The 72,089-nt window shown below is 40.3% G+C and overlaps 1 long non-coding RNA gene across 1 annotated transcript; it reads right to left on the reverse strand.

Annotated features, from left to right (window-relative positions):
• Positions 1 to 5,782: 5,782 nt before the first annotated feature.
• LOC141408700 (uncharacterized) lies at positions 5,783 to 13,346 on the reverse strand. The gene is made up of 2 exons (XR_012425004.1): positions 13,106 to 13,346; positions 5,783 to 7,732 (listed from the first exon to the last, which is right to left on the reverse strand). It is a non-coding gene; the product is annotated as an uncharacterized lncRNA (long non-coding RNA).
• Between the last annotated feature and the right edge of the window lie 58,743 nt (positions 13,347 to 72,089).

Here is a 72,089-nt window from a genome sequence, read left to right on the forward strand (position 1 = left end):
TGTGCGAGATGTGATCTTTGCTCCTCCAAGAGCTTATTGTTAATTAAATTAGATGAAGGATAATTCCAGGTGTTGCCAGGACTGTGACTCCAAATGGCCAATTAAATGATGTTTCCCACATTCATAAGTACTGATTCTTGACAGATGATTGATCATTTCTTTACACAGTGAATCTTCTTGATTAGGTCTTGGTGCCGATACAGTTGCTTTGGGGTTTGTTTTTCTGAACTGGAAATTGGTGACTTTGAATGGAGTTGGAGAGTGATATGTGTGTTGGGGTAGAGTTTCAAATTTTTGTTTTTATTGGTCATGTATGAATGACGTTGGATCATTCCTGGTAAATGATTTAAAGTTGCTTTTGAGTAGAAATGTCAGAACACATCTGAGTATCTGGTTCTATTTGCTGGTCCAGCTATCCCAGCCTTAAGCCCATCTTGCAATGCTAAGATGCCCATGCAAATCTTTTGTAATCAATTCAGTGCATTACTTTTATCTGCCCACAGTAGTAACACAATCCTTATATGCCTGTACATGAATATGGACAACTGGTAGGGGGAGAGAAAGAGAGAGAGAGACCCTAAGCCATGCTGACTTTATTGTTTGAACCACTCTATGCTTATTCAGCTCTGCTGTTTGCCAGCTGTGTCACCTTGAGAAATTTATTAACCTCTTTGTGCCTCACATACCTCATAGGTAGTTGTGATGATTAATATATTAATATACATGAAGCATTTAGAACAGATTCTAGTACATAATAAGCATGTATATGACTTCATTGACATTATTATTACTTGATTTGTACATGCAAGGAAAACTAATATGGTGTTTATAAATTGAGCCCAAGAAAGGGCTCAAAAGGTGATTTACAAAATGGGAGCCGACTAGGTTAATACTATTTCATGCTGTCTCTGGACGCAGATGTAGGGGGAGTTATTCTCTAGGGAGAGTGAGCCTCTTTAGTAACCACAGGAACCAGGGTGAGAAATCTTAGTTCTAACCCAATGAAGTAAATGCTGGGATCTCCTACTGTTCTCATATATTCTGCTTAGAAGATATGAAAGTATTATGGAAATGATTTTAAGTACATCAAGAGAGAGAAAAGCATCCTAGTGTTGAAAGTCAAAGAATATGTATTTGAGCACACTACATTTCTCTTCCTCCTGAAACATCTTTAGAAATCATAGCTTTTTTTAATTTAGAATTCATTGGTGATTCTTGGGTTTTAGCATCAAAGTGAGGTCTAAGCTCTGATTTTTTTTTTATCTTGCCCAAATTCCTACCTAAGGGGTCTAGGGAGTCATGTCCTATGAACCATAAATTCTCATCAGATAGGTTTTATTTGACCCTGTATACTGTGACTTACTTTTCAGTCTGACTTTGGCATAACGTTATGAGACAAGGAAAAAATATTTAACCCCAAAATGTATTTCCTTGCCATACCTTGAAATTGCCCTGCAAAGTCTCTTGTGGGGAAAAATCCACATTCTCTGGAGAATCCCCTTTCCCCTTTGTTTTCTTCCCTTTCTTTCCAGATCCAGGAGATAATCAGCTAAGAGGCTGGCACCCTTTTAAGTCCCATAAGAAACATTTTACAACCTGCTGTCTGTCTGAAGTCTGCTATCTGAGAGACTCCTCTGTACACTAAAACTTGGTCCCTACAATCCTTTGTCTTAACCTGAATATTCCTTTCCATTAATCCCAGGTCTTCAGATAAACTCTTCCAATTGTCAACTGCAAATGTTTAAAATTTACCTATAGCCTGGAATCCCCTGCTTTGAGTTGTCCCACCTTTCTGAACTAAACCAATGTCATTCTTAAATGTATTTGATTGATGTCTCATGCCTCTCTAAAATATATAAAACCAAGCTGTATCCTAACCACCTTGGGCATATGTTCTCAGGACCCCCTGAGGGCTGTGTCACAGGCCATGGTCACTCACATTTGGCTCAGAATAAATCTCTTCAAATATTTTACAGAGTTTGACTCTCTTTGTCAATTAAAAAAAAAAAGGTACAATTGCAACAAAAGAATTCTGTGTTCTTAATATTCATGATTAAGCAGTTGCTCTGCTGAGCACCTCTCGGAAGATTTTGTACAATATGAAATACCTTCCAGAGCTGAGCATCATTCTGAGTTTCAGCATTACCCCATTTTCATCAAGATAGACGTAAACGTGATTATTGCAAATGACTAGATCTTTTCCAAGCATTTAGCTCTTAAAACTCAGATGAGACTTAATCAACTGTTTTCCCATTTTATATCACCAACGTCTCTTATTCTGCATAGCTCAGAAGTCAAGCTGAGTTTGAATTAAAATCCAGTTTTCCAGGCTGTTACTGAAAGATAAAAAGACTAATTGGTTTATAGCTTCTTCAAAGTCTGTATACCACAGGTTGAGTTTCTGATGTTTAATCATTTATGTTACTGTATAGTGTCTATCCTATTACTGACAAACCCAAACCTTCTATGGGCTGTTTTCTCTTAGTACCTGTGATCTCACCACAGCAAATCACCATTTCACCATAAGCATCTTGTTATTATTAGTTGGAGATCCCATACTCTGCCACTAGTTGCTGCAAATCCATTTGGCATTAATGACATATACTCCATAGCCATTCTGCTGTAATTTAGCAACGAATAAATCCATTAAAATGAAGAGTTGCTGAACTTCCTGCATTACTGTGTGAGGAACTTTGCTAGCCTGCTCCACAGAGAAACTAGTGAAAATTATTAAAAGCAAACTAACTCAAAGCCTCTGGAAATGGTCCTAAAGGCAAACAGCAAATGAAGAAATAATCCCAACACTTTGGGAAGCCGAGGCAGGCAGATCATGAGGTCAGGAGATTGAGACCATCCTGGTTAACAGGGTGAAACCCCATCACTACTAAAAATACAAAGAAAATTAGCTGGGCGTGGTAGAGGTCATCTGTAGTCCCAGCTGCTCTACTTGGGAGGCTGAGGCAGTAGAATGGCTTGAATCCGGGAGGCGGAGCTTGTAGTGAGCCCTGCACTCCAGCCTGGGAGACAGAGCAAGACTGTCAAAAAACAAACAAACAAAGGCCGGTGGCTCACTCCTGTAATCCCAGCACTTCGGGAGGCCAAGGTAGGTGGATCATGAGGTCAGGAGATCGAGACCATCCTGGCTAACACAGTGAAAACCCATCTCTACTAAAAATACAAAAAATTAGCCAGGCGTGGTGGCGGGCGCCTGTAGTCCCAGATACTCAGGAGGCTGAGGCAGGAGAATGGCGTGAACCCGGGAGGCGGAACTTGCAGTGAGCTGAGATCCGGCCACTGCACTCCAGCCTGGGCGACAGAGCGTGACTCCGTCTCCAAAAAAAAAAAAAAAAAAAAAAAAAAAGCCTACAACAATAATTTGGTAAGAAATGTGAGAGTCTCTGGTATTTGAACCAAGACTACTCTCCTTCCCCTTTTCCAGCTTAATGAGGCATAGACTTAGCATCATGTTGCTGTAGCCAAGAAGACCAGGATCCCTCTCCCTCTAGCTCCCAGTGGAGAGGGCTTTCTTCCCTGGAGGAGCAGGACCTCAGCATTTCTCATCTTGTCCACAGCTATCTGTTGCTGAGGTTAAGTAGTGGGTGTGTTCAGTCAGAATGGGGGCTCCCTTCCTCCTATCCCCCACTTATGGAGTGGAGACTGTACCTTGGACAGGCACATTAAAAGCACTGGGGCCCCAGTCACTCTTGCTGCAGTTCATGAGGCGGTGGTTCCATGCCACTAAAAACAAGCTCAGGCTGTGGCATCTGCCCTCCACCAAGCACTCAGATCCTAGAGCACAGCTGTCACTCAGAAAGCAACTTGTCTTTGTCTTCACCCCCAGCTCCAGAACCCTGGCTTAGAGATTTTGCCTGGGGAAAGAGCAAGCTATAAAACAAATAACTCTCAATCTCTTCCCAAGGAAACTGACTTCATTTGCAACACACTGTGGAGAGCACAAGCCAAAGGGCACTCTCAAGAGCAGTGGAGACTGTGGTGATAGAGCCTAGACTGTGGGTTGCCTAGGAGAGAACCAGAATATGACAGCTGGAAGGAGCCCTCATAGGGTGAAAACAATTATCAAGCACTGACCACAAAAGTCATTCCTTCAAAGGGACCACAATTTAGGGTGAATTAGTTTGTAAAGCTATTCATGCCCTCAGGGTACTTTTTAAAACAATAAAGCAATCAGCCAGCAATTAGTGGAGTTCAATAGGTGGGTGTGGTCAGGGAAGAAAAGAAAAAGGGTCCTACCAATCCTATTATCCCAGGGTTACTATAGCCATCCCCAAAGCTATGCCTCCCTGAGGAGCAACATCAGTGGCTTAACGTGTGTGTGTGTGTGTGTGCGCGCACATAAAACTTCAGTAAAATAACCCAGCTGGTAAAGAAAAAAAAAAGCAAATAATAATAGCCCAGGAGAGGGAAGTCTAGTGCTCAGAACTGCTACAGAATATGACATAGTTTGGATGTTTGTCCCCTCCAAATCTTATGTTAAAACTTGATCCCCAGTGTTGCTGGAATTTTGGCTTACTAAGAGGTGCTTGGGTGTTAGGGGTAGATCCCTCATGAATGGCATGGTCCCTTTCTCTTTGTAATAAGTGGGTTATCACTCTATTAGTTCATTTAAGAACTGATAGTTGAAAAGAGCCATACCCTTCTCTTACCTCTTCCTTTCTCACATGTGACATGCCTTCTTCCCCTTCCTGAGGCCCTAAGCAGAAGTAGATGCTCATGCCATGCTTCTTATTCAGCCTGTAGAATGGTGAGCCAAACAAACCTCTTTTCTTTATAAATTACCCACCCTCAGGTATTCCTTTAGAGTAACGCAAATGAGCTAATACAATATATTATCTAAAATGTCCCATTTACAACAAAAAATTATGCAAAGAAACAGGAAAGTATGACTGACCCATACACAGGAAAAAAGCAGGCAATACAAAACTGCCAATGAGAACAACCAGATGTCATATTTAACAGGAAAATATTTCAAAATAGCCACCAAAAATGGTGGAGATAAATGCTTGGTGCCGCAAAGTGAAACCAGCACTAAGACAAAAGTTTTCTCAGCAAGGCAACTTACTTAGCAGAAAGTGCTACTCGCATCAATCACGATTGCAAGAGCACACTGGATAAAGGAAAGCGGGGGTTTTTATTCCTAATGCAATCCCTACCTCTGTGTCGCTCCCCCATGGTCTAGGGTTGGACTGCACAATCTAAACTGACCTGATTGGCTATTCATGAATATTTTCCCAAATAAGGAAGGGAAGGGGGATGTCAGTTACAGTGGTGGGACATGGAGTTTCTGTGGGAGGAATGGGTGTAGAGCAAGTAGCCAAGGGAACAGATGTGAGTTATTGATTAGAACTGATGGGAAGGTTGTTTACAGTAACTAGGGGCAAGGAGGCAGGGAGAACAAGAAAGTTGAGTTTGAGAACAAAGAACAAGGTATTTAACACGCTAAATATTTGAAGAGGAATAAACTTATTGTATCCTACAATTTCCCCCCTCTTAATTTTTATAGTCCTTCCTCTTTAAACCTTTTTAACATGTCTTGGTTTTGCTGTCCAACTTGATCCTCTAAAAGGAAAAGCTTGTCTGAATAAGGTGGAGGAGAGCTAAGGGAGGTTTTAGTAAGTGCTGTTTCTATAAGCCTTTGTACTAGCCCACTGATGCATGGTATGACACAACACCCAACAAGAATTAGTACACCTACTACAGCTGCCTACCCCTTTCACCCTGGCATTTCATCTACCAGAAAAAGAAAAAGCACAACACTGTAAAATAGGAGAACCCCCTTATGAGTCTTTTGACTCTCAAATTTATTTAGATGTAATTGGAGTCCCATAGGGAGTACCTGATAAATTCAAAACCCAGACCAAATAGCTGCAGGATTTGAATCAATATTTTAATGTGTAACTATTAATAAAAATGTAAATTGGATAAATTACATCTATTATAACCAGCAATGATTTGTTAATTACACTAGAGATGCTGTCAAAGTAATAGCTGACTAGTTAGGGCCTACTAGCCAGATGGTTTGGGAAAAAAGAATGGCTCTAGACATGATGTTAGCTGAAAAAGGTGGAGTTTGCGTCATAATTAAAGCTCAAGGTTATGCCATCATCCCAAACAATACTGCTCCCGATGGGAGCATAACAAGGGCCTTACAGGGACATACCTCTTTATCCAATGAATTAGCTAAAAATTCTGGAGTTGATAACCCTTTTACAGGATGGCTAGAAAGGTGGTTTGGTAAATGGAAAGGAATCATAGCCTCACTGCTTACTTCTCTTGCAGCCATAGTGAAAGGGGTAGTCAATTAGACAAGAGCACAAGTACCACTCCAGTTACTTGGCAAGTGTCCAGTAAGGGTCTGCCACAGTACCACCGTACATCTGCTCGAGGATAGCTAAGGGTGGACTGACGGGTAAGCTTCTGGAAGGGCTTAAGCTCATTGCATCCTGTTAAGCTTCCGAGGAATGCCAAGTTTTCCCCTTGTCGTGAGAGACACCAAGTGAAATTGACATTGGGAGATGGAAGCTGGATGGCCTTCAGGGGCTGACCTGAAGGGTGTTGGACTTCAGGATAGAGCAGAAAGAGAGAACTTGGCATTATTTATTGCCCCAAGCTGTATAATCCTGGAAGAGAGCTTCATGCAGCCCATGCGCGGTCAACTGGGGGGACCATCTGAGTGGAAAGGGTACAATCTGGGCCTCTGGCCAGCCATGCACACAAGCATAACAATTGCTTTTGTTTAGCATGTGGATGGAATATTTGATCCATTCCAACCAGGCATTTGCATCTTGATATCCTGTTTCAATTGCTAAAGTTTGCCTTAGATCATTTACTTCTACAATATCTACTTTAGTCTTATCATTGGGTATAGAGGGGATGGCAGTTTGATTAGAAGAAGGCTTAGAAGGAGAAGAGAGGGAAGGGGGTGAAGATGATGAGGGATTTTGAAAGACCCTATGAGGTCTGTGCCAGCCAAGTTGGCTCCCATGCCGTAGAAGTGGCTCAAAGTAGGTCTAGGATCAGTAGAGGTAGAAGTGAGAATAGAAATTTGTACTGGATTACATTGGTTACACTAGCAACTGGGGTGGGGGTGCTTTCTTTAGTAAAGTGAATGTATGGTTTTAAGGATACACAACCACCTGTCGACGAGGTTTAGTCTTGATATTTGGTTGTCCGCAGAACATCATTCCAGCTGTGGCACACCTGTTTCTCTGTATTTGTTAAAAAGCAAGGGTCTTGGTAGGGGGAGCCTCTTATTTTAAAGGGGCAGGGATACTTTTCTGAGGCTGAGAGTTGCCTTTGACTTTGAAGATCTCTACAGTGTATGGCTAAACAAGCATCAAACGTAATAATTTGGAGTGAATTCGATTTAGTTACATTGATAACAAGGTGGTTGGCAATAGAATGAGAAAAGAAGAAAGAGTAATGGAATAGATGAAAGAGAGTTAAACTTTTCTTAGCTTTAGTTTGAAGGGATTTTCCCTGGGCCAATAACCCATGACTGCAGAGGTGGTGGTGCTTTCTTGATTCAGGTGTGATGGGTCCATCCTTTTTCTGCTGTTGGGACTGTGGTTTCAGTGGTTAGAAGCACCAGGTAAAGCTCTTCCCAGGCCGGCTCAAGTTTATCTTCTTTCCAGCTTTTGATGAGGACGTGATCCATCCCCAGGCTGATGTTGATGTACTGGGAACTCCAGGGGCAGCGCCTGTGCTAGGAGACCTTTGGTTTTAAAAAAAGAGAAAGTAGAGGAGACACCAGGTATATAATTCCTGAGGAATTGATCTTTTATTTCAAATGTAGGAATGTCAGCAGTGGAGTGTAAATAAGGCAATCCATAGAGCATCTCATAAAGAGAAAGGCCAATATCTTTCCAAGGAACAGCTTGGATTCTTACTAAGGCAATAAGAAGACATTTGGTCCATGGCAACTGAGTCTCTAGAACTAATTTGGTTAAGTGATTCTTTAAGGTCTAATTCATCCTTTCTACTCTTCCTGATGAAGGTGGGTGCCAAGGAGTATGATATTCCCATTTAATGTCTAGGGCTTGGGATAGCTTTTTAATGATATGCGCTGTGAAATGGGTTCCATTTCTGAATCAATATTTGCTATTAGTCCAAACCTGGACACTATCTTTTCAATTAATGCTTTAACTACATTGTTGGCCATTGCATTTGAAAAGGGAATGGCTTCAACCCAATGAGTGAGGTGATCTTCTATTACTAATAAGTACTTTAGGCGACTGATTGGGGGCATTTCAGTGTAGTCAATTTGAACACTTTGGAATGGTCTTAGCCCTGCATCCCTCCCCGCAAGGGGTGATTTCTTTAAACTTGTTTGTTGGTTTTTTTTTACATATGAAGCAACTATCTTTAACCTGTTTGGCTACAGTATAAATTCCTAAACACCCATAAACCCGGAGAACTGCCCACACATAGCTTGGGGTCCCCAATGGGTCCCTTGATGCAGATAGGACAGGATTTCTCTCATGATGGGTTTGGATAGTATTTCTCATTGGTCTGGTAACACCCATTTTCCTTCTGAGTTTTCTTTGGCTCCTATTCTTATTAATTTTTCCTTTTCTGCAGCAGAGAAGATAGAGTTTGTAGCAGGGGGAGGAAGACAAGGAGTTAAGTGAAAGAAAGGTGTTTCAGATGAAACAGCAGCCTGCTTAGCTACTTGATTTGCAAGGTTATTTCTACAACTTGTAAAGGAAAAGTCTTTTTGGTGTCTGGGGACATGTACAATGGCTATTTCTTCTGGCAACTGGAGATTGTTTAAAACATGGATGATTAGATCTTCATGGGCAAGATTTTGGCCTTTAATATTAATAAGACCTTGCTCAGGCCAAATTTTTCCAAATGTATGTCCTACTCCAAAGGCGTACTTAGAATCAGTATAAAGAGTTTCTTCCTTGTTCTGTAAGTGTTTTAAGGCCTGGTTGAGTGCAAATAGTTCACAAGCTTGGGCAGATCAACTTTGGGCAACCTTCCTGACTCTATTTCTTCAAGAGTTTCTCCATCAATTACTGAATACTCATTATGCCTTTCTCCTTTGATTACTTGGGAGGAATCATCTATAAATAAGCATCACCCCATTTTGAAAGGCGTCTCTCCTAGATCTAGCCTGACCTTCATTTGGTAGTCAATGGAATCTAAACATAGGTGTTCTCTTTTTAGATTTGGGTCTCCTGTCAAGAAACCTGCTGGGTTGAGTGAATTATCAGTAGTTAAGGTTAAGTCATCGTTTTCTAGTAGAATAGCCTCATATTTCAATTTTTCAAGATTCAATTTCAATATTTCAAGATTCTGGGGTCAGTGAGCCACCTTCCTGCTTTTTGATTTAAAGTAACTGTAACTTGGTGGGGTGTGCTTACAGTTAATTTTCCCCCAAAGGTTAATTTTCTGGTTTCTTCAACTAATACTTCTGTAGCTGCAACAGATTGAATGCATTGAGGCCATCCACAGGTAACTGGGTGTAAAACTTTTGATAGGAAGGCTATGGGCTGCCAGCAGCCACTGTGTTCTTGAGTAAGCACCCCTAAAGCTACCCTATTATTTACGTTAACAAAAAGATGAAATGGCTTTTTAGGGAAGGTAAGGCTAAAACTGGGGTGGTTATGAGTCTGTATTTCAGCTCTTCAACCTGCTCAACTTCCTTAGAAGTCCAGAGAAGATGGTCTGGCTTCCAGTAGGTAAGCTTTTCATATAAAAGTTTACTTTTTAGGGCATATGAGTCAATCCATAAGTGGCAATATCCAACTAATCCTAGAAATTTTCTGAGTTCTTGCTTAGTTTGAGGCAGGGATAAGGACACGATGCCTTCAACTCACTCAGGCCCTATCCTTCACTTACCTACACTGATGGCCTTAAATATTAACTTCAGGCTCCACATACTGAAGCTTTCCCTTTGAGACCCATAGCCCCTCAAACTCCAGATGGTTAAGAATATGTATAGAGAAACCAGCTACTTTCTTTACATCTTCACCAGATATAAGAATATCATCCACATACTGGAGCAGGCATATCTGCTTTGGGATGACAACTGTTTCTAACACTTGTTCTAAGATTTGGAGAAAAAAGGTTTAGGGAGTTTGTGAACCCTTGAATTCTATTGATACTGTTGTTTTTTCCCTAAATAAGGATCCTCCCACTCCAAATATGTCTTGGCTGTCTTCAGCCAAGGGGCATGCCCAGAAGGCATCCTTTAAGTCTATTACTGTAAACCACTGATGATTACATGAAATTATGCTGAGAATGGTGTATGGGTTGAGGACAACAGGATGGGTAGTCTGGACTATTTGATTGATGGCTCTAAGATCTTGCACCAGTCGATATGACCGATCTGCTTTCTTGACTGGCAATATTGGAGTATTATAAGGGGACATACAGGGTATAAGGGAGTCCATATTTAATAAGACTTTCAATGATAGGCTTTAACCCTATTCTGCCCTCTAGGGGAATGGGATATTTTTCCTCCTCACTACTTCCCTGGCAGTTTTCAGCTTGATGTGGTTTGGAGGGATTCGGAGTTTCCCTAGGTTTCCCTCCCTTGACCAGACATGGGGATTACTGTATTTTTCATCTGCAGTGGTGAGTAGGTTTAATGAGGTAGGAAGTCCTTTAGGGCAAACTTGTAGGCCTATGCCTAATTTTAGCATTAAGTCTCTTCCTAGTAGATTAGGTCTTGCCTCAGGAATCAATAAAAATTTGATATGAGTCAATTGATTTGGTATTTAACTTCTGTACTTTCTAAGATTCTTGCCTTAAATCTTCTCCTTTTACCCCAGATACTAAAAGTTCTTCTGAAGAGCAAGCAATGTTAGGTGGAGGGAAACAAATGGAGAAGCGAGCCACTCCTGAATCGACTAAAAAGGTGATAAGCTTATGTTTGGGTCCCACCTCTAAATTTATCAAGGGCTCCTGGTGGGATTCGAAGCAAAAGAGACAGAGCCCCTGACTCCCCTATTCTTCCTCAAAAGTCATGAGTAGAAGGGCTTCTTTCTCCCTTTCCAATTCAGAACATGCTCTCTTGAAGTGGCCTATTCTTCTGCATTTGTAGCACCTATCCTGTCTTTCCTCTCTCACAGTCCTGGGATTCTTTAACTTTGCCCCCCAGCCCCAATATTCTTTAGAGGGTCTGGTAGATGAGGGACTGGGTCCTCTAGAGGGAGGCTTGGGTCCTTTAAACAGCAGTCTGGACCCTTTATAGTTTCTGGCCCCCTGGAAACTATGTTTAGAAATGTGTGGGTTTGGAGCCACCTGCTGGAAAGTGGATAAGATGAGTTTTGCGTTTTGTTTTTACTTTTCTTTGTCTCTCTTTACATACACTTTTGGAGCTTCCCTAAGAAGTTCACTCAGAGGTTGGTTTTCCCAATTTTCTAATTTTTGTAATGAAATATCTGGCCAACTTTTAGTGACAAAATGGAGCTTTAACATTCCCTGTCCAATGGGATCTTCTAAATTTAGGCCTGCATATTGTCTCATTTGGCCCTTTAGTCTGTCCAGAAATTTCATAGGCCCCTCATCTTTTTCATATTGTATATCAAGTGCTTTAGAGAGCTTTTGGGTTTGGGGTACTGATTCCTTAATTCCCTTTATTATCGTGTTCCTTAGGTCTTGCATATTTTCCTGGTGAGCCATGTTGTTATTGTTCCACTGGGGGTCTTGGGTGGGAAACTTTTGATCTGCAGTAGGAACGTTTTGACTGGGAGGGTGTTCATGTTCTCAAATTGCCATAGCAGGTCTATGGATCATACTTCTTTCTTCCCCCCAAAAGAGGATTCCTAGGATGGAAATTAACTCAACACAAGTGTATAATTGAGGTCCCAATAATTGATCAACTTGATCTGCCACCCATAAGGGTCATCACACAATAGCTTAAGTTCCTTCTTAAAACTTTGGACCTCCAAGCTGGTTAAGGGAGCATTCACAATGCCAATAGCTCCCCCTCCTTGTGGCGCCTCCTTTAAGGGGAAGACAGTTGGGGCTGCCTCCTTAGGTGTGGAGGGAAATGGGAAATTTTGGATAGCCTTTCTCCATGGTTCTATATCACATTGGAGTACTTTTAGGGAAGGGTACTTGGGCTGAGAAGTAACAGGCTCATGGGATGATTACTAAGAATCAGGATTGTAAGGAGGAGGCATAACATGAGCAGGGGAAGGATCTGGAGTGGGATCCGGGATGGCAGCAGCTGCCTGAGGGGAAGGGTTAGGGGCACTGAGTGGGGGAAGATGGTCTAGGGGATCCCATGTGCTGGAGTCTTTAGGCATGGGAACTGGCTTTTCTGACTCTTCATTTTGAGATTCAAGATTGAGTTTTAGCCTAGTTGTCTTAAGGGAAAAAGGAGAACAGGTCCCTGACTCCAAACAAAGAGCATAGTCCAGTTCTTCTTGAGAAACCAGACTTTTATCATTTACATATTAAATCAGAAGTTGACACACCACATCCTCATTTGACCTAAACATTGGCCAGAAGATTGAGGATTTGAGGATGGGTCCCTGAGTCCAAATAAAACAGAATGTTTTATCATTTGTTGCTTTTTCTTATGTTTAGTTCTCTCATTATCTTTCCAGTATTTTAACATGAGACCTAGGGGACTATCAGGGGGAATATCTTTATTGCTATCTTTCTCTCTTTTAATCTCTGTCTTGCTTGGGATATTTCTCATGTGGAGTCCTAATTAGGCTCAATCCCTCATATTACAGATTTCTTGCCTATCCTTCTCTGGAGGCTTATTGAGGCTTGGTCACTTGTATTAGAGACTTCTTGCCTATCCTTTAGCCCCACCTGCTGGAGCCTCCTTGTACCCTTCTTTCACTTTGTCCACTCTGGTGACTTCCCTGAAGGGAATTTAGGTCCCTCTTAGAATTGGTGTGCCAGTATAAACCCCACAGCAGGATCCTCCTTAAGCCATTTGAGGTAACCTCGGAACCACAGATAGGAACCACTCACTCTGCAAAGCAATAGTGCTTAGTACAATCCACATAAGCAGCACTACAAGCAGTAGTGCTTGTGACCATTCACACACACTTTCAACCTCCAAAGTATCCTGACCACCAAGGAAATACTTTGTCACTCCAGCGACATTTCTTACCTTGGTTTGTGCACAGAGTTACCTGTTCTCTGTGCTGTTGCAAGCCTTTTTCTCCCTGCGTTGCTGAGAGTCCGGGTTTATTCATCGCACTGGGTGGGTCCCAATCCCTCACCCTGAGGACACTGCAACAAGAAAGTGGGATGTGTCTTCTCACGAGAGGTGACCGGAGACCCCCTTCCTGGGGGAGAATGGGAATCCTGGACGAGCCCCCACGTTTGTTGGAGATAAATGCTCGGTGCTGCAAAGTGAAACCAGCACTCAGGCAAAAGTTTTCTCAGCAAGGCAACTTACTTCTGCAGAAGGGTGCTGCTTGTGTCAATCACGATCGCAAGAGCACACTGAACAGAGGAAAGCAGGGGTTTTTATTCCTAATGCAATCCCTACCTCTGTGTCACTCCCCCATTGACAGGGGTCGGACCACACAATTTAAACTGACCCGATTGGCTATTTCTGAGTATTTTCCCAAATAAGGAAGGGAAGGGGAATGTGAGTTACAGTGGTGGGACTTGCAGTTTTGGTGAGAGGAATGGGTGCAGAGCAGGTAACCAAGGGAACAGATGTGAGTTATTGATTAGAACTGATTGGAAAGTTGTTTACGGTAACTAGGGGCAAGGAGGCATGGAGAACAAGAAAGTTGGGCTTGAGAACAAAGAACAAGGTAGTTAACAGGCTAAACTTTTGAAGAGGAGTAAATTTATTGTGTCCTATAAAAAACATGTTCATAGAACTTAACAAAAGCATGATTAAAGAGGTAAAGGAAGATATGATGACATGATGACATCAGATAGAGACTATTAAAGAAGAGATAGAAATTGTAAAAAAGATCCAAAGGCTGAGTGTGGTGACTCATGCCTATAATCCCAGCACTTTGGGAAGACAAGGAAGAAGGATTGCTTGAAATCAGGAGTTCAGTATCAGCCCGGGCAACACAGTAAACCCCATTTCTACAAAAAAAAAAAAAAAAAAAATTAGCCCAACATGGTGGAATGCAGCTGTAGTCCCAGCTACTTGGGAGGCTGAGGTGGGAGGATTGCCTGAGCCCAGGAGTGTGAGGCTGCAGTGAGCTATGATCACACCACTACACTCCAGCCTAGGCAACAAAATGAGACTACATCTCTTAAAAATAAAATGAACCAAATTAAAATTCTAGAATTGAGTAGTTTAGTGATTGAAATAAAAAAATTCAACATCAAGGGCTGAGGAGTAGATTTGAACTGGCAGAAGAATTTTCAAATTTGAAGATAGATCAATAAAGATTAAGTAAGCTGGAGAACAGAGAGAAAAAAGATGAATAGAAATTAACAGAGCCTTAGATAAATATAAGACACCATTAAATGCACCAATATATGCAAAATGGGAATATCAGAGGGAGAGGAGAGGGAGAAGAGAGGAAAAAAATTCAAATAAATAACAGCTGGAAACCTCCCAATTTTATTGAAAAACAATAACCTATATAGCCAGGAAGCTCAATGAACTTCAAATAGGATAAACACAAAGAAATACATAAACAGATATATCATACTAAAGATGATAAAAGTCAAAGACAAGGAGAAAATCTTGAAAGCAGCAAAAGAACATCTCATTCCTTATTAAAAAAAAAAGGCTCAATAAGATTAACACTCAATTTGTAAGTCAAAACAATGGTGATCAGAAGACAGTGGAATGGTATATTCAAAGTGCTCAAGGGAAAACAAAACCCTTTTAACCAATAAGCATGTACCTCCAAACTATTTTTTTTAAGTGAAGGAGAAATACAGACTTCCAAAGATAAGAAAACTGAATTTGTTGCCAGCATACCTACCTTGCAAAACATGCTAAAGGAAGTTTTTCAGGCATAAAGCAAGTGACCCCAGATGGTAATTTGAATAGAAAAACAGAGAGTACCAGTAAAGGTAATTAAGTACAAAAAATAGTATAAATGCACATTCTTGTCCCTTTCTTGTCTTAATGAATGTAAAAAGCAATTGCATAAATAATATGTAAAGAATGTATTGTTGGGCCTCTGACATGTAGAAATGTAACATAAGCATAATATATTTGCTAATCACAGCACAAAGAGATGAAGGGGATCGAAGCTCTATTGGCCAAGGAAATGAGTACAGATGATAAAGTAATAATTATAACACTGTATCTTTTTGGTCTGTAACATTATTAGATGTAATATGTATAATAATAATACTACAAAAAGGGAAAAAGTAAACAGAGCTATGTATCAGTAAAGTTTTTTATGTAATCACTATAATTAAGCTAGCTTAATATTGAAGGTGATTTTGATAAGTTAAGATGTAATTGGTAAACCCTAGAGCAACTATTAAAATAAAGCAAACTAAATAGTAAAAAATTATTAAAGAAATTAGAATGCTACATTAGAAAATATCCATTTCATGCAATAGAATTTAGTGAACAATGAAGAGAACAAAAAGGTGTAAGACACATAGAAGTGTATTAGTCAGCGTTCTCCAGAGAGACAGGACCAATAGTATATAGATAGAGATATAGATAGAGATAGAGACATATGAGAGAGGATTTATTAGGGGAACTGGCTCAAACAACTATGGAGGCTGAGAAGTCCCACAACAGGCTATGGGCAAGCTGGGGACCCTGGGATGCTGGTAGCGTGGCTCAGTCCAGTTCCAAAAGCTTTGGAATTAGGAAGTTGATGGCTCAGTTCTCAATCGGAGTCGAAGGCCTGAGAACCTGGGGTGGCAGCAGGGTGGGGTGCTGGTTTAAGTCCTAGAGTTCCAAGACTGAAGAGCCTGGGGTTCTGATGTCCAAAGACAGGAGGAGAAAGTCTGTCCCAGCTCCAGAAGAGACAAATTCACCTTTCATATTTTTGTTCTATGGGGGCTGTCAGTTGATTGGATGGTGTCAGCCACATTGGGGTGGATCTTTTCCACCTGTCCACTCAGATTCACATGCCAGTCTCACAGACACACCCCAAAGAATACTTTACAATCTCTCTAGGAATTCCTTAATCCAGTAAAATTGAAACCTAAAATTAACCATCACAGAAAGCAAAATGTAAAATGGCAGACACAAATCCAACTACAGTCATGCATTGCTTAGCAACATTCTGAGAAATTTGTTATTAGGTGATTCATTGTGCAAATGTCATAGAGTGTACTTACACAAACCTAGATGGCTACTACATACTAGGCTATAGGGCATAGCCTATTGCTATTAGGCTACACACCTGTACAACATGTTACTATACTGAATACTGTAGGCTGTTGTAACATGATATGAGCATTTGTGTATCTACACACAACAGCTTGCAGGATTGCAAGTTGTTCTGGATGAGTCACGGTGTGAATGGTAGTGAATGTGAAGGCCTAGGACGTTACTATATATTACTGTAGACTTTATCAACTCTGTATGCTTAGGCTACACTAAATTTATTTTAAAATTTTCTTTAATAATAAATAAAACTTAGTTTACTGTAACTTTTTTAGTTTACAAACTTGTACACTGTTTAAATTTTTTGACTTTTATAATAACACTTAGCTTAAAACACATGTTGTATAGCTGTACAAAAATATTTTCTTTCTTTATATGCTTACTCTAGAATAATTTTTTCACTAAACCTTTTTTAACTTTAAAAATTTTTTTTGTTATAAACTAAGACACAAACATTCATATTACCCTAGGCCTATACAGAGTCAAGATTATCAATGTCATTGTCTTCCACCTCCACATCTTGTGCCACTGGGAGGTCTTCAGGGGAAGACAGGCATGTCTGTATAATAACAGGAATAACAGGCATGGAACTGTCATCTCCTATGACGATAATGCCTTCTAATCCTGAAAGACCTCATGAGGCTCTTCTTGAGAAGGTGTCACTCTTTTCAGAAATATGGCCATGGTGATTTGCTTGGTTTGTTTCTTTTTTTTCATCATAGATTTGCTTGTAAACAGATAACACACTATGAACATTTAGCTTTATTAATGAAAACCTTTCAGTGTTGGGGTTCATGTTTTCAGTTTTTTAAGGAGCTTGTTGGGGTCTGCAAAAGCTTCTGCTAAAGCTTTCACTATAAATTTTTTGAGGGTTCTTTTACTTCTGTAATTATCTTTCCTCTTGCCTCTTCTTCAGCTCTCTGTTCCTCTTGCAGTTCCAACAACTTCTTGTTGGTCAATTCCTCATGAATCATCTCTAGGAGCCCTTCAATATCATCCTCACACACACCCATGTTTAAGTTATTTGTCATCTCAACCACAGCCTTGTTGATTTTTGTAACCTCCTCATCCTTTGCAAATCCTTTGATGTCATGGTTGAACCTTTTGAATGTCTTCTTCCAGGTACCATTTATATACTCCTTGGTGACATCACCCTAAACCGAAGCAAGGTTCTTGATACAGTCATAGATGTAATTATTCCAGAATTGCATCAATGTCTTCTTCAGTTACAGCAATAGCCTGAGTAAAGGTCCTCCTCAGGTAGAAAGCCTTAAAAGCCATTGTACTTTCTCAATCCTTTGATTGGATCAAAGAGGTGGTGTTTGTAGGGAGAAACACTACTTTGATATTGGAATAAAGATCACCAATAAGAGGAGAATGTGCAAGAGCATTATTAACAGTAAGTAAAATTTGAAAGTTATGTTATTTTTCAGACAGTACTTTTCCATTTTGCTGGCACAGCAATTTAAGATGACATCTTAGAAAAGGAACTGAGTCATCTGTGACTTCTTACTGCTCCTGTAGTGCACTGGCAGTGTGTGCTTTTTAATATACTTGAAGGCCCTGGAGCTCTCAGTATGACAGATCACAAAGGGTTTCAGTCTGTAGCCTGCAACATTGCCCCCAGACAAGACTATGATCCTGTCCTTAAAAGACTTGAACCTGGCGTTGACTTGGCTTCCTTATGAATGAAAGTATCTTCAGGCATTTGTGTGCAGAATAGGGAGATTTCATCCATATCAGAGATTTGCTCTGGCAAGTAATTTTCTTCTGCAATCAGCTTATCTAGAGTTCCAAAAATTCTTCAGCTGCCTTAATATTGCACTCACAGACTCACCACTCACTTTCACATTATTAATGAATGATAATTCTTGAGTCATTTAAAATCCCGAGCTAGCAGTAAATTCAATGTCATAGTCGGGTCCAGTCTTTTCTTCCAATATCATGGACAAACTTTTTGCTTTGATTATGATTATCATGGTACTGAGAGGAGTATACTTCTGTATCTTATCTTTAATCTAAGACATTAGAACTTTCTCCATATCTGATATAGGATCATCTCAAATTTCGTTAGTCTCATTAGCTTTGATTAAGCAGATCCTTTAACAGCCTTTAATGCTTTGTTCTTGTTCTTCAAAATGTTAGCTACGGTGGAATAGGACATGCCTGATTGGTGAGCAATAATCATCACTGATTTTCTACCTTCATAGTCCTTAATCACTTTTAATTTTGTTTCCAGGTCAGTCATTCAATGTGGCCTCTTAATGGCAACATTATTCATGATTTTTGTATACTTAGGAGTCATAATGAACAAAACAACATGAGATTAAATCAAGCACAAGAGAAAATGGTACAAGCAAAAGATGAGGTAAATACAAGATGGATAAGACTGCTACTGGCATGGCATGACATACTGTTTTACAGTAAACTTTTTTATATGTAGAAATACACTCTAAAGATTAAAAAGTATAGTATAGCTGGCATGGTGGCTCACACCTATAATCCCAGCAGTTTGGGAGGCCGAGGTGGGCGGATCACCTGAGGCCAGGAGTTTGAGACCAGCCTGGCCAACATAGTGAAACCCCATCTCTACTAGAAATACAAAAAATTAGCTGGGTGTGGTGGCAGGCGCCTGTAATCCCAGTTACTCCAGAGGCTGAGGCAGGAGAATCGCTTGAGCCCCGGAGACAGAGGTTGCAGTGAGCCAAGATCACACCATTGTACTCAAGCCTGGGCAAGAGAGCAAAAAAATAAATAAATAAATAAAATAAAATAAATAAAAGTATAGTTATAGTAACCAATAACATAGTCATTTATTATATCACAGTAGTTTACTCCAGCATCACCACAAACATGCAATGCACAAGGCATTCCTTACGTGTTTGTGGTAATGCTAAAGTAAACTACTATGATACCAGTCATATAAAAGTATAACACACACAACATTACAGTCACTATGATGTCAGTAGGTGTTAGGAATATTTTTTAGCTCCATTATAATCTTGTGAAATAACTGTCATATATGTTGTCTGTCATTGACCAAAAATGTCATTGTGCAGCACATGATTGCATATCAATAATAGCATTAAATATGGATGAATGAAACAATTGCATCAAAAGGCAGAGATTGGTAGACTATAAAAAATGTGATCTGACTATAAGCTGCCTACAGGAGACACATTAGATACAAATACATTGAAAGTAAAAGAATGCAAAAATATATATCATGCAAATAGCAACCACAAAAAAGCTGTAGTGGCTATATTAATATCAGACAAAATCGACATTAAAACAAAAAGTGTTACTAGAGATAAAGAGGGATATTTTACAATGATAAAAGGATCAATCTACTCGGAAGATTTAACTACTATAAACATATATGTACCTAATAACAGAGTACCAAAATACATGAAGCAAAAACAATCAGAGGATGGAGAAATAGACCAACAATACAAATTGAAAACTTTAATACTCCTCTTTCAGTAATGAGTAGAACAACTATGCAGAAGATCGAAAAGAAAATAGATGACTTGAACAACATGATAAGCCAACCTGACCTAGCCATCCATAGAACACTCTACCTAACAACAGAATATACATTCTTCTAACATGCACAGGGAACATTTTCAAGGAAAACAGTATGGCGATTCCTCAAGGATCTAGAACTAGATGTACCATATGACTCAGCCATCCCATTACTGGGTATATACCCAAAGGATTATAAATCATGCTGCTATAAAGACACATGCACACGTATGTTTATTGCGGCACTATTCACAATAGCAAAGACTTGGAATCAACCCAAATGTCCATCAGTGACAGACTGGATTAAGAAAATGTGGCACATATACACCATGGAATACTATGCAGCTATAAAAAAGGATGAGTTTGTGTCCTTTGTAGGGACATGGATGCAGCTGGACACCATCATTCTTAGCAAACTATCACAAGAACAGAAAACCAAACACCGCATGTTCTCACTCATAGGTGGGAACTGAACAATGAGATCACTTGGACTCGGGAAGGGGAACATCACACACCGGGGCCTATCATAGGGAGGGGGGAGGGGGGAGGGATTGTATTGGGAGTTATACCTGATGTGAATGACGAGTTGATGGGTGCTGACGAGTTGATGGGTGCAGCACAGCAACATGGCACAAGTATCCATATGTAACAAACCTGCACGTTATGCACATGTACCCTAGAACTTAAAGTATAATAATAGTAGGCCGGGCGCGGTGGCTCACGCCTGTAATCCCAGCACTTTGGGAGGCCGAGGCGGGCAGATCACGAGGTCAGGAGATCGAGACCATCCTGGCTAACACGGTGAAACCCCGTCTCTATTAAAAATACAAAAAAAAGTTAGCCGGGCGTGGTGGTGGGCACCTGTAGTCCCAGCTGCTCGGGAGGCTGAGGCAGGAGAATGGCGTGAACCTGGGAGGCGGAGCTTGCAGTGAGCTGAGATCCGGCCACTGCACTCCAGCCTGGGGGACAAAGCAAGACTCCGTCTCAAAAAAAAAAAAAAAAAAAAAAAAGTATAATAATAGTAATAAATAAAAAAGATAGAACGTAAGCTAGATCATAAAGCAAATCTCAATGAATTAAAAAGGACCGAAATCTCACAAAGTGAGATTCTCCCACCAAGGGAATGAGATTAGAAATCGATACTGGAAAAAGCCTCAGCCTGTCATGGTGGCTCATGCCTGTAATCCTGCTATTTGGGAGGCTGAGGTGGGAGGATTGCCTGAAGCTGGGAGTTTGAGACCAGTCTGGGCAATATAGTAAACATTTTTTAATATATCTAAACATTTTTTAAAGAATTAGCCAGGCATGGTGGTGAGTATCTGTAGTAGCAGCTACTTAGGAGGTTGAGGTGGGAGGATTGCTTGAGCCCAGGAGTCCGAGGGATGCAGTGAGCTATGATGGTACCACCACTGCACCCCAGATTGGGCAGCAGAGCAAGACCGTGTCTCTAAAATAAATAAGTAAATAACTAATGAAAACATATTTAAATTTTAAATTTTTTTTATTTTAAAAATTGAAAACCTACAAATATGTGGAACTTAACACACACCTAAATAACCAATGGGTCATAGAAGAAATCAAAGAGGAGATCTGAAAATACTTTGAGATTAATAAAAATAAAGATACAACATGCCAAGATGCAGAAAAGCAGTACTTAAAGGGAAGTTTATAGCTGTAAGTGACTAGATTAAGAAAGAAGGAACTCAAACTAATAACTTAACCTTCCATTTTAAGGAAATAGAAAGAGAAGTGCAAACTAAATCTAAACAAGCAGAAGAGAGAAAATAATAAAAATCAGAGTGAAAATTAATGAAATAGATAATAGAAAAACAATAAAGAAAAATCAATAGAACTAAAATTTATTATTCGAAACAATCAACAAAGTGTACAAATCTTTAGCTACATTGACTAGGATAAAAGGGAGATGCCTGAAATTAGAATCAGTAATAAAAGTAGGATCATTCCTACTGTATTGACTTTACAGAGATGAAAAGGTTTATAAAGAAATACCATAAATAGTTGTCAGCCTAAAAATTAAATAACAGATGAAATGGACAAGTTCCTAGAAAGACTCAAACTATTGAAAATAAACTCAAAAATAGATGCTTGAAGAGACATATAATAAGTGAAAAGATTGAGTTCGGGAAAAAAAGACCACAAAGAAAAGCCCAGACCCAGATGGCATCACTGCTCAATTCTACCAGATAATTAAAATTTTAAAAATAATTAATGTCAATTCTCCAAAACTCTTCAAGAAAATAGATTAGGAAACATTTCACACCTCGTTTTATGTTTCCTGTATTGCTCTGATATCCAAACCAGAAAAAGACATCCCGAGAAAACTATAGACCAATTTCTTATGAATATAGATGCAAAAATTCTCAACAAAATATTAACTAAAAGAATTTGGAAACATATAAATTATATACGTGACCAAGTGAGATTTATCCCAAGAATGCAAGATAAGTACAGTAATGTAATACAACATATTAATAGAATAAAAAAAAAAAACACAATCATCTCAATGAATACAGAAAGAATATTTGACAAAATTTAACACCATTCCATGATGTAAAAACTATCAACAATGAGAAATAGAAGAAAATTTTTTCAACCAGATAAAGGGCATCTACAAAAATCTGGCATTATTATATAGCTAACATTATACTTAATGGTAAAAAGTGGTGACTTTCTCCCCAAGGTCAGGAACAAGAGAAGAACGTCCACTCTTACCACTTCTATTTAATATTGTATTGGAGGTTCTAGCCAGGGCAGTTAGGCAAGAAAAGGAAATAAAGGATATTCAGATTGGAAAGGAAGAAGTAAAACTATTTCTATTAGTAGATAACATAGTCTTATATATAGAAAATCTTAAGAAATCCATCCAAAATGATTAGAACTAGTGAACAAGTTCAGCAAATTTGCAGGATACAAATTAATTGTATTTTTACACACAGACAATGAATGCTCCAAAAAGGAAACTAAGAAAACAATACTGGCTGAGTCCGGTGGCTCATGCCTGCAATCTTAGCACTTTGGGAGGCTGAGGCAGGAGGATTGCTTGAGCCCAGAAGTTCGAGACCAGCCTGGGCAACAAAGGGGGAGACCCTGTCTCTAAAGACAAAAAAAAATGAAAACAATCCCATGCATAGAAAAGAATAAAATATTAAAATGTTTAGGAACAAATTTAACAAAAGAAGTGTGGTATTTATACCCTGGAAACTATATAGATACTAAAGACCTAGATAGATGGAAATCAACCCATATTCATGCATCAGAAGACTTACTATTGTTAAGATGGCAATATTCCACAAACTGATCTACAGATTCAACACTGCTCCTATCAGAATCCCTGTGGATTTTTTTTTTGGGTAGAAATTTACAAGCTGATTGTAAAATTCATGTATAATTGCAAGGAACCAAAAATAGCCAGAAAAATCCTGAAAAAGAATAAAATAGGAGAACTCACACTTCCCAACTTCAAAACATACCATAAACAATGGTAATGAAGACTGGCAAAACAATAGATATATGGACAATAGAACAGAATGGAGAGTCCAGAAATAGATGCATACACCTATGGTCAACTGATTTATGACAAGGGTGTTATGACCATTCAATGGGAAGATAAGAATCTTCTCAACAAATAGTACTGATACCACTGGATAACTACATATGAAAGAATAGGTCGGACTCTTACCTAACGCCATAAAAAAAAAACAGCTCAAAATAGATGAAAGACCTAGATATAAGAGCTAAAATGATAAAATTGTTAGAAGAAAACATAGTATATCTTCATGACCTTGAATTTGACATGTCATTCTTATATATGGCACCAAAATAATGGACAACAAAAGAAAAAATAGATTAATTGGACTTTGTCAAAATTAAAAACTTTTATGCATTGCAGGACACAATCAGGAAAGTGAAAGACAACTCACAGAATGGGAGAAAATGTTTGCAAATCATACATCTGATAACGAACTTGTATCTAGAATGTAAAGATACAAGTTCTTTGTGAGTTCTTTATGACTCAATGTAAAAGTAAAATAACCTGATTAGAAAATGGGCAAAGGGTCTTAATAGACTTTTCTCTAAAAAGATATTCAGATGGCCAGTAAGCACATGGAAAGATCATTGACACCATTAGTCATCGGGGAAATGCAAATTAAACCAAAAGCAGATGTTACTTCACACTGACTGGGATGGCTAGAATAAAAACGGTAAATAATGACAAGAAGTGTTGCTGAAGATGTAGAGAAATTGGAACCCTCATACACCACCAGTGGGAATGTAACATGATTCCACTGCTTTGGAAAACAGTCTGGCAGTTCCTGACATAATTAAACATAGAGTTACCATATGCCTGAGCAATTCTAATCCTAGGTATATAAGAGAAAAGAAGACATATGTCCACGGAAAAACTTAAACACAAATGTGCATAGCAGCATTATTCATAATAGCCCAGAGGTGGAAATAACTCAAATGTCTATCAGTAAATGAATAAACAAAATGTGGTATATTCATACAATGGAATATTATTTCAGCCAATACAATGGAGACTAATACATGCTATAATTTGGATAAACTTTGAAAACATGCCAAGTGAAAGAAGTCACTTACAAAAGACCACATCAGTTGATTCCATTCATATGAAAGCCCAGAATATGGAAATCTATGGAAACAGAAATTGGATTAGTGTTTGCTTAAGACTGAGGAGGGAATGGGTGGATATGAGGGTGGTATCTAGAGACTGTAACCATATGGAGTTTCTTGTTGATGTGATAAAAATGGCATAAAATTGACTGTAGTGAAGGTTGCACATATCTGTGAATACACTAAAAACCATTTAAGTGTAGACTTTAAATGAGTGAATTGTATGGTTTGTGAATTATATCTAAATAGAGTTGTTTAAACATAAATGAAAGGGTTGATGAGAGAGGGAAGAGGAACAGAGGAATAAAATATGTAAAATAAAGCAGTACTAAAACTTAGGAAAATATTGGCCAGTGTGGGTTTTTCAGTGGCAGTGAGGAAAGAATGCTTCATTGTTGAGTTACGTATAACCTTTCTTGAAACGCTGAAGTCACACTGAAAATGATAAATATACATGCAGATTTACCTCCTTAATATATTGAAATAGAAGAAATTCAGAAACAGATATTATAAAGCTTTCTTATATTTATTTAAGGGTCCACACTCTCCCCAGGGTTCCAAAGCATTTGCACATCCTGCTTAAAACTTAGAGTGTCCTTGTAAGGTTCGGTGGTAATTAAGAATTATCACTGTTGTATTTAGAGAAAGAAGGCATAGAAAATTTATGATTTTACCCTGCATATATTCCTGGATATTATTTCATAAAAAACCTATGTTGTCCTCCCATACAAAGTAAGCTCCATGATTCATTTTTTCAACAAATGTTTATCAAAACCCTGAAGTGCTCCAAGCACTGTTCTAGGTGCTTGGGGTACCTTAGAGACCAAAATAGAAAATTTTATATCCTCATGGAAGATGCATTCTGTTAAGGGAAAGCAGACAACAATCAATAAACATAATAAATAAATAGATTATAATGTGTGTTTGAAAGTGGCTAGTTTTATGGAGAAAATAGACCATGGGAACATTGACTTACTGTGTTTTTATCTGTGCCAACCCTGGTACCCAGAGGAGCACTGGTCCAGAGAAGCACAATGAATATTTGTTGAATAAATAAATGAATGAATAGATGCAGTTCAAACTGTATGTTTGGCTTCTAAAGATTTACAGTTTGTACTTTTGGATTGGTTTTCTTTTAAAAAATCACTGTAGCTATAGAAAGAATTTAACATCTGTCCCCCTTCCCATTAGGCTTTGCTCTCTAAGAGGAGGCAAAGCGTAGTGGTTAAGCACAAAAATCTCTGGAGCCAGACTGTATGGATTCAAATGCCAGATTTACTACTACTTATTTCTGACAACTTTAATTATGTTTATATCAATTTTAAAATTGCATTCATTTCATTGAACTACAATTTGGGTCTTTGTGTTTTGAAGACCTCCTTGCTACAGATAATTTTGATGTTGTGTGCTAACTTCATCTTTATAATTCCCTTAAACTCTTATATGTAATCAACACTTATTATGTGTCAGTTGTTTACAAGAAACTGTGCTGGGTCCTAAAGGTATCATATAATGATGTGCCTGTCATAGGTGATCTTGATGGACCTTTAGGGCTGTCGTCAGTTGGAAACTTGATGCATCTAGATTCTACGCAAGATGTGAACTCTTTTGTCAGCTAAGAGTCTCATTCACATCTAACATCCTCGGAACCTTACACAGTGATTGGCACATATAGACATATGGCACATTTTTTTTACGAATAAAGAAAAAGTTATGATTTAGTAATACCAATCACTTATATACGTACACAGCACATGTTTGCAACTGATTGGGCATCCTGTTTAGTATATATCTGGGCCTGGGTCTGAGGTTGGCCCATTTAGGTCTGGACTCCCTTTCAGAGCAACAAAGTCTGCATGGACTTTGTAGGTGACTTGTAGCTTGGCAGCAGCCCAGGAAACTGCTTCTCTATCTTAGACATCAGCCAGCCTGGAGTGAAGTTCAGAGAGTAACTCTCTCCCTTGGATGCACTGTTGCAACCCTCCCTTGTGGGCTGGTTGTTCATTTTTGTGTTTTGGTTACATTCTTTTATTTCTTCATCCTTTTTTTTTTTTTTTTTTTTAGTTCTGTTTTAAAAGTAAAACAACAGTAGGGTTTGTTAAGACATTGCAAATGGTAATTTATTAGCTGTGATATAACGGTATCAGGAAATAGCAAGTCTTTGGCTGTTTATTTCCCTCGCATTGGATGGAAAGAGTAAGTATAGCAATGTTTCAGTTGCTATGGATACCAAGTCTTTGAGATAATAGAATCCTTTTAACATAATCCAGTTCCATTAGATTGGCTTTTCTCTTGAATGTTACATCTACCAAACATACTTTCTTTTCTCAGTACAAAAATTTATATCCCTTTCTCTCAATATTGGGAAGTGTTATTTTAATTTTTCCTCCAATTTTGCCCTGCAGTTTATCTTTTTCCTATATCTCCTCTTTCCTACATCAGAAAAGATAACATGGAAAAGTAAACTGTATCTCTGTCTTTCCCTCTAGCTAGGCAGGAAAACGGATTTAGTTTCACACAATTATATGCAAGTACCACAACATAATTTGTCCAGGTGTGATGTTTAGATATTTTTAACTCAAACCACAAAAGCTGGGTTAATTATAAAAGGCATATAAACATCTCCTCAACATTCCATTGGCTCATTGACTCAGATGTCTTCAAAATAGAATCTCTTTGGGATGTATAATTTTGAATACAGCATTAAGTAAATGACTGTTGCAGAGGAAAAAGAAATCACCAAGTGTTCAAAAGAAAACTCAAAAAGTGGCAGCTCATAGTTCATGGATATAAGAAAATCTATTCCCATGTATGAAAGTAGTCAGACTCCTTGCTAAGAACATACATTAAAAAAGTTTAAAATGTTAGTTAAATCATAATTCATCTTTTTTTAAGAGAAATCATTTTAGTAAATTTATAACAGCACTAATTTTTTGAACTCTTGCTTTGGTCTCTCATTCCTAATTCTATCTTGTATTTATCTTTACAGAGGGATTCAGTTCATTATATACATTTAAAATTCTGTGCAATGAATATTTTTTGCACTGTTGTGCTGGAATCTGTCATGCTGAAGAAGAAATGGCCAGCATATGTGTCATGAGGCTGAATTTTAGTCCCAGCTCTGCCTGCATTTGTGTGGCCTCAAATGAGTCATTTAACCTCTTGGGTCTTAATTTCATCATCCAAAAATTGAAGGTCAGACTATATTATTTTCCAGAGCCCCTTGACATCCCAAAATGTCTACATTGCTTTGAAATTTATCCACATCTCCAATTGATTTCCAGCATCAAGGTTAGAAACTGTTTTAAATAGGCTTACTGAGTTCAAAACCAAATAGAAAAGAGAAAGTCTTAGAAGTGTAAGCCTGCAAGCAACCTTATTTCCATCCTGTACTGTATTGACAAGAATTTTAAATTTACAGTGGAAAATAGGAATTAGACCATATTCAGGTGGCTAGTTTCAAAACCTTTATTGTTGGTGATATTTTCTCCAGATGGAAAGTAGGTATATAAAAGTAATCCTGGCTACGGCTAACATTTATTGTTCCTGTAGTAAATTCCAGACACTTTGCTGAGTGCTTTTTGTGGTTCAGCCCATCAAGCCTTGCAGCAACCCTATGAGGCATGTATTATAATATCCATTTTATAGGTGAAAATGAACAGAATAAGGAATGAAAATCTAAGTCGTTTGTCCTAAGTGACTCTACTAGTAATTGGCAGCCCCAGGATTTAAATTCATGCTGTCCGACTCTGTCTAGAGCATATAAATACTATAATGCACAGATGGTTTTTTTTCTTTTTGGTGTGTGTGTGGCTTATACAGTTGATCCTTGGACAACACAGGTTTGAATTGTGCAGGTTCACTTATATTTCCATCAACTGCAGATTGAAAATACAGTATTCAAAGGATGTGAAACCTGTGTATACAGTGAGCTGACTTTTCCTATATGTGGATTCTGCAGGGTGGACTGTGGGACTTGAGAATGTAGCAATGATCCTGAAAAGAACCTCGCACGTATATCAAAGGATGATTGTATATTCATTTTTGTTGTCGTTTTGTTTTGCTTTGAGACAGTCTCACCCTGTTTCCCAGGCCAGAGTGCGGTGTCATGATTGCAGCTCACTGTTACTTTGACCTCTTGGGTTCAAGCAATTCTCCCACCTCAGCCTTCTGAGTAGCTGGAACTACACGCTCATGCCACCAGGCCCAGCTAATGTCTTCATTTCAAAATTTTTTGTAGAGACAAGGCTCCCTATGTTGCCAGGCTGGTCTCTAACTCCTGGCCTCAAGCAATTCTCCTGCCTTGGCCTTCCAAAGTGTTGGGATTACAGGCGTGAGCCACCATGCATGACCTATCTATTCTTTATATGTTTTGACAAAAACTCATTATCTCCCTTGCATTCCCCAATCCAGTTCTTCTCTGCATGCCTGGTCTCAGTGAAAGGCACTATTTGCACTAATGACACAAGACAAACACCTGGAAATTACACTTGATATCTCCCTTCCCCTCACTTCACTTACCATCCATGCCACCCATCACTAAGTCCTTTCAGCTAAATGTATTAAATAGCCCTCAAAATGCATGTTTCAGAGTCCCAGAGAAAACCTGGAATACTAAAAGAATTTTACCTAAGGGATTTTGATGAAGAGACCATTTATAGATGTGTGGGAAAACCTAAGAATCTGCAAGAAATGGTGGAGCATCAAGGGACTAGCAATAGTGGATGCTGTTAGCATCTCTATGGGTTGAATCGTGTCCTCCCAAAAAAGACATATTGGAGTTCTAACCCCCAATACCTTGGAATGTGACTTTATTTGGAGATAGATCCTTTACAGAGGTAATCACTTGAAAATGAGATCATAGGGTGGATACTAATCCAATATGACTAATGTCCTCATAAAAAAAAATGTGGATACATAGAGACACACATACACAGGGATACTGCCATGTGAACAAAAGGCAGAGATCAGGGTGGTGCGTCTGGTATGCCAAGGAACACAGAAGATTGTCAGGAAGCCACTAGGAAAGTGGCATGGGACACATTCACCCTCACAGCTGTCAGAAGGAACCAACCTGCCAACTCCACCCAACACCCAACACCCCCCCGCTTTTTTTTTGAGACAGGGTTTCACTCATGGCCAGGCTGGAGTGATCTCAGTCTTCTAAATTCTATAATGCTAGTTTGTGGTACTTTGTTGTGGCAGCCCTAGCAAACTAATATAGGATCCTTGGGCTTGAAGGTGCATGGGAAGAGGACAATATTCCAAGAAGCAGGTGAGAGCCACGACTGTAGAAGAGGGACTGCTTCTCAGGAACTGTGGCCAAAGGAAAATGCATTTTTCAGCATTTATTGGCTAAAAATCACCAACAATTTACTTAGTTTGAAATAACTGTGCTTATACAGGAAAGGTGCAATAAATGTTTGATTCTTTTCCTTTGTTTACTAGTTTTCAGAATAATGGCTTGTTTTCCTAGAAATCTTCAAAGATGTCTGGTTTTTTTCTGCATCATGAACTCATAGATTTTTAACATACCAACATTTTGCAATCCATTGCAAGCATTATCATTTTCTTGCTCACATTGAACTAGTTTTTGGCCAAAAACAGCCACTTTGGGCTGGCTATTTTGACATTTTTATATAGCCCCAGTGATCTCTGACAACTTCCTCACTTTCCAGTATGACAAGGTGCCTGGGCTCAGCTTGATCATTTATTGTCCCAGACCTGAGAAGAGCCATTTCTCCAAGGAGCTTAACCTGAGAAGAGCCATTTCTCCAGGGAGCTCTGTCTGGTTCGTTTGAGTGGGAAATAGCAGAGACTACAGTATGACTATCCCTGATTTTTGATCGTGCTTCATGTTGATGTCTTCGGAAATGGCAGTTTCCTCTTTGGGTGGTGTCTGGTGGGAGGGTATTGTGAGGTAGGGGTTATATGGCTTCTTCCTGTAAATTGACAGTTACACAGACTGTTCCTCCCATAAAGGCATGGTTTGATGACATTGCTGTTGTTTTTTTCCTGCTGGATCAGTAGGTTAGGTTAGGAAAACAGAAGTCTCTTTAAAAATTCCAGTTATTACAAATTTTAATAAGGAGATGCCATATGCTGAATTGTCCCTCTCCACCCTTCAAATTTATATGTTGAAGCCTTAACCCCCCCAATGTGATGGTATTTGGAGATAAGGCACTTTGGGAGGTAACTAAGTTTAGATGAAATCATAAGAGTATGACCCTTTGTTTAGTGCCCTTAAACAAAGAGACACTGAGAGCTTGTGCTGTTTTCCTCTTTCTACCCATATGCATCAAGGAAAGCCTTGTGAGGACACAGTGAGAATGCAGCTGTTTGCAAGCCAGGAAGATGGGCCTCACCAGAAGCTGAATTAGCTAGTGCCTTGATCTTTGACTTCCCAGCCTCTAGAACTGTGATAAATAAATGTCTGTTGTTTAAGCCACCCAGCCTATGGCATTTTTAAAAATTATTTTTATTGTGGTAAAATACATATAACATGAAATTTACTGTATTAACCATTTTTAAGTGTACAGTTCAGTGGTATTAAGTACATTCATAATGTTGTGTAGCCATCACTACAATCCATCTCCACTATTCTTTTAATCTTGTAAAACTGAACTCTATAACCATTAAACAGTAACTCCTATTCCTCTCTCGCCCAGTTCTTCCTGGCAACCATCATTCTACTTTTTGTCTTTATGATTTTGAAAATCTATAGTATTTTGTTATAACAACCTGAGCTAAGACAGAAATGTCCCACTTCTGGTATCAAAATCTGTATTAGTTAGAATTCTCTAGAGAAACAGAACCAGTAGGATCTATCTATGTATGTATCTGTCTGTCTGTCTATCTAGACATATGCAGAAAGTAATTTATTAAAAGGAATTGGCTCATGTGATTATGGAGGCTAAGAAGTCCCATGATCTGCAGATGGCAAGCTAGCGACCCAGGAGAGCCAATGTTGTAGTTCCAGTCTGAGTCTGAAGACCTGAGAACCACGAGAGCTGATGGTGTAAGTTCTAGTCTAAGTCCAAAGACCTGAGAATGAGAAGAATCAATAGTGTAGGACTTAGTTTGAGAGCAGGAGAAGACTGATGTCTTACCTCATGCAGTTGGGAAGAGAAATTCTCCATTTCTCTGCTTTCTTGTTCTATTCAGCCCCTCCATGGATTGGAAGAGGCCCATCTACATTGAGAAGGGTCATCTTTACTCAGTCTACCAATTAAAATGCTAATCTCATCCAGAAAAACTCTCTCACAGATATACCCAGAAATAATGTTTAACCAAATATCTGGGTACCATATGACCTGGTCATGTTCACTCATAAGAAATTCACATGGGGAAAAGGGAACAGTGTTGGAATTGGGAATGGAATAAGTCCATGGAGCCTTGGGGCAGGCCTTTGGAGATAAAATCTTACCCCTTCTGTCCCTTTCCACACCACCTTTGAGATTCCAGTTTGTGTCAACCAAACGTAACTCCAGAAAATCAAAGAAAGGAGATGAACTAGAAGAGTATCCTATTTGGGAGCTTCCCACAAGATGACTCTCTTTATTTTAGTCAATTTCTTTAATAGCTGCTGCAACCACAAACCAAAAATACCTTTACATGTATTGCTGAAAAGCTACATATGGGTAGGTTTAGTGAGTAAGATATGGACCCTGCCTTGCAAAAATTCACAATGAAAGAATGAGATCTGCTGATACTCTCTTGGCTTTCATTTTCAGAGTTATACTACTGGTAACCAGTGTAGGGACTAGGGGAAAACTTTCCGTTTGACCTCTTATGGTTTGTTGAAAAGTCAGTGGACAAAAGGCAGATTGATAGAAGAAAAGGCATTTAAGTGCAGTAATGTGTACAGGAGTCATGTAAAATAAAAGAAATCTTAATAATCCTAATTCCCAGTGAAAAACTTAGGAAGTAAGCAATCTTACTTGTAATGTACCACATGCAGAGCCCAGGACAGAGGATAGAGCTATGAAAACAATGCTTGGAGGATCTGATGCCTTTCAGCATGGACAAGAAACAGAACTGGGCCATCAAGGACAGAATCATATTGAGCGTGGCTGTGCTCTGCAGTTGGTGGTCCAGGCTGCTGTGGACACATGTATATTCCCTGGCCTCACCAGGGCCACTGCTCTAGACCTCAGAATCTAAAGGCTCAAAACCAAAGACAAACTCACAGACAAATCATAACAAGTATCACAGAAGCAATTGTTTTATGACCATAAAACTAATTTAGGAGAAACAGAATAAATTTGACCAGTAGACCCAGGCAAAAATGTCTAAAATTCTGAAAACATTTCTATTTTATTTTCCCAACAATTTTAAAACTAGCTCTACTTTACAAAGATTACCAATGTCTCATGAACTTGAAAAGCATTTGGGCTAGTTATTTAATTTATGAGTACTCATGTTTTTATAACTTAATTTAATACCATGTATACAATATACAGACAGCCACGTGTGCATGTATATGTAAAAATATTGACGAACACAAATAAAGGTCTTATAACTTTAATTTTAAAATTGTAGTCATGAGATCTATAAAATTTACTAGTTTAAAAGGACAGTTGGATTCAAACTATGCCTTTGTAAATAGAACAAGTTAAAATTTACCTGTCCCACATGGCTGAAATCCTTACTGAGTTTTAGAGAAAACATGTTTAGCAAATTTACATTTTAAAGCACAGAGAGAGACTTTAAGCTTTTATAAGAAGGGGTTTGGGTTTGTTAGAGGATGATTTAAGATTGATGCAAAGGTAACACAAAAACATAAGAATTCACCACAGGATTTTATTAGGAGACTAATTTTATTTAGATACATAGTTTCTAATTTGGTCTCCATTTTCCAATTGGACCACTGAGCTCAGAGTGGAGCCCATTAATAAATAGAACCAACAAAGCATTTGTGTTTTCAGAACCTAATAGTTACATATGTGAAAAGCAGGTATAGCTAGAAAACAGAGAATTTAAAACCTCGGAAATCAAGGGTCCCATTTTTACACTGAATCTCAGGTACTCTCCAAAAATGAAAAGACCATGGGACCAGGCCATGCAATGTTCCACAGTGCCCCTTACTCCAGACTTTTCCCTGAGGCTGGTGGGCCACCCAAATGCAAATTAGTCTACTCTGTGATCAGCCCATCCCACGCGGGAGTATTATCCCTCATTGGTGAACATTAGTTCCTCATTAGCTCCAAGTATCCTAGCTCCAAGTCTTTCTTATCTAAACACACAAAGAAATGCATAGCTCTCCACCTTGACAATCATTCACTGTAGCACTGTCAGCCACCCCCAAAACTGCAGGCCTTGCCAGGGATGTGCCAGCCATCACACACACACATGTCAAGTGCTCTCTCATGGTACAAAGTAATCCCTGATACCCTAAAACATAAAGACATCAGGGAACTCAATGCAAAAGGGAACAGAGCTTTAGACCTGAGAGAAACCTGCCTACGACTTTTGGAATTCCACAAGGAAGTCAGAAGACCTCCCCACAACCCCAAAAAGAGAGTGTGTGATGCCTTTTTCTGTGTTGCTCCTGGGGGCCTCAGAATCATCAGAAACTCCTTCCTAGGTCCCTCCATGTGTTGTCAAAGATGGCAGAGAGGAATACGGGGCAGAAGTAAATGGGAGGACAATTCTTAGAGGAGCCAATATGGGGAGATTTTAAGCTTTCTGAAAAAGCTAATGATATTTTACATTTTGTTTTCTGGCAAAAATTTTATCAATAAGAAAGAAAGCAGACAGGGGGGCCAAACATATAATTTAAGAAGAGTTTTAGTCAACTAAAAAAAATCCCCAGAAACACAATCCAACAGAGAGCCTGAATATTAATTTTTTATTAAGTTGACTTCTGACCATAGGGAGTTTAAAACAAATCTTTTAAAATTTCTTATCAGATTTTAGCTGGGGCAAACTGCCAATATACCTGGCTTTTGAACATCTTTTTTCTTTTCTTTTAAACCAAGGTATCTTTCAAAGTAACTCACCAAAAGCAATAAGCCTTAACCAGTGTTGTGACTTAACTAATGATGCACTAAATATCTCCATATCTCCAAAGAGGTGCAAAGCAGTCCTCACAAGATCCAGATCCACTTCAAAGACAGCTCAAAGAAAAGAAAGCTTTGCTAGCCACAAATGGAGTACAACCCACATTTCTGTCCTGCCATATTCTCTAGGGGCTCAGCTTCTCAGCTGACCATCTATACACAAAGGCCAATCATACCATGTGCCCACAGATGGAAGATTAAAATAGACAGTAAAACAGGAGATCAAAAGTTGCACATTAAAGAGAAAAGGATCAGTAACAAATGGATACCCTCAAAAGTCAAGAGTCATACAAATATCAAACCAAAATTTTATAAATGTTTCTTCTCCTGAGTTAAAGGACTTTTTTTCAGAGACTGGTTCCTTGACTGGGAACCAAACCAGTGCCATGGCTGTGAAAGCACAGAATCCTAATCACTAGACTACTATGAATATTGGTGTAACAGTGACAATTATTGTTTTGTTGACTACTCCTAAGTGTGCCTTCCATCTTCCTGGCATTCAAATGCATTACTATAAAGTAATTGTTTTAGACGTTTCTTAATTAACAATGCTACCTAGTACTGTGACCAAAATAGAATACTTAAGTTAAAGGATCTTATGGCTCCAGATGAATAGAATAAGTGGCACACATCTTTGAAGTCTCATTAATCTTACTTAGGAGCCATGAGAGCAACACTCACCACTCAGAAATGTGTAAAAATGTTTTGAAACATTAAAAGCCTAGGAGATGATTTATGGAAAAATTCATTGGAAACCTCTTTTCATAAAGTAAAAAAAGGGCATCAATATGAATAAAAGAAAACAGGGTGAAAGTATGATTTTTATAACAAGAATGCCCTTCAATTGTAACCTAAATGCTAGCACCAACATTCTCACCATTATTGGTTTGTTACTACTCCTGCTTTAGTGAGAGGCCTTGTGTTGCCCTAGAAAAGAGTTTGCAATGCCCTGGTACCTTTAAAAGAGTCATGTGCTCTGTGGCATGTCATTCTATTGATTGGAAAGCACATCTAATGATGAACAAGAATAATTAGCACTTGGATTTGTGTTTTGTAAGGCGCATGGTAGTTAAGGTACCATCCAGAATATAGAAAAAACAAATTCACAATCATGGAAATTTGCATATTTATCTTCTGTTGAAAAAAGTAAACATCACAAGTATAATAACTCTAGGCTATAGTTAGTAAATTTTTCTATCAATTACAAAATATTTTTCATTTCTTTTTTTCTCTTTGCTTTTTTAAAAAAATAGGGTCTCGCTCTGTGACTCAGGCTGGAGTGCAGTGGCGCAATCTCAGCTCCCTACAGCCTCGACCTTCTAGGCTCGAGCAGTCCTCCTGCCTTAGCCCCCTAAGTAGCTGGGACTACAGACATATGCCACCACACCCAGGTAACTTTTGTATTTTTTGTAGAGATGGGTTTTGCCATGTTGCCCAGGCTGGTCTTGAACTCCTGAGCTCAGGCAATCCACCCACCTCAGCCACCAAAGTGCTGGGATTACAGATATGAGCCACTGTGCCCGACCAAATGAATTGCTTTTTATCAGTTGCACCATTAATGACTAGAACAATGCTTATTATTTTTGATTCTATAAAGTGACATAGAATCAATTGTTTGTATTAGTCATTAAAACTGAATTCCATTAAAAATCCTGATTCAACACAGATTGAGCTGTGTAGCAAACACTGGGTCTTGTTTTAGTTCAAAATTCAGAGTTCCAATCCCAGGCATTACAAAATTTCCCTTTGAATAGTTCTACTCACTGGTGCTATTTTAGAGCCTTAAACTTTCATTTTCCCCCTTTACATGTTGATTTAGTCAGAACAGATGTGTGTGACATCTGTGCACATATGTTCCCTGCAGAATTCTTGGGAGTGGAGGATCAGTCCGGCATCTTTGAATCAGACCCCTTACGATGAGCATACTTGAAACCACTCTTTCTGGATCTGAGAAACTATGCTTCCTCCTATCTCTAAAACAATCTGTGTTTTATGTAGTGGGCAATTTATGAGTTGATTTTCTCTTGCTTTCTCTAGCACATTCCACTTTTCCAGCTAGGGTCAAGCTTGGGACTCATTCCCTTCTGGGCCTGGAAGTCAGCCTGGTGGGCCCAGCCCCAGAGCGATGGCCTCCTCACAAAACCAGCTTTGTAACATGCTCCTTGACTGTGGAGAAACCCAACAGAGCAAGAAGTTTCTTTAATCAACTCTTGGGAGCTCTGACAAATGCTCTGAGTATTTTCACCAGACACTCTGATTTCCCTGTGAGGTTTCTATGGCTCCCTAGTCAACATTTTCCAATACTGACCTTGGAGCCTTTGGGAAAGTGCGTCAAGAAATAATGTCTGTTTTATATGAAAAACTTGTCATTTCAAAAATGGCTGGGAATATCAGTTATATTTGGGAATTCACTGAAATGTCTTATGCTACGGGAGGACACATGCTTCTAGAGGGAGGTCCCATATGGTCAAGAGTTCCACTTACTGATGTTGTTGGTCTGAGGCAGGGTGACGCTCACCACACCACAGTTCACGATCAAAGTGCTTCTGATCTGCCAGAGGACCATGGAAAGGTAGGGATGTGGCAAGCCTGAGCCCAGCGTCACCTAAAAACTAGCCCTTTTTTTGTATGCAGATTTTGTAATGCATGAATATCACTCTGTTGCTCCATTAGGTGGATCAATTACATTTTTAAAAACCTTCAAAAGTGTTTCTGCCCAAATCCTAAGTCATAATCTTCTGCAACTCTCCTAAACCTTGTACTGTGTCTGCTATGGCTCAGTGTGCGCCATACTGCAGGGTCAGGTAATCTTAGAACTAAAGGGGAGGAAAAAGAATCTCTCTACCTTTCATGACTCTTAATCAGAATTCCCCATATCAAAAGACAGATTAACAAGAGGAAAACAAACAAGAGTTTATTAATATGTAATACCTCTTGTATACATGGGAGAAAATCTCTAGAGTAGATCTCAAGAAAGAGTTAAACCTTGGGCTTAAACGCCATCATTTGCTGAAACAAAGAAAGAAGGGTATGAGGAAAGTCCTGCTTCAGACGGCCAGGAAAAAACTGTAAACCAAGCTTGTCCAACCCATGGCCTGTGGGCCTCATGTGGCCCAGGATAGCTTTGAATGAAGCCCAACACAAATTCATAAACTTTTTTCGAACAGTATGAGATTTTTTTGTGATTTTTTTTTTTTTTTTTTTTTTTGCTCATCAGCTGTCGTTAGTGTAGTTTACTTGTAGCCCAAGACAATTTTTCTTCCAATGTGTCCCAGGAAAGCCAAAAGTTGGAACACCCCTGCTGTAAAAAGAAGTAAGTTTTGTTGTGCAGATTTAAATTGATGCCTTCTCCATGGACAAGAATCTCTAGGGATTTAGTCCCTCTCTTGCTGGTGAAGAGAGGGGATATCCTTTCAAATAAATGTTTCCTTTATAGATGTAAGTTTCCTTATGAAAGGGCAACTTTGCCGAATTACTCCTATGTCTGCAGTGTCTCAAGATAACCAGCTGACAATAATCAATATGCCAAAGAGACATATTTTGAAACCACCTTTGCAAAAGCTATGACAGTGAGAGAAAGCTGACATAGCTGATTCCATCTTGCTTCTAACTTCACAGGCTAACTGTCTTTGTTCATTCCTAGGCATAGGCAAAGCTAACTATGGGAGGGATTTTGTTCATAGTTTAACTTTAAAACAAACGTGATAATAGCCCTTTCCCAAAATAAACCCCTTGCCTGTGCGGAAACCAAAAGTACATTTGTAAAACTCTGCAATGTTCGAATTATGGTTCAGGAGTCATGTATCCAGGGGTCACATGATTTTTGACCTCCCCAGTTGCTCCTGTATATAACATCACTATTGTAAAACCTAAAACTGGTGTTTGAGGTATCTTTTAGACCTTGCAACCTTGCTTCTTGATGGACCGGCTGGCACCAGCCACCTAGACCAGTAACCCATACCAAGAAATGGACTCGACCAATCTGCTAACCTCTACTCAGGAACCAACTCAGCACAGGAAGAGAGTTTCAATCCCCTGTGATTGCATCTCCAACCCAACCAATCAGCATTCATCATTCCCTAGCCCTCTGTCTACTAAACTGTTCTTGAAAACCCTAGCCTCCAAGTTGTCAGGGAGGCAAATTTGAGAATTATCTCCCATCTTCCTCACTTGGCGGGCTCTGTAACAAATACTTTCTTTCTTTCTTTCTTTTTTTTTTTTTGTGACAGAATCCCACTCTGTCACCCAAGCTGGAGTGCAGTGGTTCAATCTTAGCTCACTGCAACCTCCTGCTCCAGGGTTCAAGCCATTCTCCTGCCTCAGCCTCCTGAGTAGCTGGGATTACAGGCATGCGCCACCTGGCTAATTTTTGTATTTTTAGTAGATAAGGGGTTTCACCATGTTGGCCAGGCTGGTCTCAAACTCCTAACCTAAAGTGATCCACCCGCCTCAGCCTCCCAAAGTGCTGGGATTACAGGTATGAGCTACTATGCCTGGCCACATTTAAACACTTCATTTGCTGCAAACACTCCTGCTGTTCTCAGTGCATTTGACTTTTCTGGGCAGCAGGCAAGAAGAACCTGTCAGGTGATTACATTTTGGACTGGCATATTCTGGTCTCCTACAGTCATATTTTGGGGTTGTCCTGAACCTTGGAAGAATGATGTATAAAGTATTGGGTTACAGTTCACCAGCCATTAGTTTCTAAAGATAGTTGGAGATAATTTGAACATAATTTAGATTTTATAATTACTTCTAGAAGTTATTATAATGAATAGGTAAGAATTACTAAGCTCACTCTATGCAGTAGGCATGTACCAAGTACCTCTGTTTTCTTATCTTCATGAAATATTTCTCTGGTAGATACTATTCACTCTTCTTTTTTTTTTTTTTTTTAACTTTTTTATTTTTTGAGACAGAGTCTCGTTCTGTCGCCCAGGCTGTAGTGCAGTGGCGAGATCTCAGCTCACTGCAACCTCTGTCTCCCAGGTTCAAGTGATTCTCGTGCCTCAGCCGCCCAAGCAGCTGGGATTACAGGCATGCACCACCACATCCAGCTAATTTTTGGATTTTCAGTAGAGACAGGATTTCATCATGTTGCCCAGGCTGGTCTTGAACTCTTGTCCTCAAGCGATCTGCCTGCCTTGGTCTCCCAAAGTGCTGGGATTACGGGCATGAGTCACTGTGCCCAGCCAGTACTATTTACTCTTATTTTACAGATGAAAACAAAGATTCAGAGAAGATAACTGGCTAAGAAGTGGTAAAACTCAATCCTGAACCTAAGGGTACCTAAGGCCGTTTTGAGAGATTGACCAAAAATGGGAGAATTGTTTTAACTACTATCAAAAGACAAAGTTACAACACACTTAGTTTAAATATCTTAATGGCTTTTATTTGCAACTTTAAAATTGGGCAGCACCACATTCTGTAAAATAGAATGAGTGTTCAGATAAGCTGAGCAGAAGAAGTTGGTTTTGTAGAGAGAAAAGGGCTGAGGAAAACAGAAACAGAAAACAAAAAGTGGATGCTTGTTTCAAAAGTTACTTTCCTTATAAATGATAAAGCAGAGGAAACTTCTTTATTATACTGGCTACCTCTGGCTTATTTGGGGAGTTGGCCGTTTTCTCTCACTCTTTTGATTTCTTGGAAGGTCAGATAAATAGCTTAATTTAGGCCTGGTACTGGGGAACTTTAGCATGAGTGACTCCATTTTGATTTGGGCTGTTGGGCATAGTGCAGAAACTCAGTCCAAACAAATGTTCTCCTATAAATTTTATTTAACATTACCATAACCACTCAGTGAGTGCTTCTTGCCTGCTCCCCAGATAGAGCTGATTTATCAAGGGAGGGGAATTGGAAATAGACAAAGAGTTTTATACACATAAAGCCAGCTAATGGGAGACTGGAGTTTTATTATTACTCAGTTCAGCCTCCTTGAGAATTTGGGGGCTAGGATTTTTCCAAGATAGTTTGGGGGAAGGAAGGGTGTGCAGAAAATAGAAGTGAGGTACAGAAACAGCCGAATTGGTTACAGCTTGGTGTTTGTCTAACTTGAACGTGGTTTGAACAGCTGGCTGCCTGTGACTTGCTGAAACTCCAGTGATTGGTACAAGAGAGGGTTATAGCCTGTTACACATTAAGCTGGGTTATAGTTCGTAATGTAGAGAGAAATCTTTAGGTCAAACTTATAATATGTACAAAGGAGGTAGTTTTAGGTTAAACTTAATTTAACAATTCTCCCATTTTTGGTCAATCTCTCAAAATTGAGAGGTTGACCACAACTTTAGGCATTGATGTCACTCTGTCACCATCATAAATGTACTTATTGTGTCTCAAGTCCCACTGGTAAATAGCAGAAGAGTGGTTTTGTAAGGTGGCAACAAGGGCTTCAAGTTACACTTTTATAAGTGTTGGAGTAGAGGGATCTCCTTGTGCTGGAATCTCTTGTTTTCAGAAGGAAAACAAAACCTGGTCTGTTTTAGGATCTACCTGCTTCCTTAAAGTTTCAGTTTGGTGGTCTGGTATGGTCTGTTGGAGCCTAGTGCATAAGCTCAGTCCAAAACAATGGCCTCCCATAATTTTCTTTAAAAATTCTTCCCTTTTGGTCAGGTTCTTACTTAGGTGAGAGTGTGACCAAAACTTAGGGCTATAGTGCTGCTCTCGGTTACCATGATTTTGGGTTTCAGGTCTCAGGACATCACTCATAGGTTATCATGTCCTCATGGTCACACATTTCTTTGAGCTTTTGTTGTTCCAATCAAAGAGAGACCATTTGACATTCTGTGGTTGACTACATGAAAACATTTAAAACTTTTGAGAGAATGCAGTGTGCCAGGAAGATAATACCAAGAGTTTGGAGTATGTTCCTTAACTAGGGTCCCCATGAATAAAACCAACTAAAATTAAGTAGAACAAAGAATGAGCTAGTTAGAGTCTGCTCTTTTCAACTAAGGAGACTGTTTTGCTCATTTTCTACAACTGAATCTCTATAATAATCTGGAGCACTTCTATTATCTAGCACAACTTCAGCAAGAGGATTTAAACAGACCTCTCCTAAACACTGCTGCTATGGTTTGAATATTTTGTCACCTCCAAAACTAATGTGTTGGAAACTTAATCATCAATGCAACAGTGTTGGGAGGTGGGGCCTAATGGGAGGTGTTTAGGCCCTGAGAGCTCTGCCCTCATGAATAGATTAACATTATAAAATGGTGAGTTTTGCTCCTCCTTGCTCTCTGTCTTTGTCCTTCTGTTATGAGATGATGCAACAAGAAGGTCCTTGCAAGATGCTGGCACTTCAATATTGGACTTTCCAACCTTCAGTACTGTGAGCCAATAAATTTCCGTTCATTAAAAATTACCCAGTCTGTGGTATTTATAGCAGCACAAAATGGACTAAGACAGCTTCTATTTATGTATTCATTTAATAAATAATCATTAAACACTTACTATTGTAAGACACAATGCTAGATACTATAAGATACAGTAATGAAAAGACTAAAGGCCCTATCCTTGGGCAGTTTAGACAACAAGTCAGTAACCTAATAGAATAAGTAATATTTTCAAAAAGTGATAAGTGCAATGAAGAGGACAAAACAGGGTTGGAAAGAGGAGCTATTACAGATTAGGTGGTCAGGAAAGCCCTTGTGAAAGAAGCGGCAGGGAGTCAAGAAAGAGCCATCTATGAGAAGATCTGGGGAAAAGCATTCCAGACAGAAGGAGCCATAAAATGAAAGGTCTCAAGATGAAAACATACCTGGCTGGTTTGAGAAGAAGTCAGAGGCCAGATCATGATGCGTCTTGCAGGCTGTGGGAAGACTGGACTTTACTGAAAGCATGATGTGAAACCACTGGAGAGTTTCAAGCAGGGGAGTGGCATGATTGTGAGTTATCTTCTAGAGGGACTATTTAGGCTGCAGGGCATTCAGAAGTCAGACAGATATGGGGCTTTGGGAAAGCTATTCCATCTCTCTTAGTCACAGATTCCTTATCTGTAAAGTCAGTAAAATGATAATTACAGTGCAAGATTGTTGTGAAGATAAAGTGAGACTGGAATCCTGCACACCTGTCTTTCCTGATGTAATCATGGCTCACTTAGATGAGTGTGTCTGCACTAAGCCAGGCTAGGCTGACTTAGCCACTTGAAGCATCCAGATGACATCTTCTGAATGATCCTTGCTTTGACTCTGAGTGGGGAGAGGGGAAAGGGAGGTAGAATTCAGCTACATAGGGAACAGGGGTGGAGATTAGAATAAGAATTTAAATACATGCTTTATGAGCCCTGACAAGTCTGCAAGTCTATATTGAGTAAGAAACAGCTAAACAGGGTTTTTATTTTGTTTTGTCTTTTTTTTTTTTAGTAGCAAGTAGATGCAAAATAATCCTATTATTCTTGTGAAAGCCAGAATGAAAGAAAGAAGAAAAAGAAAGGAAGAAAGAAAGAGAGAGAGAAAGAAAGGAAGAGAGAAAGACAGACCTACATTGCAGATAAGTTTGGGTTGAAGAAATAACCGCACAGATAAATTTTTTGATCTTCTTTTGAAGGAGTAATAGCTTTCTATCCCTCTTGCTTAGGGAAGTTCTTCCAGTTTAGGTTTAGGTAAGGGAAACCTGGCCTAGAAAAACTCGAGAAAGAGATAAGAAGCTTCGCTTTTTCAGAATGTCTGAAGGTTCCCCTTGCCCCCTACTTGGTGGGGTGTCAGATGAGATATCCTATACCTGGTATAGCATCTGATGTAGCAACAACCCTATGAAGTTGATATTATCTCCCTCATTGTACAGATGTTGAAACTGAGGCCCAGAGAGCTTAAGTAACTTGCACACAGCTGGAAAGTGTTGTAGCTAGTACTGAAAGCAAGTTCTATTTGACTCCAAATCCCACACTTGTAAGGCACACAGTAGGTATGTATCAGCATTTTCATATGGTTTGACGTATATCAAGTACCAATTTTTGAACTCAAAATATTTGAATATTTTTGAACAACAACAACAAAAAACTCTTCTGTTACATTTTGTTCTTTCATTTCTTTTCTTTTTTTTTTTTTTTGAGATGAAGGCTCACTCTGTCACCCAGGCTGGAGTACAGTGGTGCAATCTCGGCTCACTGCACCCTCCACCTCCCTGGTTCAAGCAATTCCCCTGCCTCATCCTCCCAAGTAGCTGGGATTACAGGTGTGCACCACCAGGTCCAGCTAATGTTTTTGTATTTTTAGTAGAGACAGGGTTTCACCATGTTGGCCAGACTGGTCTCAAACTTCTGATCTCAGGTAATCTGCCCACCCCAGCCTCCCAAAGTGCTGGGATTACAGGCGTGAGCCACCGCGCCCAGCCTATATTTTCTATTCCCTGTAAATTCATTCCCTGTTTGGGTAGGGAAAACCACATGTAGATTTTATAATAGACATTTTAGATTTGAGATCTGCAATCTTCTTCTAGAAATAAATATTCCTGACACATTAAAAAAAACAGGTTCATTTAATTTCTTATTGACAATACAACATGTTGTTGAAATTGTGCAAAAGAATAGGTTTTCTTTGTGTGGAATTAACTTATGAGACCGGCTCAGGCAAACGCATTTCAGATTCATTTTTGTTGATTAAGAGAACCAGCCAAAGTTAGATGGCAGAGAAGCTTCACATGCCCAGGGTGTGTTTTCTATTCAGAACGGTGCCAGAAATCAACAATTACTGAGGCCTACCTTGGCTTTTTGCCTTGTAGTAGCTCAGGTCAAATTTTGCATTTTATTGGGTCTGACAGACATTTCTCTGCCATGTGACCGTTTCTGTGATCTCAGGAAAGTTTGCCTTCCTACCCTTGAATTGACAGTGTGGGACCCGGGGCATTAGGACTGAATGAGGAATTTGTGTATGTGTGAGAGAGAGAGTGAGGGAAAGGAGAGAGAGAGACTATTTTCAGGGTGGGGAGAACATGCGTACTTTAATTTTGAGAGACACAGCGAGCTAATTCGTTATCATGTAAATGCTGGTCTGTGGCAGCCCTTTGTGGCATTTAGCCTACTAGTAAGAGCTTTTGCTTTCATTTATTCCCATTCTAGTCATTTGTGTAAATGACTAAAGCAATCAACTCTTTTGTTTACTGCTGTTCCCAAGGTGTACGCAGGAGAAAGTAGAATGAAACAGAGAGCTGTTTTTGAGACTAGCCGAGGGAATATCTGACCTCCATCTTTGCATTTTAAAAGAGGAATTTAAAAGCAGCCTCTTTTTTTTCTGGTTAATTCTTGCATAATTGCCAACAGAAATGAGACACTAATGGTGGCAGGTGAGACAGTGGCTGCCAAAGCTGTTTGTCCACAAAAGCTACATCATTGCATCTCAGACTTGCTCCTCAGGACTCAATTTTATTCTCCAAGACACATTGTTGTAATGTAAATGAAACCTACTTGCTACAAGCTAAATGTTTGTGTCTCTCCAAAATCTGTATGTTGAAACCCTAAACCCCAATATATTTGGAGGGTTAGTTTAGATCATGAAGGTGGAGACCCTATGATGAGATAAGCACCATTGTGAGATGAATGGACCATAGCAGCCTCTCTGCCATGGGAGGACACAGCTGTCTGTCAGTCAGGAAGAGGGCGTCACCAGAGCCTACCCAGGCTGGTACCCTGATCTTAGACCTCTCAGCTTCGAGAAATAAATTTCTGTTGTTTAAGGCTATGGTGTTTTTTAGTAACAGGCCAAACTGACTCCACTCAAACCAGCTTAAGCAAAAGCGCTTGTAGAGGAAGAAAAATAATTTTTTCTTCAATCCTCGTAAGTTCTTGGTTTGAACAGACCCTGGTGACAAAATTACAGATTAACAAGAGAAAACCAGATAGAAGTCTATTCATATGTATATTTTACATATGCATGGGAGACACCCAGGAATGAATAGTTCTCAGAGGTGGCTTTGAATTCAAGCTTATATAGCATCTTCAGCAAAGAGTACAGATTTTTAGAAAAGTGATAAGATAAAGGAAAATGAGCTTCTAGGGGCAGTAAATTGTGGGAAAGCAAGTAACTGGCAGTTAAGGGTGGGTCAGTAAAGCTCCTTCATGTAGATTCTCCTGGTATCATCTGCAGGTCGGTATGTCCAGAGTTCTATGCAGTGGTTAACCTTTGTTTTCCCTGGGGAGACAGAATACCTTTGTCTTTATAAATCTATGCCCTGCTTTTAGGCAAATAAAGGGAGCTTTCCTGAATCTGCTCCTTCTTAATTGCTCTCAACTCAACAATTGTTCACATTTTGGGGTGGGGGGCATATTCTGGTCCCCCACAGGCATAAAGGACTTTATTAAAAGGCCAAAGAGTAGTTTAGAATACCGCAGGTTGGAGATGGAGCTAAGCCAGGAGCAGATTGGAACCAAGGCCTGAAACACAGACATCTGCTTCACTTTGCATCTGCTTCACTCTTCTCTGTCTTCCTGCAGAAGACAGAGAACTAACTTCCTCTGCTTTTCTGCTTCACTTTATGGAAAACTAGTCTTCCAACAGCTTTTGAGTCTAAAAATTATAGTTATGACTCTCCAGGGAGATCTCTCTCACACATACACCAATTCCAAATTCCTAAAGAAGAGACTGATTTCCCAGTCTGGGTCAATTGCCCAACCCAGACCCATCAACCATGGCCATGGTATTAGAAAAGTTCATATTGCACAAAAGGCTATGTAGAGCTCCATAGCTATGACCATGAGGATGGAGGTGTGAGGGGAGAATTCATTGGAGAAGAGGGAATCACTGCAAACTGGAGCAAAAACTCGATAGGCATTCATTTCATGAGTTGGTTTGGGATGGTGTATTTAACTATGAATGATGCCTTAGGACTTTCCACAGCACCATGGAAGTAGATAACTGTACAGTGGTTGCTCTGCTCAGACAGGCTGACCCTTGTAACTCCAGTCACATTTCTTATGAGCGTGATATATTCTGCTTGTTTCAAGTAACATTAGTAGTAGTCATCTCATGAGAAAGTTATTCACTGAAGCTTTAAAGAGGCCAAGTGAAGCAGCAACAGCTTTTGATGGTGAGCTTGAGAAAGAAAAACAATTCTGGGGAAAAAGGTGTGGGATTTCCCTGTTTAACTTAATGCCACGAAAGCCCAATATTCAGGTTCAAATTGAATAAAATCTGTGTTCCTCCATGGCCAATCTTGAAGGAAGATTCTCCTACCAAGGCCAAACAGCTGGACCTCCTGGGTCTGACTCTTGTCTTCTATGATCTTTGAGGCTCCCCTATGATTTTCTATTGTTACCACCATTCTGTTTGGGATGGGTGAGATCTGCTCAATTTTTAATGCTTCAGCTCAAGGATGAACACATGATTTCCCAGAACATTCCAAAATTCAGTGGTGGTAAAGCTGGAACATTCAATAAGACTGTACTAAACATCGAGAGAAATGAGACAATATAGTTTACAAATCACAGTCACCCCTTACGAACATTTGAAACAGTGTGCTTTCCATTTATTTCTATTTTTGTATTTCTGTGCTTGCTTTCACAGTATTGAAGAGTGTGATGAACACATGCAAAAAAACACTGTGGGCTCCCTCCACACTCAAGTTACTAGGTGATGGGGGAGAAAACCTGTCAGACAATGGCCAGGAAGAGTAGCCCTCCCTGTCCCACGTGGTTTCTACCATTATGTGTGTATGTTTGAAAATCTCTGTGAAGTTCACTTTTATCGTTATACTCATTGTTAATGCTGCTATAAAAATTATTACAAACAAGTGACTTAACACAAATTTATGTATTTATGTATTTATTTATTTATTTATTTATTGAGATGGAGTCTTGCTCTGCTGCCCAGGTTGGAGTGTAGTGGTGCAATCTCGGCCCACCACAACCTCTGCCTCCCGGGTTCAAGTGATTCTCCTGCCTCAGCCTCCCAAGTAGTTGAGACTACAGGCATGCGCCACCACACCTGGCCAATTTTTGTATTTTAGTAGAGATGGGGTTTCACTGTGTTGGCCAGGCTGCTCTTGAACCCCTGACCTCATGATCTGCCTGCTTCGGCCTCCCAAAGTGCTGAAATTACAGGTGTGAGCCACTGTGCCCAGCCTTATTTATTTATTTTTTTAGAGCTAGGGTCTCACTGTGTTGCCCAGGCTGGACATGAACTCCTGAGCTCAAACAATCCTCCCACCTCCTCAGCTTCTTGAGTAGCTAGAATTACAGGCATATGCCAGTGCACCCGGCCATCTCAAATGTATTATCTTGGAGTTCTGGAGGTCAGAAATCCGCCATGGGTCTCACTGGGCTAAAATCAAGGTGAGGGTTGTTTTCCTTTCTGGAAGCCCTAGGAGAGAATATATTTCTTTGCCTCTTTCAGTTCCTGAAGGACATCTCCATTCTTTGATTGATGGTCTCTTTCTTCTGTCTTCAAAGCCAGCAATGCTATGTCTCTGGGCCCTTCTTCTGTGGTCACATTTCCTCCGACCACTGGGAAAGGCTCCCAGATTTTGCTAACTCATGTGATTGGGCCCATCTGGATAACTCAGAAAAAAATACCTCATCGCAGGGTCCTTAGTCACATCTGCAAAGTCCCTTTTACCATATAAGGTAACATATTCATAGGTGCTGGGGATTAGGATGAGGACATCTGTGGAGGGCAATTATTCTGCCCACCATGGTCATGCAAACCACTTTTGAGTGGAAGAAAAGAATTCTATCTGAAACATAAAATGATTGCAACCTCTTTTACTTTCTAAGAAGGGGATATAATTCTTCAGGGTAGATTTTTAAAAAATTTTTACTTTTCTTAGGAAAACCCTATGATGCTCTCGAGGTCTTTTTAGTGGTGGAAGGCAAGGCCTTCCTGGGCTTGGATAAGATGGGACACATTTAGAAGAAGAAGCAAATCGTTCCAGATAATAAAGTATCAGGGACTTTGGGAAGCTTCACAGAAACTCACACATCCAATATGCATCGTGATCCCCAGCCACTCGTCTACAAGCTGAAATTAAAGAACCGTTAATTTACACTCCAATGAGACTGGAATTCTACAATCCCTCTTTTTTCATGATCTTTTATAGAAGCATTTCTCTTGACCTTCTTACTTTAGGTTGCCCACATGCAATTTTACATCAAGGGAGGCATGAAGTGAGGCCTTTGCCTTAGCTCAGGGTTTACAGAGATTCTTCCTATGCCCTGTTCCAAGGGGAAGTCTCCCACTCACTGCCTTGCAGGTTTTGGTATGGTCAAATATTAAACACAAACACATAGACTACTGGGGACCATGGGGAAGGGGAACATATTAGTGTATAAGCTAGTTCTTTGTAGCTCATAGTTTTTGTTTTATAAATTGGGGAACATTTTTCTCTCCCCAACTCCTGAGATCCTACATCTTTATTCATGCAGTTATCCCTCCTCAGAATATCCTCCTTATTTCTACCATATACCTGAATTCATTCATCTTTTGAAGGTCTGGCTCAGGCCGGGGATAATCCCTCTATAGCCTCCTCTGTTTAGACAGGAACAAGTGAAACACTCCCTTCTTCAAACCATGATTCCTCTGAGAATATCACTTCTCACTTGGTCATGAAAGATTTTTCTCTCAGCACTTTGGGAAGCCAAGGTAGGAGGATCACCTGAGGCCAGGAGTTTGAGACCTGCCTGGGCAACATAGCAAGACCTCATTTCTCCAAAAAACAAACAAAAATAATTAGCCAGATGTGGTGGCTGGTACCTGCAGTCTCAGCTACTTGGTAGGCTGAAGTGGGAGGATTGCTTGAGCCCAGGAGTTCGAGGCTACAGTGAGCCATGATTGCAACACTCCATTCTAGCCTGGGTGACAGTGAGGCTCTGTCTCAGAACAAAAAAAAAGAAAAGAAAAAGAAAAGATGTCCCCCCACTTTTTTTTCTTTTTAAGGAGATATGTTTGTGGGGGGTCTCTGAGTGCCTGAACCATGCCTTATGCATGTAAGTTTTCATGGTGCATGGCACATAGTATATAACAATTGTTTACTGTAGTAGACAACTCTTATTTTCTTTGCGCAGAACATTTTCCTTTGTCTAAAAATGGCGTTCCTGCCATTAAGAAGAGGGGAGAAAGAGAATAAGCATAAGTATGTAAATAATATTATAGGCCAGGCACGGTGGCTCATGCTTGTAATCCCAACACTTTGGGAGGCTGAGGCAGGCAGATTGCCTGTGGTCAGGAGTTTGAGATCAGCCTGACCAACATGGTGAAACCCCGTCTCTACTAAAAATGCAAAAATTAGCTGTGGTGGCAGGTGCCCGTAATCCTTTGGGAGGCTGGGGCAGGAGAATCGCTTGAACCCAGGAGGTAGAGTTTGCAGTGAGCCAAAATTGTGCCATTGCACTCCAGCCTTGGTGACAGAGTGACTCCATCTCAAAAAAAAAAAAAAAAAAATTAAAAAAAGATATGATAGAAAGCAATGTGTGAATAGAGAAAAAACTATCATGAAGCAGGGTAAGAAGAACTGTGAGTGTCAGGGGAAGGAAACAGGCTATGATTTTAAATGGGATGGTCAGGGTAGGCCTTCCTGAGAAAGTGAAATCTGGGCAAAGACTTGAGTGAGATAAGGAGAATCCTGTGACTATCTCAGGGAAGGATGTTCCAGGCACAGAGAACAGCCTGTCCAATGGCTGGAGTAAGAATGGGCTTTGGTATCCTTAAAGTGGAGCAAGGTGAGCAAGTGGGTGAGAAGTAGGAGATGAGGTCAACCAGTCATTAGGTGGCCAAGATCACCCAGAGCTTTGAAGGCCTCATAAGGCCTTCTCCTAACTCCTATCTGACCAAGTGGTTTCAGAGGAGTCTCCCTGTCTGATGTGGTCCTTCCTTGCTTTTATCCAATTGTGTGGCTTCCCATCCATCACCATTATTTAGTCCGGGGTGGATAGAGGACTCTGTGTATTCTGAACGGAGTTCTTCCATAAAAGTGTAAATCTGAAAATAGAAGGAGAGAGTCAGGATCTGTTCCAGATACTGCAGATGGGCTCTCTCAGCTCCACTCCAATCTCTTGTAACATGACTGCAAGTTACAGGAAGGAAAGTTAAAGAACAAGGCTTAGTCAGTTCGGGCTACTGTGACAACTGGGTGGCTTAGATGACAACCATCTCTTTCTCAGCGTTCTGGAGGCCAGAAGTCTGAGATCAGGGTGCCAGCATGGTTGGGTTCTGATGAGGGTCTTTTCTGGGTTGCAGACTGCTAACTTCTCTTTGTTTCCTCACATGGTGGAAAGAGGGCCAGCTAGCTCTCTGGCCTCTTCTTGTAAGAGCACTAGTCCCATTCACGAGAGTTCCACCCTCATGACCTAATTCCCTCCCAAAGACCCCACCTCCTAATACCATCACACTGAAGATTAGATTTCAACATATGAATTTGGGGAGGACACAAACATTCAGCCTATAATGAAACACATCACCCAGATTCCTTAATAGCTTGGTTTTTCTGATAACTTAATTGACCCCAGTCAATACCCTTAAGGGATTGGGAAGGCAGAAGTTCACACTGTGGGCTGTTTTTGGGCGAGTATGATACACAGACTTTTTTTTTTTTCTGTGACAGGTGCACCTGAGGTCCCAGTGGTTGATTCTTAGCTTTGTGTGGGTATCAAGAAGCAGAACATAGGCCATCCATTTGACTTGCACAGAGAGCAGCAGAGGCTTTCTGACTGTGGCAGGAAACTGGAAGCTGGAAGTTGGTCCAGGAAGCTCAGCCTAATTCCTGCATCCCCAGCTCTCCCAGTGATTTTGCAAACACCTAACTGTAGGAGTGGCAGAGGGGGTAGGAATCACTTGGTAAAGCATGACCCCTGGGTGTATGCTTTCTGTGTGAACTTGCAGGAGACGTGGCTGTTTTCTGCAATGATTTAGCCCCTTACTGGTAGGATCTGCAACATGAAATATGGGAGCTTTCAGTGTTTCTGCTTCCTACTATGTGGAAATGCTCATTTGCAGAGAGACTGACTGAACTCAACACAGACTGAAGCATAAGGAGAGAAAGAGGAAGAGAGCTGAAGACCAAGTTTAGGCTCTCACTACCCATCAGGCCCCATAACACACGTTACTCTCTCATCATTTTGTTATCCAACCTACCTTTGATTTTGAGATACTCCAGCATCTTTACTATGAATTTGTTCTTTTTTTTCCGAGACGGAGCAGGACTCTGTTGTCCAAGCTGGAGTACAATGGCGTGACCTTGGTTCACTGCAACCCTTCACCTCCCTGGTTCAAATGATTCTCCTACCTCAACCTCCCACCACCATGCCCAGCTAATTTATGTATTTTTAGTAGAAATGGGGTCTCACCATGTTGGCCAAGCTGGTTTCAAACTCCTGACCCCAAATGATTCACTCGCCTCTGCCTCCCAAAGTGCTGGGATTACAGGCACGAGCCACTGTGCCCTGCCAGATTCATTCTTTTGTTTAAGTTCATTCAAGATGGATTTCTGTCATTAGCGAATCAACAGTTGAATTGAATTGTAGTGAAGAGTACCCTGATATTATTACTGGGTTATTACTTCTAAATCATTAGTTTATCAATTGTTTGTATTCGTCTCTTTCCTCTCCAGTTTATGGTTACTTATTTTGATGGTGTAGAGTTTGAAGACGAAGGGTTAGGTGTGCCATGATTCGCAGCCACAACTTCGTCCTACCACACTGCTGGAACATTACCGTAGATGAAGGGGCCTGCTGTTGCCAGGCTGGAAATCTATTTTTGAAAAGTAGAAGTAGCATATAAATGGAGCACATATGGGTCACGAAGCAAACTTCTTCAGCTAAAACGGTGATGTCTACCTACAAGAATGCAGCTCTCTACCACGTGGAGGCGGTGCGCTAGTGACAGTGACAGCAGTTTCAAACGTAGAAAGACAAACCGTCTTTCACTTAAACCCAACCGAGTCACAAACAATCCAAATGCCAGACACATCCTTCCCCAACATGTGACCTAACTGAAATTTCTAGCAAAATGTTTTTGTAGCCACCTAACTAGCAAGTGTAAACTAGCACCCCCTAAGCCTTTCTCATTTCTGCCACTGGGTGGCAGCCAGCTGCCAGGTGTCAGATCAGCGAGCTAGACAATTTTCTTGGTAGCGGGAGGGTGCGGTCATTGCACGTGCCCTATTTGGGAATGATCTCTCACTCACATCCCTTGCTGAAAGCATACACCTGGTGGCCTTGTTTGACCACAGAATCCCTTCCCCCTCTGTTACTCCTGGACCTCAAATCCCTTGATCAGCCCCTGGAGCAGCCAATCTTTGACTAGTCAGGGTCCCACCAGATTCGTCCTCCAAAAAGTAAAGTAAGAAAGGGATGTACCTAGTTGGTAGAGGAAACTGGAGTTCAAAGATCTCATGGACCGAAAAGCACAAGCAACGAAAGAAAGGAAAGAAACAAAAGAAAGGAAAGGAAGAAAGGAAGGAAACAAAGACTTCATCAAAATCAAAAACTTTTGTGTGTCGAAAGACACAAAGTCAAAAGACACACTCAAGAAATTAAAAACCCACAGAATGGGAGAAGATATTTGTAAATAATATATCCAATAAGGGCCTAGTATCCAGAATGTATAAAGAATTTTTACAACTCAATAACGAAAAGACAATCCAATTTTAAACTTGGACAAAGGATCTGAATCGACATTTATCCAGAGAAGATAGGCAAATAACCAAGAAGCCCATGGAAAGATGCTCAACATCACTAGCCATTAGGGAAATCAAAATCACAATAAGGTACTGCTTTATTCCCACTAAGAAGTGTATTGATAATGAGTGTTAGTGAAGATGAGGAGAAATGAAATTTTCAGATATTTCTGGAATGTAAAATGGTGCAGGCACTGTAGAAAACGGTTTGGCAGTTCCTCAAAAAGTTAAAAAATATGAAAAAAAGTTACCAAATATGACCTGGCAATTCCACTCCTAGAAATATACTCAGGAGAGTTGAAAATATATGCTCACACATACATTCATGTACAAATGTTCCCAGCAGCATTGTTCACAGCAGCCAAAAGACAGGGTTAACAACTCAGATGCCCACTGACTGATGACTGGATAAGCAGACTGAAGTGAATCCATACAAGGCTTTTGGGCATAAACTTAGGAGTGGGATTACTGGGTCATATGATATTCTATGTTTAACTTTTTGAAGAACTGTTAAACTGTTTCTGGAAACTAATTTTTTCCTGCTTCTTCTACTGCTTGAGGTACTGGATGGATGATAAAGAATACAAAATCAGCAGTCAATATGTGTAGCCATGTACTGTACGGTTTCACAGAGCTGTTTTATTTATTTATTTATTTATTTATTTACTTACTTACTTACTTACTGAGACAGAGTGTTGTTCTTGTTGCCCAGGTGGAGTGCAATGGTGCGATCTTGGCTCACTGCAACCTCCACCTCCCAGATTCGAGTGATTCTCCTGCCTCAGCCTCCCTAGGAGCTGGGAATACAGGCACCCGCCAACACGCCTGGCTAATTTTTTGTATTTTTAGTAGAGATGGGGTTTCACCATGTTGGCCAGGCTGGTTTTGAACTCCTGACCTCAGGCGATCCACCCACCTTGGCTTCCCAAAGTGCTGGGATTACAGGCATGAGCCACCGCACAAGGACACAGAACTGTTTTTATCAGATAAACTTTTACTGAGCACTTACTCTGTGCCAGGTATTCTCCTAGAACCCAAGGACGAAAAGATTAGTAAGACAGTCCCTGTCTCTTCAGGACTTACAGTCTCAGGGTGGGGCATGTAACTGGACTGATTTAAATGGACAGAGAAGTGTGAGAGGCAGAGAGGGGGTTTATGCCTGGAGGGACTTCTACTGTAGTTGGGGGGAAAGACTGAAATACACCCCCATCCCCCACCCCTGACACACTCCGAACACAGGAATTATGTTGAAACAAGGATGGATTTTGATATAAATGATGAGTTTTTTTGTTGTTTTTTTGTTGTTTTTTGAGGCGGAGTTTCACTCTTGTTGCCCAGGCTGGAGTGCAATGGCATGATCTCAGCTCACTACAACCTCTGCCTCCCGGATTCAAGTGATTCTCCTGCCTCAGCCTCCTGAGTAGCTGGGATTACAGGTGCCCACCACCAGGCCTGGCTAGTTTTTGAATTTTTAGTAGAGATGGGGTTACACCATGTTGGTCAGGCTGGACTCAAACTCCTGACCTTAGGTGATCCAGCCACCTCGGCCTCCCAAAGTGCTGGGATTACAGGCATGAGCCACCACGCCTGGCAAATGATGGGTCTTAACCCAAGTTTGGTTTGATGTAAAAAGAACTGAGAATTCCAAAGATGAAGAGGCCCTCACTGTGTGGAGAGACAGACGCTCTCCACACAATGCCACAGCTCAGGGCACTGCAGTGTTCATGCCAGCTTGACCACTAGCTGACTGTGTTGAGTATCTGTATTTCTCTGGGCCTCAGTTTCACCGATTTCAAAGGGAGAGAGGTGGTGTAGATAATCTCTATGGGTTTGTACAAATTGCTTTTCCTATCATGGAGGAACATGCAATTGCGAGGAAAGTCTTAGGAAGAGAACCATAAAGCTTCTTCAGATGTTGTACAGGCTTCTCCTTGTGGAGGTTGTAGGACTGAAGGGATGTTCATGTATGTGGCTGGGGCAGGGGAAGGGGGATGAAACTTCACATATACCATCAACATTTGACTAAATGATCCAGTTTCTGCCAACAACTGCCCAGGTATGACATGTTTGTACCTAAGACTGAGACAGAGGCCATGAGAACAAGGGCGTGGGAGGATCACATTAGGGAAATACAGCATTTGGAAAGAATAATTTTATTATAGTGTGCATAGAGGCAAGGCAGGGAGCAGAAGATGAAGATGTCCTTAAGTGACTGGAGCTCAGAGCCGACTCTGATCACAGGCTGTTGCCTCCACCTTTCCACTCCTTCAGTTTTGCCAGACTCACCTTCTCTCCCTGTATTACCTCTCAGCGTCCAGTCATTCTTTATTCTCTTAGTCTTGCAGTCCTTTTCTGACTCACCTAACATCCTGTCAACTCTGAACTCCAAGCCAGTCATGGCCCCGCTCCCACCAGCCCTCAGATGGGTGGCCTCTTGGCCTTCCCACCCTGTCTTTCACATCAGTGAGAACTCACTGGATTCCTCCATCCCTGACATGGGTTACCTCATCCTTCTTTTTAAACCTTAATTCTTGGAAAATTCTGTGTCTCCTTTTTATCTCAGCCCAAATCCCTGTAGTCACGGCTAGTTCCTGACACCTGTTCCTTTAATAATCCTGTATATCTTGCAACTTTGTCTCTCTCTATCGACATTTTCCAAATCATACATTTTCCCAAGTCTCTTTTTATTAAAAATAAACAAAACTGACTTTTTTTTGGCTCAGGTTTAATAAACAGAGTAATGATAATTTTAAAAAATGAATACACTTAATATTTTAACCCAGTCTCATGGTCATTGTTGAAACTTGGTGAAACAGAACTTTGGATCTTGTTATAGAATGGAAGGATGCATTTTGAATAGGAACCCCAACTCATATGGGCTTCATATTAAGAGGAACTGAAAATCCAAAGGAAGGCTGGCCAAAGGGAAAATCCAAAGGAAGCCTGGCCATAGCTCAATGATGTTATTAAGAACCTGATTGCTTTCACTTTTTTGTTTCCCCTTCCATGGCGTCGACTTCATCTAAAATGAAGTCTTCTTGTGGTCCTAAGATGGCTACAATCTGCTCCATGACCTATGGGCTTCCTCTTCTCCTTAGAGGCAAGAGAAGCTCCCTCCCAACATCCCCAGCAGGAGTCCTGAGGTTTGCTCCGAGTAGTCTGACTGAAGGCATGTGCTCATTGCTGAACTAATCACTGTGGTTATGGAGCAAATGTCATGGTTGCCATAATCTTGGCCACATGCTGTACTGTAGAGCTGGAGTGCAGTTTAGGTCCCTGAAACCATGTGGTTCCCCTAAACTAAGTCAGAGTGTTTGTCCTTTACTCATGTACTTCCAGGACCTGCAGGTTGGTTTGGACCCCACTTACTGACACATCCCTAGATCCACAGTCTAGCTGGTGCTCTAAGCTTTCTCAGCCCCAGCCCTCCCACTCAACTTGAACACTAGATGTTAACAAAGTGCCAGGTGGAAAACTCCAGAATTGTGCATGGCGCATGTATGCAGAGATGAAAAGACACAGAGAAGTGAGGAGGGGTGAGGACTGTTTGGCCCTGTAATAGTGATGCGGTGATATCATGACTTTAAACTCTCCAAACATCTGCTGGGAGGCGCCTACTGCTAAAAGTGGAACAGCTGATTAGAGGACAAAGGGAATCGAGCTTCCACTTAATTCTGACCAAAAAGGAAAGGCCAGTTGGTGAAACAGAAGGTATGGGACGCATGGGAGGAAATGACTGAGTCACCTTGGAATTTGTAATAGCAGAGAAAGGGACAAATGGGCATGTTCAGACACATCCATTGGATTTTTTTTTTTTTTTTTTTAGTCTGAGAAAGGCGAAGTGAGCCCGTAGTCAGTTTCTAAAAGGGACTATCACTTAAGAAGGATAAGTAGCTTTAAAAAAGAAATGCCTACTCTGTAATCTTGGGTTATTCTAATGAGAAGTTCACTGAGGAGACATTAAAGAAACTGAGTGTGTTTAGGGTACCAACCAAGCACAGATTTAGAAAGAACAGAAACAGCCGGGGGCTGTGGCTCATGCCTGTAATCCCAGCACTTTGGGAGACTGAGGCGGGTGGATCACCTGAGGTCGGGAGTTAGAGACCAGCCTGACCAACATGGAGAAACCCTGTCTCTACTAAAAATACAAAATTAGCCATGCATGGTGGTGCGTGCCTGTAATCCCAGCTACTTGGGAGACTGAGGCAGGAGAATTGCTTGAACCCGGGAGGTGGAGGTTGCAGTGAGCTGAGATTGTGCCACTGCACTGCAGCCTGGACAACAAGAGTGAAACTCCATCTCAAAAAAAAAAAAAAAAAAAAGAGAAAAAAAGAAAAAATTAAAGAACAGGAACAGAATCTGGGAGGCAAGCCACACATAGTGAAGGCTGAGTGTAACAGCGTGGTCATGACACAAATCTGTGCAGATGTAGCATCCCAAAGGCTAACTGTGGAAACCAACCAAACCAACCTGCAGGTCCTGGAAGTACATGAGTAAAGGACAAGTTGACACTTGTATCTTTTGTAGAGATGAGGTTTCGCCATGTCGCCCAGGCTGGTCTCAAACTCCTGGGCTCAAGTGAAAAATGATTGCAAAGAGGAAAGGTACCCAAGATGGAGCTGGGTACCTTCTAATTTTAGAAGTGGTGTTATAGTAAGCACAAACTTAGTATTAATTGCTGGTACATTTTTTGATTAGATTACTAAACAAGTGGGTGGTTTTCAAGCACTTAGAAAGTAGACAATCACCAGAAACGTGTAAATAAACCAAGAATTATCTCCAAATAAGGTGACTTGGGTTTTAAAGTCATTAGGCTTATTATCAGGGATATATCTGTATCAAGCAAATAAAAAATTTAACAAATCTTTAAATAAAATGTCCTATGATAATTATGCAGACAAGATAAACATAGGCTGGATCATCGACAATTTATATGGCAGTTGATTTCATGCATCACAGCCATTTTGAGAAAAAAGCAGTCTTCCCTGCTATCTTTGGCAAAATCCTATTAAGATACTTTTAATTAAACAACATAGATGGCTAGGTAAATAATATCTTTATTAGATTTGTGGATAAGACCATGTTAATATGTGAGTAAAATGAATTAGTATTTTAAAGATCTTCCCAGGTTGGAGAAAAATGGACAGAAGCTAATAAGGTAAAGTTGAAAAGGGACTTATGCAAAGTTTGGCATTAGGTTAAAATAAAATTGCAACAGTACTGTATAGCAGCATAGAATGACAGGAATTCTGATTTCGGAACAAAACAATACTTGGCAATTTTAGTTGATGATGAATGGAATTTGAATTAGGAAGAGTGTAGTCTAATTACAATTTAACCTTGGGTTGCAGTTTTGGAAGCCAGGCCTTCAGATCTGCCCTGGTCCACCTGCTGCTGGAGTTGATGCCCAGTTTTGTTCAGTACACAAGCGTGGTGTAATCTGACGGGTGCTGGAAACCATATCTGCAATTATGGGTCCTGAAGATATAAACACGCAGGGTGTCTTCCAGGGCCAATGAAGAGACCTATTGGTGAGAGGAGAGGGCTCTTATCGGAGAATATGTGAGAAAAACCATATTGGCAGGATGGGCAAAGGCAGATGGTATGGCCAGGCTCTGGAATTCCCAATCTAAAGATTGTGAACCTTACCTCTTAGACAACACAGAGGTTCCAAGCACTCATAAGTGGGATGAGAGAGTGAATGAAAGTTGTATTTTGGAGGATAGATCTGAGATTTTAAATGGCATGGAGGCAACACAATGGAAAGTGGTGGACTGAGTGGATAAGTGTTTAGGATCTGAAACCAGGACTGGGACAGAATGCTGGTCTTCAATTTCCTGGGCATTTAACCTTGGGCGTGATTCTTTACCTCTCTGTGCCTCTGTAAAACGTGGATAATAATATTGTCTACCTTATAAGTTGTTAGGAGGATTAAATACATGAAAGTATATGAAGTGGGGCCAGGCGCAGTGGCTCACGCCTGTAATCCTCGCACTTTGGGAGGCTGAGGCGGGTGGATCACCTGAGGTCAGGAGTTCAAGACCAGCCTGACCAACATGGAGAAACCCCATCTTTACTAAAAATACAAAATTAGCTGGGCATGGTGGCGCATTCCTATAATCCTAGCTACTTGGGAGGCTAAGGCAGGAGAATTGCTTGAACCCAGGAGGCGCAGGTTGCAGTGAGCCAAGATCATGCCACTGCACCCCAGCCTGGGCAACAAGAGCAAAACTCCAACTCAAAAAAATGTGTATATATATATGTGTATATATTATGTAATATGTATATGTATATCTGTTGTATATGTGTATATAGTGTGTGTGTGTGTGTGTGTATATATATATATATATGAAGTGCTTAGAACTGTTCCTGGCACATTGTAGTGCTCAACAAACACTAACAGTGGCTATGATTATAATTCAAACCTGGAATGTGCGGGCAGTAAAAACTAGAGAAAGGAAGGAACAGCTGTACAGAGTGTAATGAAGGCAAAATTCAGAGGCCCTGCTGCTTACCTGGAGCTGGCTCTCTTGGTCTCTTGCATACGTCTCAACCTTTGCTCCCATCGTGGTTGCAGGGTGGTGTCTGCATGGTATTCTACATGGCTGCCTTGCTGCCTGAGGTCTTCCCCTTCACCCATGCCCAGAGTGATTTCCATAGCCATTCAGCTCTTACCTGCCTTTTCATATGTACATGTGTCTCACTCTACCCAATTTCAGGCTTGTTGAGGTCAGGTATTGTTGTACGTGTTTCTTTTTATCACCCACAACTTCTAGCACAGTCTCTTGCACATATGCCTGTTCCAAACTGAATATTGTTAATGCAGGAATGGGTTAAGTTAATGAGGATTCTAGGTTCCCAAGCCCGTGTTGGGGAAACAGTGGTACCTGCAATGAAAGAGTGAAGTGCAAGGGAGAAGTCCACTAGCTTCAGAAGTTAATGGGTTCAGTTTTGGGATATAACGAGGTTACCAATTACGTGGGATTAGGTTCAAAAGGCACTAAGGCAAAAGTATAATCTAGACAAAATTACCTTTAAGTCCCTTAAATCTCAATGTTTCTCAATAAATGATTTTAGTTGTATTGGGTCTAGTCAGTCTGTCATAAGTTGAGCATGGATGAAACTGTTGGTTTATGTTTTGGGAAACATGCTGCACCAAAGATTATGCTTTTCTGGGTGTATGAGGTGGCGGTGATGGTGCCATGTGTATTTTCTCGAAGTAGGCACTGTGAAATTACACATATTCACATTGTACATGACTGGACTCTAGTATAACTATGTGGCATCCAGGTAGAGATGTCTAATGAATGTATGTGAAAGATTTAATGCTTCCTGGCTCTCTGAGATTTTTCTTTCTTTTCATAGTTATAACCATTGGGGGAAATCACCCATCATTTGGCAAATCTAAATAAACAAATGGCCTTGAAGATGACATTCACTGCAGAGTTGGGCTTGAAAGTTGGCACAGAGGTGTGAGGGAGGATGAATTCCCTCCACTCTTTAGTTTTTCTCTTTCTTCCCCATTGTGATACCTCCACTTTCTACACTATCCGAAGTACCTACACAGGGAGAAGAAGCAAAGAATATTCTGGAAATGCTTTTCATTCCTTCAGCAGATGTGAACTATTGTGTCAACCAATGGATTCATAGACTGGGATAAAAAGACTACTATCAACCTAACATTGTTTGTGTATAACTATTCATAGTTATAAATCAGAGTAGACATTTAAAAACCATCAGTTAGCTTCAGAGGGAAAAGTGAAAACCAACGTGCAACGTTTTATTTTGCTAAACTCAAGAAACAATTTTAATAACCCCAATGAACCTAGAATCCAGCAACTGAATAACAACCCATTCGGCAGAAAATATGTCTCATCAAAGGAACCATCTAGCCATGTGTTGAGGGTCAATAGACAATAGTTGGCTGATAGAAATTAGCCATGAGCAAATCCTAAATATAAGCGCCATGGAGTTTTCACCTCAAATGCCCGAGAAAGGTTGCCTTGTTTTGTTGATATTGCTGTTACGGAAAAAGAAAATCATTAATCTGGATATCCTTCCTCCTAATATTAACCATCTGCCCAAGTGTAACCTGCTTATTTCCTGGCTGACATTCGATTTTTGTGGCTCTTTCTTTTCATGGTGATTGTGAAAATCCCTAATGGTGACTAGTGCTCACTAACATAATATGGGATGGTCATTTTGAGGCTGGTTTCCAAGTTCTTCATCTATAAGTCCTCTTCCCCCAAAATTCCTTAAATTCAAATATTACAACTCCAGGAGGGTGGCCAGGCAAACCCATGTTCTTTGTGAAAACCTCCCAAATGAAATATGTTTTGAACATTTTTTAGAAGGTTAGAAGGAAGAGTTGAGCAAAAGGATGCAAGGCCAAGGTCAACTAACTCTCATTAAAGGGAAAAGGGGACTTAAGGCTGTTTTCCAGGGTTCCCCCCAGGAGCAGAGAGGAATCTCTCTTCTACTAATAGTTAGCAGCTGTTCAAACAGAGGTGCTAACCTCAATTGTCTTAACCAGAAGTGGTTGAAAAATAATGTTTAAAAGAAGTGACAAGATGTTATCTCTAAGTTTGAAGGATTATGCAGCAAAGGTTGGATTAGAAAAATAGGAGGCTCTCAAAGATATTCCTCAAACTTTAGCTATTTTGCTCAATCTTGGGCTTTTATTGGATCTATTGTCTGTATGGATCCAACATACTATTTGAGAGAGAAGTTGTCCTAACTTCCATGACTCAAGTGTGTGTTGCATAGGTAACACTGGGGGAGACTCTAAGACAGTTTGGAGAGAGATTCATAATTAGCCACATCCTCAAGGTTTTCTCATCAGCCCCAAATCTGACTGAGCCTTAAATCATTAAACTGAAAAGAAGAGTTAATTTTCATTGGGGCTTGTTTTCACATAAAAGATCATTACAAATAACTGCAGTGAGATGTCTGGTGAGGGTTCCTCTTACATGGTTCCCAAGGAGGTGTAGATTCAAGTTACTCCTATTTGTCAGTCAGTATTTTTCATTTACCTATAATCTTTTTTTATGAATTAAGTGCTCTGTTGAAGGCTTCTCTGGACAGAGTCTCAGTTGTATCTGCCTTGGCATTTTTCCAGCCCCTACTGTTCCTGCTATAGGTGTTTAATTCACTTTGCACCAAGAGAGGATCCCGTGAACATTTAAAGCCCCAGTGCATAAAGGCACAAATGCAGTCAGAGGAAGTGGAGTGACCAGCTTCATTTCTCACTTGAAGGGCTATGACCTATGAGAGAAGAATGTGGAAGCCAAGAGTCAAAGGGAGGGAAAAACACAGCTCATACTGGAGTTCTAGACTCCCTATAACCCCTGGGTGATGTATGGGTTGCTCTTGAAGGCAGAAATCTGCTCTCTTCCAAGTTCTCTGACTTTCATCCTTAAATCTTGTCCATAATTTCAGGCTGATTGAAATGGATGCCATGTTACCGGGATTTACATTGTACCACTTAAAAAATATTTTCCTTTCACTTGGCCTAAACAATGTGTTTCTCCTTTTTACCTCTTCCTGTTGCAGAAATAAAATGCTCAGCAAGGAGTTAATGGTTTTACAGTGATGCAGCTGGCAGCAGTAGATCACAGAGCTCAGTACAGGAATCCAATTATTTCCTTTGTCTAAGATGAAAACCTATACTTTGGGGGTGGGGGAAGGGCCTGTGTTGTAGGGTTGCTTGATTTAAGATTTTGTTCTAGAAAGAAGGATGGTTCTCAGATGCAGCTCAGCTCCTGGTCACAGAAGCTTGCTTGATGTTGGCCACCTGAACACACTTGGGATCCAGGAAATAGGAAAAAATAACCTCCTTTTTCTAGGTTTCTGACTACTTTAGAGCTTGGAATGTGCAACTAAACTAGCATTAAATATCATAGGCTAATGATGATGGTGACTCCAGGAACTTACTATTAATGTAGGAGACATTTTGGCAGCAATTTGTAAAGAGAAGGTGCTTCTGAGCTCTCGAAGAGCAGATGTAGAAAGAAATCTGCAAATGCACAGACAGATAGGATAGATACATAGCTAGAAACTCCTCTCTCTGGGGCTTTCTGTTGACTTAGAGTGGGTAGACACATTTCCAATTCCAAACCAAAGAGAATGCTTGGGTCTCATTAAAAAAAAAAAAAAAGTAATCATTGCAAGATTCACAAACAATAGAAACAGGTAGATAGTTTCACAGTCATTGGAAACCACATTCATCTTGTCCCAACAATACTGTGGAAAGATACAATTAAGTCCTTCTCATAAAACAGCAAAAGGCTCAGACAGGTGAGAGACTTATGAAGGGTACAAAATAATTAGAATCAAAGCTAGGACCAAAAGTCTTGCAGGGTGGGATAGGACAAGAATGTGGACATTGAAGCCTAATAGATCTGGATTTGAATTCTTGTTCTTCAGCATAGCAGGTCTGTGATAGTGGGTAAGGGAAGTCCACTTATCTGAGTTTTCATTCTCTCATGAAAATGGGAAAATAATGCTTACCTGGTGAGTTGTTAAGAGGATTACTGATAATGTACATAAATGTGTTTTTCCTGTAGTAATTCTATAGAGTAGATGAAAGGGAAGTGGGCGATATGATGGAAAGGAAGTCAGATTCAGATTATGAAGGAACTAAAATTCATCAGCTGTGCCTGTCAAGGTGCTTGGTTACAAAGGGCAGAGATGGGCTTTGACCAATAGTGATATGGCATGGCCAAGCCTACTTCAGCATTCTATAGGCTAGAATGCTCATTTCTTCTCCACATCCTCTTCCCCACCCTTCTCCACCCTTCTCCATCCTTCTCTGCCACAGGAGACTGACTTCTATGACCATGTCAACAGTCTCCCTTGCCCATTGCTTTTAGCTTGGGTTTGGCCAAGGTGAGGCACCAGCAGGAGGATGAGAAGATAATATGATCAAAGTGTTTTCCCCTCTGGCTCTCTCCCTGCTGGGCCAGGCTAAGTTATATCTGTTTCTCTTGGAAGGCTGGGGCTCTTTTGTGTAGCCCTTTCCTGTAGCTCCCGCTATGGCTCTCTCCTTTTTAGAGTAACCCTTCTTTCTCTTGCTCCTTCAACTAACAGAGTGATAAAAGGCTCTCTGCTTTAACCAGTCTCAGAGGCTTCAGCATGCCTCGTTGGTTTCTCTTAACTCTGTGCACACCTTTGTAAATAGTCCGTCATGAAACTCTCCTCGATAACCTTGCATGTAGTATCTGTTTGTTCAGTTCCTTTTAGAACTGAATATTATTGTCCCTATTTTATAGATGAGAAAACTAGCCCAACAGCATGTTGAAATACCCTCTTAACTCTGGGCTTGAACTCAGTTTGCAGATGCCCATCTATAAAACTCAGGCTCTCCCTATGAACTGTGTGTACCCCACTGCCTTCATGTTAAAGAAAGCCTATGGCTTTCAGCTAAAGTATTACACTCTGGCCTTTCACACACTCGTGCACATGAGGCAACATGTTTTTGAAGGAGTGCCCCCTTCTTGTTTTTATAAAGAGTCAATCTACCCCTGTCCTACCTGCCAAATGGAATCTGGGTCTTTGTTTTTAATTTTTGAAGAACCTCTCCTTCTTTGGTTAAAAGAATTACTCTGAATTCCTTGTTTTCACTCAGGAATACCTCCTGAGATTTTGATATTTGTAATTCTATTAGGAGTAACTCTTAAATGTAATTATTGGAAAACAACCTTAATAAAATCTGACCCAAGGCAAGTCCTGAAATACCAGATTAGAGAGGAACCTAATTAACTGTATGTTCCCTGCTATAGAAGCCACAAAGCACATTAGAGCTAGAAGTGGCCTTAAAGATTATTCAGGTTCTCAACCTAATTTTGATAACACAGACTCTTAAAATTTGAAAAAGCTGTAAACCCTCTCTCAAGAAAAACGTGTATTTTGTCTTGCTTGTTCTCTTTCTCTCTCTTTTTTAAAAATAGTGACAGGGTCTCACTATAATTGCCTGGGCTGGTCTCGAACTCCTGGGCTCAAGCAATTCTCCTGCCCCAGTCTCTCAAGTAGCTGGGACTACAGGCACATGCTATGGCACCCTTTCTCTTTCTCATTCATTCACCCACACATACGCACACTCTTACCTTTTTTTGATTCATTGTCATTGTGAAGCACACTCATGGGTTCCCAGATTAATGACCCCTCTTTTAGGCAAATTCCTTTGATTTGCAGATGAGGACGCTGATACGCACTCAGATAAAATGACTTACCCAGGGTTAGTGGTTCACATTTCGATCAGGTTGGGCTGTTATGCTGCAATAACAAACAACAATAATCTCAGTAGCTTAAAACATTCCCCCCCTCATTCATGTAGTTTCCTCTGTGGGTTAGCAGGGGCCTCTGCTCTTTGTCATTTATATTCACTGATGCAGGGTGACAGACACATGCCTTCTAGAATATCATCCGTCATCATGACAAAAGAGAAAGCATTGCAAACCATGCACTGATTCTTAAAGCTTCTGCCTGAAAGTGACACATCACTGCTGGTCGTACTTAATTGGCCCAGCTGAGTTCTATGACCATGCCTACCTCTAGGGTGGCAGAGAAACAACTGGTGGAGAGCACAAATAACTGAGAAAGCTGGAAAAGCCAGAGTAGAACCAAGGCACTGTTTTATTTATTTATGAGACAGAGTCTTGCTCTGTTGCCCAGGCTTGCGTGCAATGGTGAGATCTCAGCTCACTGCAACCTCTGCCTCCCGGTTCAAGCTATTCCCCTGCCTCAGCCTCCCAAGTAGCTGGAACTACAGCCATGTGCCACCATACCTGGCTAATTTTTGTACTTTTAGTAGAGACAGGGTTTCATCATGTTGGCCAGGCTGATCTTGAACTCCTGACCTCAAGTGATCCACCCACCTCAGCCTCCCAAAGTGCTGGGATTACACGGCATTGTTATTTTTTGTCTGAGTCCCTCTACTCTTCCAAGGCTACCGTTGTCATTATCTAATGCATCTGGATATAGCCTATAGAAGATTTGTCATCCACTTAACAGGGTTATGTTTTTGATATAAAATTGAGGCTAACTTGGAGACTTCGGTTGTTTTATTTGTAAATGCTGATTTTCTAACACAGTTCATTTAAGATGCTGTTGCAACAAAGGAGACCTGTCTCATTTGGGATGGGCCATTATTGATTTTATATAACACTCATTTTTCAAGTGAAAACCTTTCTTTCTGTTGTCTGGATTGCCCTTATTTGTCTTTGTTTCTAATACTCATTTATTTCCCCTGGTCCTCCATAGGTTGTGGCTAATGGTGTTACCAGTGCAAACACAGAGGACTCTCTGGATTTTATTTTATTTTTTACTTTAGCAATTGGTGACAGTTGCACCTCTGTTTTTATCTTCCATTATTCATTAACTTTATAGTTTATTGAATACTTGCTTCTGCTCTGAGGATTGTAATAAGAGTTAAATTATAAAATTTGCATAGCCTAGCACAAAGGAGTTGCTCAAAATATGTGATGTGGGATGTGTGTGCATGTTTATTTTTTATTTTGAAATCAACATAGGGTGATGACTAACAGCACACACTCCGGAGTCTGGCAGGGTGGGTCAGCATCTTGATGCAACCACTTACTATAAGCCATTAGGTTTTTAGATGATTTTATTAACCTTTCTGTGCCTCAGTTTTCTCATTTGTGAGGTAGGGCTAATAATGCTACCAAACTCCTGGGCTGTGGAGAAGAGTAATTGAAATAATATATGTACAACATCTGCCACAAGACGTGGTTTGGAGAAATCAGCATGCATACTGGAAAATAGGATCTCTATTTGCCAACTGGGTAGTGTATTGAGGAGGAAAGAGTATAGGTTTTGGAATTCAATAGACTTAAGTTCAAATCTCAGCTCTGTCATGGTGTGAATTTGAGCAAGTTGCTTACTTCTCTAAGACCCAGTCTCCTCTTTGGTATCATGTGATAGTCCTCCTCACCTTGCAGGGTATTTGGCAGGACCTCATAGGAATACGACACTACAATATCTCACACAGTGCATGGCACGTTGAAAGAGTCAATAAATACTCGTTCTTCTGGATGTTGTGGGGTACATGAAGATGGATAAAGGAAACAATTCCTCTGCCTTGCCTTCCATGGGTTTATAATCTCATTGTGGAGATAAGACATGTCTACAAATAACTACAGATAAGCTAAAATGCTGAGTGCAGCGCAAGAGATACAGCTAATGGGCTGTAGAAGTTTGCATTAGGTTAATTACTGTAGAAGGGTCATTTGAGCTGGACTACTGGCTTTGGCTGAGAAAAAGTGATCTTTACTAAAGAGATACTTTAATTTACAAATACCACTTGTTTTTCTTTCTCCCCCTTTCCTCGTCAACCCCTTCCTCACCTCCAAACCCGAGAATACTCTATTATGCACCACTGATAAATTTTGCCCGGAGAGGAGAAATTCATTATCATCCCTGCCAGTGTAGTTTGCTGATGCACTCTGTTTTCTGGTTGTGATATTTACAGCAGCTCAGTTAAGATTTAATTTTCTATTATTGCCTGAACTTTGCAGCCCTCATTTTTCATTTGCTGTCTGAGATTCATTGCTTCAGCACCCTGGAACCACTGCCGGAAAGACTTACTTAACATTCAGAATCAATGAACAAACAGGAGAAACGTTTTACCAGAGACAGGGCTTTAGTGATGCGGGGTTTAGCTTTGATTCCTAGCAATAGACTATTCTTTCCAATTCCTGTGACCAACTGCATTTCTCCACCTCATTATCGCATAAGGGGCCTCAGAGGTACCTGAGCCTGGGTATTCTCTCCTGGAAATGTTACAGTCCAGGATCTCTCTGGATGTCATTATTATTTCCTTTTAATCTTGGCCTCTGGCCTTGCTTGATATTGTGGGAACCCTAATTTTCCTTTTCCTTTTCTCAGGTCTCTTGCGGGACTTGCCACATGACACAAAAACCGTATCTAAAGAGATCTCAGGGCTAACAGGCCTTTTCCCTGCCTCATTATCTGTGGATTCATTTAGTTGGAGAGAAAGGACTTTGATTAATGTGTTTTTCTACTCCAGAGCTCACTGCTGCCTGTACAATCCCTTCCCTCTTACCTCATGGGAGTGTTCATCAGGGATGTGGGTATTTGGAGACTTTCTCATCCCACTGCCTTCCTTCCTGTGGTCCTTCTATTGAGGTGTTGGTAGACTTATGGTCATTCAGTACCTGTGGCATTTTGGTACCTGCCTGCCCTCCCCAATACGCATATCCATCCCCTGGAACTGGGAGCAGCCGTTTTGTACAATTTGACTGTGCCTTCCTAGACACAACATTGGTAGAATGGGAACTTAACAAAAATAGGGACAATGAGTCTTTTCCATGAGATACTGGATTTGGGACTGAGAAAGAATTGGTCCAGTCTCTTTATGAGGCTGAAGCCACAGATGTGAAAGTGAGGGGAGTTGGATGCCATTTTTCTTCCAGGTAGAGCCAGTGTGCAGTGAGAAAAATGGAGCAGGAAGGCACGGAGGAGATGTCGAGATGGAGGATCCAGAGGGCACTCGGTTCTAGCTGTTCCTAAGGCCCAGGAGTGCCTTTCTTCTTATGGGTTTGACACTTCACTGGGTACCACAAGATACCATCAAACCTTTCCAGTAAATCTCCTCATTGGCTGGTGCAAGTTGTTTTCTGTCACAGGTAATCAAAAAGTCCTAACTGACAGTGTTTTGTAATTGCTGGTTTTATGCTTCTGGCGATAGCTAACTAAGTGCGAGTTTAGGTTATTATTTAGCACTCTTCTGATTGTAAAGGAAAATATTAAAACTTCAGTGTGCTCCAAGAAGAGTCACTAAACACACCCCAAAAAATTGAAATCAGGGTCTTGAAGAGATATTTGTACAGCCATCTTCCTAGCAGCACTATTAACAACAGCTGAAAGGTGGAAGCAAGCCAAGTGTCCATCAATGGATGCATGGATAAACAGAATGTGGGGTACACATATAATGGAATATTATTCAGTCTTAGGAAGTTCTGGTATGTGCAATACCATGGATGAACCTTGAGGGCATTATGCTAAATGAAATAAGCCAGTCTTAAAAAAACAAACACTGTGTAATTCCACCAATGTAAGGTACCAAGAGTAGTCATATTAGAAACAGAAAGTACAGTGGTGGTTGTCAGGGGTTGAGGGGAGAAGAAAATGGAAAGTTGTGGTTCAATGGGTACACAGTTTCAGCTTTGAAGCATAAAGAGTTCTGGAGATTTTTTGCATAGCAGTGTGAGTGTACTTAATATTACTGACCTATCCCCTTAACATGATTAAGAAGGTAAAATTCATGTTATGTATATTTTACCACAATTTTTAAAAAGAATCATCAAATTCTCCAAATAACATCTTTGATTTCTGGGATGTGGACAGAGGATCAACATGGACTATGAATGAGAGGACCACATTCTATTCCTTGCTTTGAACTCAAAGGATTTGTCCAAGGTCACTTCTTTATACCTCATTTCACTCACATGTTCCTTTAATTCATTCACACTAGTACCTGCTATGTAGGTTCTAGGTCCTGTGCAGAATCATGGTTGTTGAGGAAACTTGCTCAAAGCAAGTAATCTCTGTGGATTTGGAAAGATCAACCAAGAAGATAGCACCAGGTGTGAAAGTGAAAGATGGTATTCCAGGCAGCATGCAAAGAAGTTTTGAGAATTCTGAGAACATTTTTGTTTTCAAGCCTGGGCCACAGATGGGGGCAGAAAGAGGAAAGAGTGGTTGAAGTTGGGGCTGAATCGAGAGACAAGACTGAACTGTAAATGGGCTATCCATGGATTATTTTAGAGGTAGGCAGAGTTTCCTTCTGTGTGTTCTGTGGCCCGCTGGCCCCTTCAGAGGTTCATGAACAAATAATCTGGTTGATGGTCCATACTGTATCCTCCTTTTGGCTATGTTGAGTACCTCATTAGCATACAAAAGGTCAGAAAAACTCCTGCTGTAAAAATCTTGACTTTGTTTAACCTAACATTTCCTAAACTTATATGACCATAGGGTTTTTCTGTATATCCTTTAGTTGCAGACCTACATTTTTTAAAAAGCTTTGGGAAAATGTGTTGGGGCTGGGGCTCTGAAATATAGGGCTTACTTAATTTTGGCTCGTCTTTTTAAAAGGAGGGAGTCATACTCTGAAATGATTTCACATTCTGTATTGTCAAGACTTTGGTCTCTTAACTGCCTTTCTCTGCTAACATTCCTAAATGGGGAGCTGCCGTATGGGAGAAGGCAGAGATGTAAGGGGCATCTGTGTATATGTTCTGCTCTCAAAGAGTGTCCTGCTTCCTCCTACAGAATCAGAGCTCTCGGACAAGGATTTCAGTGCAAGTAATTTATTTGGGAAGTGATCCCAGGAAATCCTGATGGAGGATTGAGAAAGTGAAACAGGGAAGATAAAGGAGTCAATAGTTAATATATGTATCAAGCAATTTCCCATGGGGCAATGAAGTTTATTCTCTATGGGGAGCTTTGGGAGGTAGTGTGCAATGTGTGCCTCCAAGTAATTCTACCAGGGTGACACGGGGTCTGGGGTATTTACACACCAACTCCTGCCAGTGAGTGGTTGAGGGCTGCTTGGCTTCACGCGCTTACACTTTGGGTTTGTGACCCATGTGGGCTGCAGGCAGAGGCAGGCAGGTGCTGGCCTCCTGAAGTCAGACTGACTGGTAAGAGACAAGGGGATACAGGTGGAGCTCTGGAAGTGCCTGCTATAGTTTCAAAGCTAGCGAGGCTGGAAAGAAAATTGTTACTATGTCAATCCTTCCATTTTTTTATAGTGAACGAAGACTTATTCTGATAGTGTGGCAAGTTTCTGTTGACTACTTCAAGATTCTAGAATGTTCCCTATATTTCACTTCCTTTTTGACTCTATCCCACTCTATCTCATTTCTAATTCTTTGTTGGTTTAACTCTCACTTTCACCTTTCCTATTGTAAGTCCCCAATTTTTTATTTATTCGACTGTTACTCCCAACCACATCAGCGCTTCTGAAGCAGCGCCATTTTTACCATCAAGTTCTTGCTTGTGTTTGGACTGGCATCTCCTTCCAAACTGCCTTGAATTTTGTCTAGACAAAGACTCATTGTGCTCATGTCTCCTGGCTATCAAATAGGAGAAAATTCCATGAACCACTTTGGACTATTTCCCCAAATCTGTGCTTTTACTTCCCTCTGGGCCCCCAGAAAAAGCTACATAAACATCCCAGTCTCAGGATTTACACTTCCATCAGTAACCAACTCATGCCCAGTTGTTATCTATTTTTCATTTATTAATTCAACAAGAATTCGTTGAACATCTACTACCATCTACACAAGGCACTGCTGCAAATGACCTGGGAGTGGGAGATGATAGGCAAGAAGGCTGTGGAGACAGTGGATCCAAAGCACAGATTCTGGAATCAGACAGCCTTTAGCATGAGGCTCATCTCTGCCTTGGGCAAGTCACTTTGCCTTTCTAAGGCTCAGATAACTCATCAATAAGATGAAGATAATCATAATACCAATTTTATGGGATTGTTTAGAATATTAAAGGTTATAATGTACATATAACACTTAGTATAGTCCCTGACACACATTAAATAATACATACATAGAATTATGTTTTATTAATACAAATATAAACTGAGCAAAGATGCCACCCTGAAGGTGTACTGTATCAAGATACAGAAACATGGACTAAATATGTATAAAGCAAGATGGAAAGTGCTAAGTGCCAAAAAGAAGTAAAGAATATTCTATGGAAGTCTGAGGAAGCACTGAGAGGAGGAAGGAGAGAGCCAGAGGGAAGCCTGAGGACGGTTTGATAGAGCGGCAGCGTTTGACCTAGGGTGGATAGGATTAGCGCATACAGATGCCAGAACTAGGACACTAATTGTATTTGTGTGTTTAATTATTTATACTGTATTATATGTTGATATACCACATGCATAAATATTTATACTTGACTCACATGAA

Source organism: Macaca fascicularis, chromosome 15, assembly GCF_037993035.2.
Source record: "Macaca fascicularis isolate 582-1 chromosome 15, T2T-MFA8v1.1".
Classification (NCBI taxonomy): Eukaryota; Metazoa; Chordata; class Mammalia; order Primates; family Cercopithecidae; genus Macaca; species Macaca fascicularis.